Source organism: Ranitomeya variabilis, chromosome 1 (genome assembly GCF_051348905.1).
Source record: "Ranitomeya variabilis isolate aRanVar5 chromosome 1, aRanVar5.hap1, whole genome shotgun sequence".
Lineage (NCBI taxonomy): Eukaryota > Metazoa > Chordata > Amphibia > Anura > Dendrobatidae > Ranitomeya > Ranitomeya variabilis.
In genome coordinates, this window is record NC_135232.1 from 898,318,756 (window position 1) to 898,390,844 (window position 72,089).

Below are 72,089 nucleotides of genomic sequence, written 5' to 3' on the forward strand. Positions count from 1 at the left end.
GGACTTAACTGTCCCCATTCGGGAGTTTTAGATTGTACACATTACAATAAGACTCTGTCATGAAAGATTAATAAGAGGATGCAGAAAAATTCCCTATGTATTTCTGTGTTTATCCCTTCCTTGCTGTGAAGGTTGGCACCCTATACCTGGGCAGTGGCACCTCCACATGGACATTGTCTCTCTCCCTCCCTATCTGGCCCTATTAGGCTCTATAATGAAGAAAAGAGCAGGAAAGGGAGTGATCACTAGAGCTAGAGTGACAGATGGCGTGTGCTAATATCCTACGGTTATGGTAGTGTAGAAATGTGAGGTAGACAGTAAATGGGATAATGAGAAATACACAAGGGGTGTAAGACTGGAGTCTAAACATAATAATAAAATCAGTATACACAAAAAGATTTATCAGGAGTATTGATATCTAGCCAAAAATGAGGTTACAGGCCGATCTTATAAATGTAAAGTGATACCTCGTCACACTGTGGGGGCTTCATATGATCTTGTATTGACTGGAAGTGATTTCTGTAGGGACCTGATTATAATAGCATTATCTGTTACTAGTTATTGATGAGGTATTCCTTCTCTATGAACTCAGTTCAACTCAGTAACGTCAGTGCGAGCATTGTGGGAAAAGTTGTAACAGCGATCATGCTGACAACAGTGAGTTGAACTGAATTAATTGGCTGTGAACTCCAAGGAAATTTCTGATGGCACCGCGAGTGTGAGTTCACCATGAGACACCGAGCAGCAGTAGCACACGCTGGATAGTAGGCTGTATAGTCACATCATGCAACAATGGAGCCTGCCATCTCGATGTAGCAGAGCTACACCCGTCGCAGGATAAATGGATTATTATCTTCTCTGCAGACAGGTGAGGGATTATTATTATTTTAATTCTGTTACAGGAGACCATGGCTTCAGTGGTCTGGGTGATGACGTATGTACGATTCATTAAAGGAGTGTGTCATTCTTTCAATTAAAAGACTATATTCTGGGTGTGTGTTTTTTTTATACAAAATGACAAAGGGGTTAGTAATGAGGGTGTCTTATAGATGCCTCTCCATTACTAACCTCTGGGTTTGATGTCACCTGACAATACAAAGGTGACATCAACCCCCCAACTATAACCCCATTTGCCACCACACCAGGGCAAGTGTGAAGAACAAGGCTGCTGAGAGCTGATGTTTTTAGTTTGGGAGGGGCAAAAATCCATGCCACCGTCCAATCTGAGAACCACTGAGGAATGAACTGCTGAGAGCGCTACGTTCACAGCAAAGCCTCTGAACTGCAGGGACCTTGGTGAGATCAACGCTGCACCGTCAGACTTTTTCTCACTGTGCTAGTGGTGATCTCACCACTGCTCACTGATGTTACACTCGCAGCAGCTCATACCTCAGTGGTTCTCAGCCTAGACAGTCACATCTTGGCATCGTCCAGGTTAAAAACTGTTTATCCCCTCATGGATTACCGCATTGGACAGAATGACGAACGGGTAAGGGATATGATTGTTTTTTATTTTTATTTTATTACAGGAGATGAAGGCTTCAATGGAATTGGCATTAGGTGAGTATACGTGTCATGGGAAGCCTAGGTGGGCAAGAGCTAATAACCTGGGCCCCTGCAATTTCCCTCAGACTAGGGAAATCCTGACTGACCATCTACCTAGAGTTTACACTGATGGTGTGCATGTCTAGGCCTCCACCCTCACCCTATCTCCTGTTTCAACCCTAGGCTGAAACCACCACCCACCACCCAGTGAAGAGTTAATACACCAATACCCACAGTTAGCACAGACAAGGATAACGGAAAATATACACCACTCCGCAGTCACTCAGGAATACACTATAAATGCCCAGGGCAAAACAAATACAAATATAGGAAGGAGTAAATAAGACAAAGGGAAATACACCACCAGATACGATACTCCAACTCCTAGCTCACCACTCCAGACCGAGATAACCAAGCACTAGACAGAAGCTATAATCGGCGACGCCCAATGTTCAGAAGAACTATTTAAAGGCAGTGGGCGTGGCCCAGCTTCCAATCCCAGCACCAGCTAAATTAACCCCGGACCAGCTAGATAAAATCTAGCCGACGCCACTGAGCACATAGTGGACAAAAGCGGAATTACCGCTGTCTGTCGAATGCCGTGGTATGAACAGCATCCAACATGACATTACCCCGCCTTCTACGAGGGACCCCAGGGCCCTCACGGCTTATAGAACCCGGCTTGTCCGGATGACGGCGGTGAAACATACTGACCAGCTGGCCCGCATGAATGTCCGAGGCTGGTACCCAGGACCTTTCCTCAGGCCCATAACCACGCCAGTGTACCAAGTACTGTAAAGTGCGGAGTCGACCACCTTTGAGACTTCGAATTCCAAATTACCATCCACCAAGACTGGAGAAGGCATAGGTGTCGTGTCCACAAGACCCACCGTCTTTTTTAGCAACGATCTGTGGAACATGTTGTGTATCTTATACACCGTAGGAAGCTCCAATCGGTACGCTACAGGATTAATGACGGCGGCGACCCTAAATGGACCAATAAACCTTGGACCCAATTTAAGGGATGGTATCTTGAGTCTTATGTTTTTTGTGGATAACCACACCCAGTCATCCACACTCAGGTCTGGACCTGGCACACGCCTACTGTCAGCCACACGTTTGTACCTAGCACCCACACTCAGCAAGCGCTGTTTAACTCTCCTCCAGACTGATGACAATTGTGCTCCTAACTGGTCCTCCTCCGGAATGCCGGAAGAGCCCCTCTGACTCAAAGTACAAAATTGAGGATGTAGCCCGTAAACACAAAAAAACGGAGACTCCCCAGACGACTCCTGGAAGTGATTATTGATGGCAAACTCAGCCAAAGGAAGGAACGTTGACCACTCCTCCTGGTTATCAGAGACAAAGCAGCGTAAGTACTGTTCCAAGTTTTGGTTCATACGCTCGGTCTGACCATTTGACTGAGGATGAAATGCCAAAGAATGAGACAACTTGATCCCCAGCCGTGAGCAAAATGCTTTCCAAAATTTTGCCACAAACTGAGTACCCCAATCAGACACGATGTCAAACGGAACCCCATGAAGTCTGACCACCTCCTGCACAAATACCTGAGCCAGAGTCTTAGCGTTAGGCAACGAAGGCAAAGACACAAAGTGCGACATTTTTGAAAACCGATCAACAATCACCAAGATGACCATGTTCCCAGCTGAGGAGTCAAATCAGTGATGAAATCCATGGAGATTTCCGTCCATGGCTTACTAGGTACCTCGAGAGGAAGTAGTGTGCCAACAGGACGGGAACAGGGCGTCTTAGCCCTAGCGCACGTGGTACAAGCTGACACGTATGAGACCACGTCCTGTCGGATCCTGGGCCACAAAAACCGACGTGACACCAACTCCAAGGTACCTCTAACCCCTGGGTGGCCAGCCAGGACAGCATCATGATGCTCTGCCAAAACCTTTAAACGGAGATGAAGTGGTTCAAATGATTTGTTGATGGGAAGCTCAGATGGTACCTCCTCCTGAGTCTCGGCAATCTCAGCCTCAACCTCGGTAGTGAGAGCCGAAACCACAACACCCTTTTGGAGGATGGGTACTGGATCCTACTGAGGTTCTCCCCCCGGAAAACACCTGGAAAGAGCATCCGCCTTAGTGTTTTTAGACCCCGGCCTGTAAGTGACCATAAACTTGAACCGCGTGAAAAACAATGCCTAACGAGCCTGCCTGGGAGACAGACGCTTGGCAGACTCCAAATAAAGCAAATTCTTATGATCGGTAATAATGGTAACCTGATGAACCGACCCCTCCAAGAAGTGTCGCCATTCCTCAAAGGCCAACTTGATTGCCAACAACTCCCTGTTGCTGATATCGTAGTTACGTTCGGCGGGTGACAGTTTCTTGGAAAAATAGGCGCATGGACGCAAATCACTCAAAGATGAGCCTTGTGAGAGTACCGCCCCCACACCAACCTCAGACGCATCGACTTCCACAACAAAAGGTTTTGATACGTCTGGCTGCACAAGAATGGGGGCTAGGGTTGAGCGAAACGGGTCGGCCATTTTCAGAAGTCGCCGACTTCTGGCAAAGTCGGGTTTCATGAAACCCGACCCCTGTGTGGGGTCGGCCATGAGGTCGGCGATCTTCTGAATCTGGTATCGGAATTCCGATACCGAGTTCCGATATTTTTGCGATATCGGAAATCGGTATCGGAATCCATATTTAAGTGTAAAATATAGAATCAAAATAAAAAATATTGATATACTCACCCTCGGACGCGCCCTGGTACTAACTGGCAGCCTTCCTTCCTAAGAATGAGCGCGTGAATGACCTGCGGTGACATGGGCGGCCACGACCAATCACAAGCCGTGACGTCATCTAAGGCCCTTCACGCGCTCATTCTTAGGAAGGAAGGCTGCCGGAAAGTAGCCGAGGGTGAGTATATTCCTATTAGGTATATACTCACCCTTGGACGCGCCCTGCTTCTTTCCGGCAGCCTTCCTTCTTAAGAATGAGCGCGTGAAGGGCCTTCCATGTGACCGCTCATGCGACCAATCACAAGCCGTGACGTCATCTAAGGCCCTTCACGCACTCATTCTTAAGAAGGAAGGCTGCCGGAAAGAAGCAGGGCGTGTCCGAGGGTGAGTATATACCTAATAGGCTTCTTTCCGGCAGCCTTCCTTCCTAAGAATGAGCGCGTGAAGGGCCTAAGATGACGTCACGGCTTGTGATTGGTCGCGGCCGCCCATGTGACCGCTCACGCGACCAATCACAAGCCGTGACGTCACCGCAGGTCATTCACGCGCTCATTCTTAGGAAGGAAGGCTGCCAGTTAGTACCAGGGCGCGTCCAAGGGTGAGTATATCAATATTTTTTATTTTGATTCTATATTTTACTCTTAAATATGGATTCCAGGGCCTGAAGGAGAGTTTCCTCTCCTTCAGACCCTGGGAACCATAGTATCCCATTGCACTGCATTGGGTTTCGTGTTTCGGCCGACCCCGACTTTTTTATAGGATCGGCCGATTTCACTCAACCCGACTTTTTAGAAAGTCGGGTTTCGTGAAACCCGACCCGATCCTATAAAAATAAAAGTCGCTCAACCCTAATGGGGGCTGTTATGATCCGGTGACCTTGGAGCCGCATGAGACGTTCTCTGGAGTAGGTGGTACCTGTACTGACCGCAAACCCTAAACTGACACCGCAACTAGAAGTAGCCGTGGGGTGTACCTAACACGTCCTAGACACCTCGACACAGCCGGAGGACTAAATACCCCTATAGATGGAAATGGGAATTCTATCTTGCCTCAGAGCAGAACCCCAAAGGATAGGCAGCCCCCACAAATATTGACTGTGAGTATAAGAGGAAAGACACACGCAGGCAGAAAACAGGATTTAGCAAAAGAGGCACTTCTAGCTAAATAGAAAAGGATAGGACAGAATTCTAAGCGGTCAGTATTAAAACCCTAAAAATATCCACAGCAGATAATACAAATATTCTACATCTAACTACAGACATAGAATGTATATCTGCATCTCCAGAGAATCCAGCATGACTGAAAAATCCAAACAAAGTCTAAGCTGGACAAAAACACAATGAATTGCACTGAATTGTAAAGCACACTACATGTGTGCTGCAGAGACAAAAACCAGACACTTATCTTAGCTGAATTGACAGCAGGGCATGAGGAGCCAGACAGAGATGCAATCTCTCCAAGAACAATGGACAACTGGCAAGGACTAATGGATCCTGCACACCTAAATACCTAGTAGAGCTGCAATCAGCAGAGACACCTGCCCTGGATTACAACCCAGAGACAACTGCACTACCACCAACAACCACCGGAGGGAGCCCAAGAACAGAATTCACAACAGTACCCCCCCTTGAAGAGGGGTCACCGAACCCTCACCAGAGCCCCCAGGCCGATCAGGACGAGCCAGATGAAAGGCACGGACCAAATCAGCAGCATGGACATCAGAGGCAAAAACCCAAGAATTATCCTCCTGGCCATAACCCTTCCAAGGTACTGAAGCTTCCACCTCGAAAAACGAGAATCCAAAATCTTCTCAACCACATACTCCAACTCTCCATCAACCAACACAGGGGCAGGAGGATCAACAGAGGGAACAACGGGCACCACATATTTCCAAAATAAAGATCTATGGAAAACATTATGGATGGCAAAAGAGGCTGGAAGGGCCAAACGAAAAGACACCGGATTGATAATCTCAGAAATCCTATAAGGACCAATAAACCGAGGCTTAAACTTAGGGGAAGAAACCTTCATAGGAACATGACGGGAAGACAACCAGACCAAATCCCCAACCCGAAGCCAGGAACCAACACACCGACGACGGTTAGCAAAACGCTGAGCCTCCTCCTGAGACAACACCAAATTGTCCACCACATGAGCCCAAATCTGCTGCAACCTGTCAACCACAGAATCCACACCAGGACAATCAGAGGGCCCAGCCTGCCCCGAAGAAAAACGAGGATGAAAACCAAAATTACAAAAGAAGGGCGAAACCAAGGTAGCCGAACTAGCCCGATTATTAAGGGCAAACTCGGCCAATGGCAACAAAGCCACCCAATCATCCTGATCAGCAGACACAAAGCATCTCAAATAAGTTTCCAAAGTCTGATTAGTTCGCTCGGTCTGGCTATTTGTCTGAGGATGAAATGCGGACGAAAAAGACAAATCAATGCCCAGCCTAGCACAAAAGGCCCGCCAAAACCTAGAAACAAACTGGGAACCTCTGTCGGACACAATATTCTCCGGAATACCATGCAAACGAACCACATGCTGAAAAAACAACGGAACCAAATCAGAAGAGGAAGGCAATTTAGGCAAAGGCACCAAATGAACCATCTTAGAGAACCGGTCACAAACCACCCAGATAACCGACATCCTCTGGGAAACCGGAAGATCTGAAATAAAATCCATAGAAATATGCGTCCAGGGCCTCTCAGGGACCGGCAAAGGCAAAAGCAACCCACTAGCATGGGAACAACAAGGCTTGGCCCGCGCACAAGTCCCACAGGACTGCACAAAAGAACGCACATCACGCGACAAAGAAGGCCACCAAAAGGACCTACCAACCAAATCTCTGGTACCAAAAATACCAGGATGGCCAGCCAACACAGAACAATGAACCTCAGAAATCACTCTACTAGTCCATCTATCAGGAACAAACAGTTTCCCCACTGGACAGCAGTCAGGTTTGTCAGCCTGAAATTCCTGAAGAACCCGTCGTAAATCAGGGGAAATGGCAGAAAGGACCACCCCTTCCCTCAGAATGCCGACCGGTTCAAGGACCTCAGGAGAATCAGGCAAAAAACTCCTAGAGAGGGCATCAGCCTTAACATTCTTAGAACCCGGAAGATACGAGACCACAAAATCAAAACGGGAGAAAAACAGGGACCATCGAGCCTGTCTAGGATTCAGCCGTTTGGCAGACTCGAGGTAAATCAGATTTTTATGATCGGTCAAGACCACAATACGGTGCTTGGCTCCCTCAAGCCAATGTCGCCATTCCTCAAACGCCCACTTCATAGCCAACAACTCCCGATTGCCGACATCATAATTGCGTTCAGCAGGCGAAAACTTATGGGAAAAGAAGGCACATGGTTTCATCAAGGAACCATCAGAATTCCTCTGAGACAAAACGGCCCCTGCCCCAATCTCAGAAGCGTCAACTTCAACCTGAAACGGAAGAGAAACATCCGGCTGACGCAACACCGGGGCAGAAGTAAATCGGCATTTAAGCTCCTGAAAGGCAGAGACAGCCGCAGAGGACCAATTCGTCACATCAGCGCCTTTCTTTGTCAAATCGGTCAGGAGTTTAACCACACTGGAGAAGTTAGCAATGAAACGGTGATAAAAATTAGCAAAGCCCAAAAATTTCTGAAGGCTCTTCACGGATGTGGGCTGAATCCAATCATGAATGGCCTGAACCTTAACCGGATCCATCTCTATAGATGAGGGAGAAAAAATGAAGCCCAAAAAAGAAACCTTCTGCACTCCCAAGAGACACTTAGACCCCTTCACAAACAAAGCATTATCACGAAGGATCTGAAATACCATCCTGACCTGTTTCACATGAGACTCCCAATCATCGGAAAAAATTAAAATGTCATCCAAATATACAATCATGAATTTATCAAGATAATTCCGGAAGATATCATGCATGAAGGACTGAAAAACAGATGGAGCATTAGAGAGCCCGAATGGCATCACAAGGTATTCAAAATGGCCTTCGGGCGTATTAAACGCAGTTTTCCATTCATCACCCTGCTTAATACGAACAAGATTATATGCCCCCCCGAAGGTCAATCTTAGTAAACCAACTAGCCCCCTTAATCCTAGCAAACAAATCGGAAAGCAAAGGCAAAGGGTATTGAAACTTGACCATGATCTTATTCAAGAGGCGATAATCAATACAGGGTCTCAAGGAGCCATCCTTCTTAGCAACAAAAAAAAATCCCGCTCCCAACGGTGAAGAAGATGGCCGAATATGCCCTTTCTCCAAAGACTCCTTAACATAACTCCGCATGGCGGTATGTTCAGGCACAGACAGGTTGAAAAGTCGGCCCTTAGGAAACTTACAGCCTGGAATCAAGTCAATAGCACAATCACAGTCCCTATGCGGTGGAAGGGAACTGGACTTGGGCTCATCGAATACATCCTGAAAATCAGACAAAAACTCTGGAATTTCAGAAGAGGAGGAAGAGGAGATTGACATCAAAGGAACGTCATTAAGAAACCCCCTGACAACCCCAACTAGTCACAGACATAGACTTCCAATCCAACACCGGATTATGTACCTGCAACCATGGAAAACCCAGCACAATACCATCATGCAAATTATGCAACACCAGAAAACGACAATCTTCCTGATGGGCTGGCGCCATGCACATGGTCACTTGTGTCCAAAACTGGGGTTTATTTTTAGCCAAAGGTGTAGCATCAATGCCCCTTAAAGGAATAGGGTTCTGCAAAGACTGCAAAGAGAAACCACAACGCCTGGCAAATTCAAAGTCCATTAAGTTCAAAGTGGTGCCTGAATCCACAAACGCCATGACAGAAAATGATGACAATGAGCAGATCAAGGTCACAGATAACAGAAACTTAGGTTGTACAGTACTGATGGTAACTTAACTAGCGATTCTCTTGGTAAGCTTAGGGCAGACTGAAATGACATGAGAAGCATCGCCACAATAAAAACACAACCTATTCTGATGTCTGAATCCTTGTTGTTCCGTTCTAGACATAATCCTATCACACTGCATAGGCTCAGGCATCTGCTCTGAGGACAACGCCACAGCGCGCACAGTTCTGCGCTCCCGCAAGCGCCGAATCAATCTGAATGGCCAGAGACATAGAATCACTCAGACCAACAGGTGTGGGAAACCCCACCATAACATCTTTAAGAGATTCAGAAAGACCCTTTCTGAAAATTGCCGCCAAAGCATCCTCATTCCATTTAGTCAGCACAGACCATTTTCAAAATTTCTGACAATACAATTCTGCCGCTTCTTGACCCTGAGACCGGGCCAACAAGGTCTTCTCCGCTTGATCTACAGAATTTGGTTCATCATATAATAATCCTAGAGCCTGAAAAAAGGCATCTACATTAAGCAAGGCCGGATTCCCAGATTCCAGGGAAAATGCCCAATCCTGAGGATCGCCACACAGCAGGGAGATGACAATTTTAACCTGCTGAATGGGATCACCAGAGGAACGAGGTTTCAGAGCAAAAAACAGTTTACAGTTGTTTTTAAAACTCAAAAATTTGGACCTGTCCCCAAAAAACAAGTCAGGAGTAGGAATCCTAGGCTCTAAAACCGGAGTCTGAACAATATAATCAGAAATACCCTGTACCCTAGCAGCAAGCTGGTCTAAAGGAGAAGCTAATCCCTGAACATCCATGCTAGCACAAGACTCCTCAGTCACCCAGAGGAAAAGAGGGAAGGAAAGACAAAACAGACTACAGAAAAAAAAATGGCTCAACACCTTTCTTCCCTTCTTCTGAGATGCATTTAACTCATTGTTGGCCAGTTGTACTGTTATGATCCGGTGACCTTGGAGCCGCATGAGACGTTCTCTGGAGTAGGTGGTACCTGTACTGACCGCAAACCCTAAACTGACACCGCAACTAGAAGTAGCCGTGGGGTGTACCTAACACGTCCTAGACACCTCGACACAGCCGGAGGACTAAATACCCTTATAGATGGAAATGGGAATTCTATCTTGCCTCAGAGAAGAACCACAAAGGATAGGCAGCCCCCACAAATATTGACTGTGAGTATAAGAGGAAAGACACACGCAGGCAGAAAACAGGATTTAGCAAAAGAGGCACTTCTAGCTAAATAGAAAAGGATAGGACAGAATTCTAAGCGGTCAGTATTAAAACCCTAAAAATATCCACAGCAGATAATACAAATATTCTACATCTAACTAAAGACATAGAATGTATATCTGCATCTCCAGAGAATCCAGCATGACTGAAAAATCCAAACAAAGTCTAAGCTGGACAAAAACACAATGAATTGCACTGAATTGTAAAGCACACTGCATGTGTGCTGCAGAGACAAAAACCAGACACTTATCTTAGCTGAATTGACAGCAGGGCATGAGGAGCCAGACAGAGATGCAATCCCTCCAAGAACAATGGACAACTGGCAAGGACTAATGGATCCTGCACACCTAAATACCTAGTAGAGCTGCAATCAGCAGAAACACCTGCCCTGGGTTACAACCCAGAGACAACTGCACTACCACCAACAACCACCGGAGGGAGCCCAAGAACAGAATTCACAACAGGGGGCTGAAACAAAACTGTTCTTAAGAAATTCAAATGCGCGCACAGCAGCCTCAGGCCAAACGGAGAAATTGGTACCCTTTTTAGTCATGTCAGTTAGCGGTTTAGCAACGATGGAAAAATCTTTGATAAATTTCCTATAGTAGTTAGAAAACCCAAGGAACCGCTGAAGTGCTTTCAGGTTATCAGGCCGTTCCCAATACAGCAACGCTTGCACCTTAGCGGCGTCCATTTTAAAACCAGAAGCAGACACAATATAACCCAAGAAAGGCAACTCTTGAACAGAGAATACACATTTCTCAAGTTTAGCATACAGCTTATTCTCTCTGAGAAGCTGTAACACCTGCCTGACATGATCTAAATGAGTATCACGGTCGCTAGAATATATGAGAATGTCATCTAGGTACATGATAACGAATTTCCCCAAAACATGCGAGAACACATCATTAATGAAATGTTGGAATACTGCAGGTGCGTTAGTCAACCCAAATGGCATCACCAAATTTTCAAAATGACCCTCAGGGGTATTAAAAGCCGTCTTCCACTCATCACGGACGGACTCTTATGAGGTTGTACGCCCCCCTGAGGTCAAGCTTGGTAAACCACTTAGCACCTGCCACCTGATTGAACAAATCCGGTATCAATGGCATAGGGTATGGATCATGAACCGTAATCTGGTTCAACTCCCTGAAATCCAGACACGGGCGTAATCCGCCATCTTTCTTCTTCACGAAGAAGAACCCTGCTGCCACAGGCGAGGATGAAGGCCTGATGTGCCCTTTGCTCAAACTTTCAGCAATGTAATCCTTTAACGCTTGTCTCTCCGGACCGGAGATGTTAAACATCCTTGCTTTAGGCAGTTTGGCCCCTGGTTTAAACCTGATAGTACAGTCATAGGGACGATGTGGTGGCAACTCTGAACAAACCTTCTCAGAGAACTGTCATGAATCCCAATGGCTAGGGATAGCAAGGGACAAGCAAAGTAATACAAAATATCGGACGAGCTCTAGGGTGATGGAACCTGGGCTGACCGCTGCCCTACGCCTGACAAACGCAACTAGAGATAGCCAGGGAGCGTGCCTACGTTGGTTCTAGACGCCACGCACCAGCCTAAGAGCTAACTAGTACTGCAGAGAAAATAAAGACCTCACTTGCCTCCAGAGGAATGAACCCCAAAAGGTATAGTTGCCCCCCACATGTATTGACGGTGAAATGAGAGGAAGGCACACACATAGAGATGATATATATAGGTTCAGCAAATTGAGGCCCGCTGTAAACTAGAAAGCAGAACGATACAAAAGGGGTCTGAGCGGTCAGCAAAAAACCCTAATCAAAAAACCATCCTGAGATTACAAGAACCCATGTGCCAACTCATGGCACATGGGGAGAACCTCAGTCCACTAGAGCTACCAGCTAGCATAGAGACATAATAAGCAAGCTGGACAAAAAAACCAACAACTGAAAATCAGCACTTAGCTTATCCTGAAAGATCTGGGAGCAGGTAGGCAGGAACCAAACAGAGCACATCTGAATACATTGATAGCCGGCAAGGGAATGACAGAAAGGCCAGGTAAAATAGGAAACACCCAGCCTCTGATGGACAGGTGGAAACCAAAGGCCGCAACCCACCAAAGTCACCCAGTACCAGCAGTAACCACCAGAGGGAGCCCACAAACAGAATCCACAACAGAGAACACATCCACAAAATCCAGAAGTGACTCCGGAACGCTTGAAGTCACAGCAGACACACATGTGGCCAGGCAGTTCTCCTGGCAGAACTCGCTCCACTTAATTATGTCCTGAGTTTTCCAGTCAATTACCAGGTTGTGCATAGACAACCATGGAAAACCCAAAACCACCTGTGCAGGAAGATTCCTGAGCACCTTACATGTAACCTGCTCGGAATGTAGAACCCCAATGTGGAGTTTAACCTCAGCCACAAACTCAGTAATCTCCCCCTGTGAGAGAGGATCAGCATTGATGGTGACCACGCGGATAGGATGAGGCAGTTTTTCAATCCTAAAACGTGCTGAGCGCGCAAACTCCTCATCAATGAGATTTGTGGCAGAACCACTATCCACAAAAACAGTAATTGGCAGCTCACTGCTAGCGATAATAACCTTAGCAGGGAGCATGCATTGAGAAACCACCATGGAGGATATACATAAGCTCAGATTGGCCTCCTCCACACCCTCTGAACTTAGAAGTTTTCCGCCGTTGCGTTTTTCTTAGACAGCAGAGGACAGATGTTAACCAAGTGACCACAGGAGCTCGGCGCTTAACATGTGACACTCCTGCAATTTGCATAGGTTCCGTGGGCTCACCTGCAGCAACCTCATGTGAACCTAAACCCTCTCCCATAGGCGGTGTCTCATGCTCCCCCTGATGCAAATGGTGATCAATGCGGACAACCAGACTCATAGTGGAATCTAGAGTAGCAGGAGTCTCGTACATCAGAAGGGCTTTTTTAACCCTTCCAGAAACCCCATGAATAAACTGACTCCGCAGCGCTGGATCATTCCACTGTGTGTCGATCACCCAGCGACGAAATTCAGAACAGTAATCCTCTGCAACTCGCTCCCCCTGGCAAATAGTGCATATCTTAGATTCTGCTAGAGCCATTCTGTCAGGCTCATCGTAAATGTTTCCAAGAAAGGAAAAAAAACTCTCCACAGAGTCAAATGCAGCAGAATTAGATGACAAAGAAAATGCCCATGCTTGGGGATCCCCGCTTAACAAAGACAACACCAGGCCCACACGCTGAGCCTCAGTACCCGAGGAGACTGGGCGCATTCGGAAATATAGTTTGCAAGCTTCACGAAAAGAAACAAATTTACTGCGTTCCCCAGCAAACTTTTCAGGCAGAAGAAACTTAGGCTCAGCAACTCTACCTGTCGTTCCAGCTTGCACATTAGACACTGCTAGTCCCTGTTGCTGCACTGCCCCCCCTCAACTCAGTGACCTGTAGGGACAGCGCCTCCAACTGGCGGGTTATGGAAGTCATGGGATCCATGAGAAAACAAAAAAAAGGAAACCCCCCTTTTTTTTATATGGCCGATTATAATGTCACAGGAAGCCTAGGTGGGCAAGAGCTAATAACCCGGTCCCCTGCAATTTCCCTCAGACTAGGGAAATCCTGACTGACCCTCTACCTAGAGTTTACACTGATGGTGTGCATGTCTAGGCCTCCACCCTCACCCTATCTCCTGTTTCAACGCTAGGCTGAAACCACAACCCACCACCCAGTGAAGAGTTAATACACCAATACCCACAGTTAGCACAGACAAGGATAACGGAAAATATACACCACGCCGCAGTCACTCAGGAATACACTATAAATGCGCAGGGCAAAACAAATACAAATATAGGAAGGAGTAAATAAGACAAAGGGAAATACACCACCAGATACGATACTCCAACTCCTAGCTCACCACTCCAGACCGAGATAACCAAGCACTAGACAGAAGCTATAATCGGCGACGCCCAATGTTCAGAAGAACTATTTAAAGGCAGTGGGCGTGGCCCAGCTTCCAATCCGAGCACCAGCTAAATTAACCCCGGACCAGCTAGATAAAATCTAGCCGACGCCACTGAGCACATAGTGGACAAAAGCGGAATTACCGCTGTGTCATGATCTCAATGGCAAGAGAACATAGCATAAGCATATATAGGAACTAGCTCTTGGAAGATGGGAACTGAGCTGACCATGAACTAAACCTAACGCACAACTAGCAGTGGCCGGGTAGCATGCCTACGTTGATTCTAGATGCCCAGCCCAGCCGGAGGACTAAATAAAGCTAGCAGAGGAAAATATTAGTCCTAGCTCACCTCTAGAGAAATACCCTGAAAGGAGACAGAGGCCCCCCACATGTATTGGCGGTGAGTTGAGATGAAATAACAAACGTAGTATGAAAATAGGTTTAGCAAATTTGAGGTCCACTTACTACATAGCAGAAGACAGAAAGGACACTTTCATGGTCAGCTGAAAACCCTATCAAAAACACCATCCAGAAATTACTTTAAAACTCTGGCATTAACTCATAACACCAGAGTGGCAATTCCCGTTCACAAGAGCTTTCCAGACACAGTAACGAAACTACAGCTGTGAACTGGAACAAAATGCAAAAACAAACATGGACAAGAGTCCAACTTATCTAGTAGTTGTCTAGGAGCAGGAACAAGCACAGAGAGGCTTCTGATAACATTGTTGACCGGCAAGCAACTAACAGAGCAGCAAGGTTATATAGCGACTCCCACATCTTGATGGGAACAGGTGAACAGAGAAGATGAAGACACCAGTTCAATTCCACCAGTAGCCACCGGGGGAGCCCAGAATCCAAATTCACAACAGTACCCCCCCCTCAAGGAGGGGGCACCGAACCCTCACCAGAACCACCAGGGCGATCAGGATGGGCCCTATGAAAGGCACGAACCAGATCGGAGGCATGAACATCAGATGCATTCACCCAAGAATTATCCTCCTGGCCGTATCCCTTCCACTTGACCAGATACTGGAGTCTCCGTCTGGAAACACGAGAGTCCAAGATTTTCTCCACAACGTACTCCAACTCACCCTCAACCAACACCGGAGCAGGAGGCTCAACGGAAGGCACAACCGGTACCTCATACCTGCGCAATAATGACCGATGAAAAACGTTATGAATAGAAAAGGATGCAGGGAGGTCCAAACGGAAGGAAACAGGGTTAAGAATCTCCAATATCTTATACGGGCCGATAAACCGAGGCTTAAACTTAGGAGAAGAGACCCTCATAGGGACAAAACGAGAAGACAACCACACCAAATCCCCAACAGAAAGCCGAGGACCAACACGACGGTGGCGGTTGGCAAAAAGCTGAGTCTTCTCCTGGGACAACCTCAAATTGTCCACCACCTGCCCCCAGATCTGATGCAATCTCTCCACCACAGCATCCACTCCAGGACAATCCGAAGATTCCACCTGACCAGAGGAAAATCGAGGATGAAACCCCGAATTACAGAAAAACGGGGACACCAAAGTGGCAGAGCTGGCCCGATTATTGAGAGCGAACTCCGCCAATGGCAAAAAAGCAACCCAATCATCCTGGTCAGCAGACACAAAACACCTCAGATATGTCTCCAGGGTCTGATTAATCCGCTCGGTCTGGCCATTCGTCTGAGGATGGAAAGCGGACGAAAAAGATAAATCTATGCCCATCCTAGCACAGAATGCCCGCCAAAATCTAGACACGAATTGGGTCCCTCTGTCAGAAACGATATTCTCAGGAATACCATGCAAACGAACAACATTTTGAAAAAACAGAGGAACCAACTCGGAAGAAGAAGGTAACTTGGGCAGAGGAACCAAATGGACCATCTTAGAAAAACGGTCACACACCACCCAGATGACAGACATCTTCTGAGAAACAGGCAGATCTGAAATAAAATCCATCGAGATGTGCGTCCAAGGCCTCTTAGGAATAGGCAAGGGCAACAATAATCCACTAGCCCGAGAACAACAAGGCTTGGCCCGAGCACAAACGTCACAAGACTGCACAAAGCCTCGCACATCTCGTGACAGGGAAGGCCACCAGAAGGACCTTGCCACCAAATCCCTGGTACCAAAAATGCCAGGATGACCTGCCAACGCAGAAGAATGAACCTCAGAGATGACTCTACTGGTCCAATCATCAGGAACAAACAGTTTATCAGATGGGCAACGATCAGGTCTCTCCGCCTGAAACTCCTGCAAGGCCCGCCGCAGGTCTGGAGAAACGGCTGACAATACCACTCCATCCTTAAGGATACCTGTGGGCTCAGAGTTACCAGGCGAGTCAGGCTCAAAACTCCTAGAAAGGGCATCCGCCTTAACATTCTTAGAACCCGGTAGGTATGACACCACAAAATTAAACCGAGAGAAAAATAATGACCAGCGCGCCTGTCTAGGATTCAGGCGCCTGGCGGTCTCAAGATAAATCAAATTTTTGTGGTCAGTCAATACCACCACCTGATGTCTGGCCCCCTCAAGCCAATGGCGCCACTCCTCAAAAGCCCACTTCATGGCCAAAAGCTCCCGATTCCCAACATCATAATTCCGCTCAGCGGGCGAAAATTTACGGGAAAAGAAGGCACAAGGCCTCATCACGGAGCAGTCAGAACTTTTCTGCGACAACACTGCCCCAGCTCCGATCTCAGAAGCGTCGACCTCAACCTGAAAAGGTAAAGCAACATCAGGCTGACGCAACACAGGGGCAGAGGAAAAACGGCGCTTAAGCTCCCGAAAGGCCTCCACAGCATCAGGGGACCAATCAGCAATATCAGCACCCTTCTTAGTCAAATCGGTCAATGGCTTAGCAATATCCGAAAAACCAGCAATAAATCGACGATAAAAGTTAGCAAAGCCCAAAAATTTCTGAAGACTCTTAAGAGAAGAGGGCTGCGTCCAATCACAAATAGCTTGAACCTTGACAGGATCCATTTCAATGGAAGAGGGGGAAAAAATATATCCCAAAAAGGAAATCCTCTGTACCCCAAAAACACACTTAGAACCCTTCACACACAAAGAATTAGACCGCAAAACCTGAAAAACCCTCCTGACTTGCTGGACATGAGAGTCCCAGTCATCCGAAAAAATCAGAATATCATCCAGATACACAATCATAAATTTATCCAAATAATCACGAAAAATATCATGCATAAAGGACTGGAAAACTGACGGAGCATTAGAAAGACCAAAAGGCATCACTAAATACTCAAAGTGGCCCTCGGGCGTATTAAATGCGGTTTTCCACTCATCCCCCTGCCTGATTCGCACCAAATTATACGCCCCACGAAGGTCAATCTTAGAGAACCACTTGGCCCCCTTTATGCGAGCAAACAAATCAGTCAGCAACGGCAATGGGTATTGATATTTAACAGTGATTTTATTCAAAAGTCGATAATCAATACATGGTCTCAAAGAGCCGTCTTTTTTTGACACAAAGAAAAAACCGGCTCCTAAGGGAGATGACGATGGACGAATATGTCCCTTTTCCAAGGACTCCTTTATATATTCTCGCATAGCAGCATGTTCAGGCACAGACAGATTAAATAAACGACCCTTTGGGTATTTACTACCCGGGATTAAATCTATGGCACAATCGCACTCTCGGTGCGGAGGTAACGAACCAAGCTTGGATTCTTCAAAGACGTCACGATAGTCAGACAGGAACTCAGGAATTTCAGAGGGAATGGATGATGAAATGGAAACCACAGGTACATCCCCATGAGCCCCCTTACATCCCCAGCTCAACACAGACATAGCTCTCCAGTCGAGGACTGGGTTGTGAGATTGCAGCCAAGGCAATCCTAGCACCAAATCATCATGTAGATTATACAGCACCAGAAAGCGAATAATCTCCTGGTGATCCGGATTAATACGCATAGTTACTTGTGTCCAGTATTGTGGTTTATTATTAGCCAATGGGGTGGAGTCAATCCCCTTCAGAGGAATAGGAGTCTCCAAAGGCTCTAAATCATACCCACAGCGTTTGGCAAAGGACCAATCCATAAGACTCAAAGCGGCGCCAGAGTCGACATAGGCGTCCGTGGTAATAGATGACAAAGAGCAAATCAGGGTCACAGATAGAATAAATTTAGACGGTAAGGTGCAAATGGAAACAGATTTACCAAGCTTTTTAGTGCGCTTAGAGCATGCTGATATAACATGAGTAGAATCACCACAATAGAAACACAACCCATTTTTCCGTCTAAAATTCTGCCGCTCGCTTCGGGACAGAATTCTATCACACTGCATACTCTCTGGCGACTTCTCAGTGGACACCGCCAGATGGTGCACTGGTTTGCGCTCCCGCAAACGCCTATCGATCTGAATAGCCATTGTCATGGACTCATTCAGACCCGCAGGCACAGGGAACCCCACCATAACATCCTTAATGGCATCAGAGAGACCCTCTCTGAAAGTCGCCGCCAGGGCGCACTCATTCCACTGAGTAAGCACAGACCATTTACGGAATCTTTGGCAGTAAATTTCCGCTTCATCTTGCCCCTGAGATAGGGACATCAAAGTTTTTTCTGCCTGAAGCTCCAAATGAGGTTCGTCATAAAGCAACCCCAAGGCCAGAAAAAACGCATCCACATTGAGCAACGCAGGATCCCCTGGTGTCAATGAAAAAGCCCAGTCTTGAGGGTCGCCCCGGAGCAAGGAAATCACAATCCTGACCTGCTGTGCAGGGTCTCCGGCAGAGCGAGATTTCAGAGACAAAAATAATTTGCAATTATTTCGAAAATTCTGAAACCCGGATCTATTCCCCGAGAAAAATTCCGGCAAAGGAATTCTCGGCTCAGATACAGGTGCATGACAAACAAAATCTTGCAAATTTTGTACCTTCGTGGCGAGATTATTCAAACCTGCAGTTACACTCTGAAGATCCATTACAAACAGGTGGACACAGAGCCATTCAAGGGTTAAGAGGAGGTAAGAAGCAGCTAGACAGCAATTAAGGGCTAGGCAGCAAAACTCTGAGGGGAAAAAAAAAAAAATTTCCCTTCAACACTTCTTTTTCTCCTGCTTCAGCCCAAACAATTAACACTTTGCGGGCCGGTCAAACTGTCATGATCTCAATGGCAAGAGAACATAGCATAAGCATATATAGGAACTAGCTCTTGGAAGATGGGAACTGAGCTGACCATGAACTAAACCTAACGCACAACTAGCAGTGGCCGGGTAGCATGCCTACGTTGATTCTAGATGCCCAGCCCAGCCGGAGGACTAAATAAAGCTAGCAGAGGAAAATATTAGTCCTAGCTCACCTCTAGAGAAATACCCCGAAAGGAGACAGAGGCCCCCCACATGTATTGGCGGTGAGTTGAGATGAAATAACAAACGTAGTATGAAAATAGGTTTAGCAAATTTGAGGTCCACTTACTACATAGCAGAAGACAGAAAGGACACTTTCATGGTCAGCTGAAAACCCTATCAAAAACACCATCCAGAAATTACTTTAAAACTCTGGCATTAACTCATAACACCAGAGTGGCAATTCCCGTTCACAAGAGCTTTCCAGACACAGTAACGAAACTACAGCTGTGAACTGGAACAAAATGCAAAAACAAACATGGACAAGAGTCCAACTTATCTAGTAGTTGTCTAGGAGCAGGAACAAGCACAGAGAGGCTTCTGATAACATTGTTGACCGGCAAGCAACTAACAGAGCAGCAAGGTTATATAGCGACTCCCACATCTTGATGGGAACAGGTGAACAGAGAAGATGAAGACACCAGTTCAATTCCACCAGTAGCCACCGGGGGAGCCCAGAATCCAAATTCACAACACCGCTGTCTGTCGAATGCCCTGGTATGAACAGCGTCCAACATGACAATACGTTAACTGTGTTTGTTATTTTTAAATAAAATAGAAAAAAGTGTGTTTTATTTTTATTTCAAATAGAGGGCTTTATTTTGGCTATGTGTTTATTTACAATATAAGTAAAGGATTTGTAATGGATAGGCATCTTATAATAATAATAATAAAAATAAGAATAATACTCTCTGTATTTATATAGCGCCAACATATTCCACAGCGCTTTACAGTTTTTGCACACATTATCATCGCTGTCCCCGATAGGGCTCACAATATAAATTCCCCATCAGTATGTCTTTGGAATGTCGGAGGAAACCGGAGTACCCGGAGGAAACCCACACAAACACTGGGAGAACATACAAACTCCTTGCAGATGTTATCCTCGGTGGGAATTTGAACCCAGGACTCTAGCGCTGTAGTGCTAACCACTGAGCCACCGTGTTGCCCCATGTCAGCTGTCATGTGCCTAAAATGGAGTGAGAGGGGAGGCATGGCTATTGATATTCAGTTAAGTTTATTGAATTGTTCGTCTAACAAGTCAGCAAACATTTAAATGTCCACCTAACCAAACATTAAAATATTTGCTTAGAAATGATCTTTTTCAGGTTATTGGGAGGACGCTGCCTGGAAGATACCTCTTTCTCTAAAGCTTATTTTACATGAAGGGGGAAATACCAGTGGGATAAGTAACTAATAATGAACAGGAGAAAGTAACTTTGTCTTTTTGCAAACATGTTTTTTTCTTCTCTCTCAGCTCTGTTGTTTTGCAACAATATTACACCCCTGTCTGCCTGTGACCTGGAAGCTGAAGCTTAGTGGAACCTGCAGATGTGTCAGGTATAATCACAAAGTCCTTCAGTGAGATCAGGAGAGCAGAAAGCAACCATTAGACAACACACTTGCCACACCCCCTATGATGAACCCGCAACTTGCCACCCCGCCTGACATCACTATTGCGTTAAAGGGATCACATAATGCTGTCCCCCACTTTCAACAGTGTGACGTTCCACACCCCCTGGGGACAAGTAAGGTCAGCTTGGACCAGTTTTACATAGACACCCCCTGTCCACACGGGCCCAGGGAGGCAGAGGGAGTGAGAGGATGTGGCCAACGCAGTCACTGACGTGGCACCACACTCGCTTACAACCCTGACAGGCTTAGAGGCTCTTTTGCTAGCACCAGTGAAACAGCTCTTCCTGCCCAGTATGGCTGTCACCAGTTACTCATTAGATATAAGTCCGGTTTGTTAATAGGATTATATCAGGCCACAAAGCAGCCCCGGCAGCATGGAAAGTAAAAAAAAATAGCAGCCCAAGGTTAAATTCTATATGTAATTGCCTAAAAAGCACACTAGACAATACACTATAAGCATAATGGTTTTAAATGTACAATGGTTAGATATGCAAATGCAAATAGTGGTAGTACAAAAGATATAAGCATATGGATCAAGTCAATTACAGGTTTAATGTTCAGTTGGGCCCCTGGACTGGCTAGCCCCCTGCTAAGCGTTGAGACAAAACACATCTTTGCTATCTGATTCCTACTAGCCATTCTATGTATCTCGCCTCCCTGGAGCACTAGAGCAGATCGAGACCCTGGAAGGCGTTTGGTCCATTGCAGAGATCTCAAAATTGTAACCAGTCTGTGGGTAGGACATAAAGTAAGTCCATATTCTCCTTATGAAATCCACGCTGTCTGAACAAAGCATTCAGACAGCATGGTTTGGACCCACTAATACTTCCTGTGCTTAGCTAGTTAGTGGGGGCGTGAATTCCTTCTTTGAAGCCAAGATGATGTTTTCAGGAGGATTGTAAGGTGTCAATAAATCCCCCCATCCTTCACACCTTCCCCATTTAGAGGACACCAGTGGACAGCACTTTCGGATGTAACCCCGCACACCCATCCACAATCTCCCCTCTTTGGGATTTTCCGCCGGCATTACCATGATCACGACCCTTCTTGTAGTGAATGGCGAAGAGGTACTGCTGGAGCACAAGGCTCTAGAGTAGCAACTTCCCATTCATTCTGGATATGATGTGCAACCATCTGAGGGGGTTGTGGTCTGTTTCCACAGTGAATTGGCATCCCTACAAGTGGGGCTGCAGACGCTGCATGGCCCGAACAATTGCCAGACATTCGTTCTCCATCATGCAGTAGTCCACCTTCCTCAGCAGGAGCTTCCAGCTCAGATACAAAATGGGGTATTCTTGGCCCATAGTGTCGACCTGGCTGAGCACAGCACTGAGACCAAAGTCACTGGCGTCGGTCTGTACTACAAATGGCCATGTAAAGTCGGCTGCTTGTATTACTGGGAAGCTGGAAAGGACAGTCTTCAGTGCCCAGAAGGCCATCTCACAGTCATTTATCTAATTGACTCTGGAGGGCAGCTTCTGGGTGAGGTCTGTCAGGGTCTTCTTCGGGCTACTATATTGGGGGACGAACCTCCTATAGTACCTGGCGGTGCCCAAGAAGGATATCACCTTTTCCTTGCTCCTGGGGGTGGGCCAGTATGTGATGGCATCAATCTTCCCGGGTTTAGAGCCACTTCCCGCCTAACTCGTGTCCCAGGTAGTGGACTTCACTCATACCCAGCTGGCATTTTTCCAGCTTAAAAGTCAAGCCAGCCTGGCAGATCCTCACGACCACCTGCACCAGGTGTTCTTGGTGATGCTCGCAGGTGGGATTGAAAATGGCAATGTCATCCAGGTATGCAGCCACATACCCTTCAAGTCCCTTGAGCAGCATGTTGACCGTCCGCTGAAAAGTGGCAGGAACATTCTTCATGATGAATGGCATCACTGTGGGCTCATACAATCTGAATGAGATGATAAACGCAGAGTATTCCCGTGCCTCGCAGATCAGGGGAACCTGTGAATATCACCATACATTCCTTGTGATGGTGAGATACTTGGCCCCAGCCAAATGATCGAGCAGATCATTGATTCACGGCATTGGGTATGCATCAGTAACCGTAACAGCATTGAGCATCCTGTACTCCACACAGAAAAAGGTTGTCCGGTCCTTCTTTGGGACAAGGACTAGAAGCAAAGCCCAAGCACTGATGGATGATTTCATGATTCTAAGCTTCGGCATCTCCTCAATTTCCTGGCGCATGTGCTACTTCACTTTCAGAGAAACCCGATATGCTGAACACTGGATTGGGGTGTGGGGTGTATTTCCCAGTGTCCACTTGATGATCCCTGGGTTATATAGCAGTTCCTGAGGAAAAGTATCTCGACAGAAAATCTCCAAGGCGGTGGCCTTCTTGTTGGCCTGAACAGATGACAAGTCTACCGCTTCTGGGTGGCATAGTCTACTACTGTCAGTATGAAGTGTTTCCCGAAGCTGATGGGAGGAGCCATTGGGCCAACCAAATCCACAGCCACCCTCCTGAAAGGTTTTTCAATAATGGGTAGAGTTACCACTGTGGTTTGGGGGCATTGCCCCGCCTTTTCCACCCTCTGACATGTGTTGCACAAATGGCAGTAGGCAGCCATATCACCATCCATGCTAGGCCAGTAGAAATGGTGGGCCAGCCTGGCCTTTGTCTTAGTGATCCCTAGATGTCCGGCCATCGGAATCTCATGTGTAATCCGCAACAACTCCGTTCTCAATGGATAGGGTATCACCAACTGTCAGTCACTAGGCCACGTCTCCGGTGAACCCCGCTGGACCGTTACCCGGTACAGCCGTCCTTGGTCCCAGACCACTCGTTCAAGGTCTGAGTCTGAGCGAGTCTGTGCCGCCTACTCCTTGAGAGCAGCATGCTGGCTGGCCACACTGTAAGGCATTAGTATAGCTTTCTTGATTGATTTTCTTCCCCCCGAGGGGAGAGGGGCACAGTCCATCATCCACCCCCATATCCCCATCAGTCGGCATTTTAATAACATTGACATCAACAGGGGTGGACATTACATTGTTGTCTGCAGTATCAGGCCTTGGGAGTTCAGCGGTCACATACTGGGACACTAATTGCCCCAAGTCTGTCCCAAGCAAAACACTTGCAGTAATATTCAATGTTACCCCCACCTCCCACGCTGCCTTCCTGGCACCCCATCCAAATACACCTTGTTGAAGGGCAGTGTAAGATTTGTGATGGAGCACAAAGTTGCTGACTCCATCACTTACCCCAGCAGGCCACGGGTATCATTAGAAATATTGGTCTTGTAGAAAATCTTCCTTTCCTCCATCCAGGGTCACATTAGTAATATATCCCATCTGGTTCATGGGACGGGTACAACATGGGCCTGTGTGATTTCAAATGCCAGGACTGAATTTCAGCCCCAGTCCGTACCTGCGAGTAGCCAAAAGGCCTGTAAACACTGGTCCTCAGGATGCACAATATGGTCACCCTCCATCCACATTTCCCCACTATCTACATCTTTAGGATGCAGGTAGTAGTGAATATAGTGGTGGAGGACGGAACCTCCAGCTCCTTCCTACAGTCAGCGTGTGTGACTGAGACCACAGACGCAATGACTTCACTATATCGCTTCTGCTGGCCAGCACCGGTTGCAAGTCTGCAGTGGGCAGGGACGGCAAGGGTTTTTGAGACCTCAAAGGATGACCAATCTCACGTTATCTGCCAAATTTGCAAAAAAAAACCAGTAAAGGCAAAAATTGCAATAATTTGACAACTATATGCATGAGCTGGCACATACACGATCAACATACCTTAGCTTGGGAATCTTACTGTGCTAAAATGTTGACTAACGGGCTTCCCCAACCACAAGCCATCCCATAAACCACATCTGCTGCTTTTTTCTCATCCGTCACCGTGCCAAGTGTTTTCACACAGGTCTCCGGATGCAGAAACTCACTTATTCACGGCCCATAGTCGGGGTGAGTGAGAGCCACTAATGTAGCTACCAGGGGGGCAGAGGGTGCGGCCGATACGATCTCCCTGTTCTACCTCGGGCAGTGGCTGGAGAAAAGCAGTGCAGCTATGCCCCCCCGCAGGCACTGTACCTGTATCCAGCAGACAGCCCACACTGCACGCTCAGTGAATGTGTCTGCAGCAGAGAAGTCAGGACCATGGCATTGGGTCTTCCATCCAGAGAGTGGCAGGACAGGGGACACAGTGCTGTAAGTAACAGCTCACACTTCTGCCTGTATTGGCCTGACGTGTCTGCACTGTGCTGGGAGGAGGTGGCAGGATGCTGCTCCTCTCCTGATAAACCCAGGCTGGATTTTTGTACTGTATCTGCTGTTATGGAAATTTGGTTTGGATAAATCTATCCTTGTGTGTGCTGCGGCCGTTCCCAATAAGACTGAGTATTTTGAGCGCTCATCAAGAATGGACTGTACACCATTGTGACAGAAAAACATTCCATCAATACTGATGATTTATTGTACATACATAGTTTTATAATTGCATACAGAAAGGAGTGGTTAGGGGTGGTTAGTTAATTACCATATTGTCTAGCTCCTCTGTTATTGGTTATCTAAATATATATGGAACATTGTGATTAATGCACATATGAATGCTGATTAAGCAACTAAAATGTAGCTCTCTGCATCTAGGACAAAGTTGAGACATCTGATCATCACTTAATACATCTGGCATTGTTCTGCTTTTGCATGGAAAACCCCATACAGTCTGTCTGGCTTATATCAGTTTATGTCAGCCATTTTAAGCCATTGATTATTATTAGAGTTGAGCGACGTTTACTTTTTTCGGATCGAGTCGGGTTTCGCGAAACCCGACTTCGTCAAAAGTCGGGTCGGGTGAAATCAGCCGATTATTGCGAAAAGTCAGGGGCCGACTGAAACACGAAACCCAATGCAAGTCAATGGGGAATCAAAGTCGGCAGTGAGTGGAGGACAGGAAAACACCTACAGTGCCCATTTTAATGCCAAAAACATCAATTCTTATTACTTAAGCTTGTCAATCTTAATTTACTTTATAATAATAGTTAGGCATTGAAAACTGGGGGTCATTTGGCTAAAGTTGTGGGGGGTAGGGCTGGCTCAAGATTTTCGTGGGCCCAGGAAATGCGGAATACGTCACGGCGGTGGAGCAGGGAGAGGTAAGTATTTCAACTTTGCAAGTGCTGTGATCCTGAGCAAGCAGTGGGGGCCCACTCGTTGGCATTGGCACTGGCACAGGGCCCCTCATAGTATGGCGGTGTGTTTGACAGCGGGTGGCGCCTCCCACCGGCAGAGACACTTTTGTGTACTATGAGGGCCCTGTGCCAGTGACGTCGCCAACAAGTATGCCCCCCACCTGATGAAGGAACCTGCACTTTCATCTGCACCTTCCTCTTTGTCCCCGTGTAAGGTGGTATAGTATGCGGGAAGGGGAACCTGACTTTCAGCAGGGTCAGATTCTGGCTGTGTAGAGTTCAAGGGGAATGTAGTGGTCTGGGTCAATGTACCAGCACTCATCTGTGGCTGGGCAATGGGTAGGATGAGGAGGAAACACAGATATAGGCCCAAATAATAAAGTAGGCTAAATGCAGTTCAAAATTGGTAACAGGACTAAACAGGCGGCATTGCTTTGTTCAGTGGAGGAAAACTGTAATGAGTGGCAGACACAGTTAGTAGGCCCGGATAATAAAGTAGGCTAAATGCAGTTCAAATGTGGTAAAAAGACTAAACAGGCAGCATTGGTTTGTTCAGTGGAGGAAAACTGTAATGAGTGGCAGACACAGTAGTAGGCCCAAATAATAAAGTGGGCTAAATGCTGTTCAAATGTGGTAACAGGACTAAACAGGCGGCATTGCTTTGTTCAGTGAAGGAAAACTGTAATGAGTGGCAGACACAGTTAGTAGGCCCAAATAATAAAGTGGGCTAAATGTCTGCCAAAAAGTTGTTCATAAATAAACAGGTGGCATAGCTAGGTACAGGGGTGGGCTCCTCTGCTGAGTAGCAGACAGTGGTAGTAGGCGCAAAGTATTAACTGGTCTAAATGGAGGCCAGGGCCCCTGTATATTTTAACTATCATCTATCATTTCAACAAATTTGTATTGGCAGTGCCATTGAAGGATTTAACAGCACAGACTACACAGTGGTGGAGCAGGGAGAGGTAAGTATTGCAAGTGGTAGAGCACTGTTCGAGCTGGGGGGAACACTCTCTCGTGGGCGGCGGTACTGGCACAGGGCCCCTCATATTACGATGGTGTGTCTGACGTTGGTTGTGCACCACCACCGTCAGAGACACTTCATTGTACTATGAGGGACCCTGTGCCAGTGCCGTCACTCAAGAGTGGGCCCACCCACCTGTCCAGGCAAACGGCACTCACACGGGTGCTTGCGCCAGGTGGTGACCATGGCCCTGTGGGGCAAGTCAGACCATTTAGGGAGGTATAAAAATGGCCTATGGTGGACATTCAGCAGCTGCAAATAGAGGAATTGGACAAGTCAGTAAGAGGAGGCCAAAAGCAAGACATTTTTCAGGCAAGCTACTTGTCAGCAGGGGAAGGTGGGGCAAAATAATTTGAAATCCATGATTGGTTTATTTTAATGAAGGTTAGATCATCAACATTTCGGGTAGCCAGACGTGTCCTTTTTTCGGTCAGTATTGAACCAGCAGCACTGAAGACTCTTTCTGATAGCACACTAGCAGCAGGGCAAGCGAGCTCCTGTAATGCATATTCTGCCAATTCAGGCCAGGTGTCTATTTTAGATGCCCAGTAATAAAAGGGGAATGACCTGTGAGGGAGAACATCGATAAGGGAGGAAAAGTAGTTCCATACTGGACAAATGCTGTCTCCTGTCATTTTGAATCGATGCAGCAGTACCTGTCGTGTCAGCGGTCATTGCGAAATCACTCCCCACTCCCCAACCTGGGCATAAAACCCCCCACTTTAGATTTGTGCACCTCTAACACCTCTGCCATGTTGCCCTCTACGGCTCGTGTGAGAACCATCACCGCCGCTGTGTGCTGGGAATGCCTGAACCAAACGGTCTACAAGAGTTGCTTGTTTGGTAGCCAATATTTGCTCAAGGTTCTCATGTGGCATGATATTTTGTAATTTTCCTTTATATCGTGGATCCAGGAGGCAGGCCAACCAGTAATCGTCATCGGTCATCATTTTGATAATGCGGTGTCCATTTTTAAGATACGCAAGGCATACTCAGACATGTGGGCCATTGTTCCAGGTGTCAATTCACTGCTTGTGCTGGGTTGAGGAGCACTTTCTTGCAAATCAACATTACTTGTGTCCCGCAAAAGCCCTGTACCTGACCTTGCAACGCCACCAGTTTCTATTGCCCCCTGAGAAGCATCCTCCTCCCATAAATATTCATCCCCATCATCCTCCTCCTCCTCCTCTTCTTCCGCCACCTCATCCAGGAGAGTTCCCTGAGTAGACAATGGCTGACTGTCATCAAGACTTCCCTCCTCCTCGGCTGCAGACGCCTGCTCCTTAATGTGCGTCAAACTTTGCATCAGCAGACGCATTAGTGGGATGCTCATGCTTATGATGGCGTCGTCTGCACTTACCAGCCGTGTGCATTCCTCAAAACACTGAAGGACTTGACAGAGGTCTTGTAGCTTCGACCACTGCACACCAGACAACTTCATGTCTGCCATCCAAGTGCCTGCCCGTGTATGTGTATCCTCCCACAAATTAATTTCAGCATGCCTCTGTTCGCACAGCCTCTGAACCATATGCAGTGTGGAGTTCCACCTTGTTGCAACGTCGATTATTAGGCGGTGCTGGGGAAGATTCAGCAGATGGTTCAGCATACGGCTGGAGTGTACGGGCGACCGGCGGATGTGCGAGCAAAGTCTTCGCACCTTCAGGAGCAGGGCTGGTAACTCCAGATAATTTTTGAGGAAGCACTGCACCACCAGGTTCAAGGTGTGAGCCAGGCAAGGTATGTGTTTCAGTTCTGAAAGGGCTATGACAGCCATTAAATTCCTTCCGTTATCACTGACTACCTTGCCTGCCTCAATATGTACACTGCCCAGCCATGACTGAGTTTGTTACTGCATGTACTTGGTCAGTACTTCCGCGGTGTGTCTGTTGTCGCCCAAACACTTCATTTATAACACAGCCTGCTGACGCTTACCACTAGCTGTTCGATAATGGGACACCTCGTGTGCAACACTGGCAGCTGCGGATGGAGTGGTCCGGCGACTGCACTCTGTGGACGAACTTTTGCTTCTGGATGAGGAGGAGGAGGGGTGGCGAATGCCTACAGCCAACTGTTTCCTAGACCGTGGGCTAGGCAGAACTGTCCCACTATGGCTGTCCCCTGTAGACTCTGCATCCACCACATTAACCCAGTGTGCCGTGATGGACACATAACATCCCTGGCCATGCCTACTGGTCCATGCATCTGTTGTGAGGTGCACCTTTCCACTGACTGATTGCCTCAGTGCATGGACAATGCGGTCTTTGACATGCTGGTGGAGGGCTGGGATGGCTTTTCTCGCAAAGAAGTGCCGACTGGGTAGGTCATAAAGTGGTACTGCGTAGGCCATCAGGTCTTCGCTTCGCTTTCAACCAACCGGTAGGGCATCATCTCTAACAAGATTAGTATAGCAATGTGGGCGTTCAAACCCTGTGTACGTGGATGAGAGGATGAATACATTCTTTTCCTAACGAGAGACTCTTGTAGGGTGAGCTGGACTGGAGAGCTGCATATGGTGGAAATTGCGGTGGTGGTGGTGGACATGGTGGATTAAGAGAGGGTTGGTGATGGTATTCTTGATGTTGGCCTACATACAGTGTTTCCTACCAATAACCTTGTGATTCCCTGACTGATTTGGCCTTGCGACGATACCTCCACATTTGCTGCTGGTGGAGTCCTCACCGGTGGGCTTACAGTGAGGGAAGAAATGTAGCGTTGCTGACTACCTTCATTCTGAGCAGGTGCACCAACGGTACGGGATGTTTGGTAGTTAGTCCAGGCTTGCAAGTGCATGCTGGTTAAATGTCTAAGCATGCACATTGTATTTAAATTTTGAAGATTCTTCCCTCTGCTAAAGGTCTTTGAGCATTTCTTACAGATAACTTTTGACTGATCATTCGGATCTTGGTTAAAAAATTGCCACACTACACTCTTCCTACTATCGAATACATTTTCAGGCATTGCACGCTGTGCTACTTTCACCGGATGGCCACGCTGTCCTAAAACTGTTTTTGTTTTTGACAAACGTTTTTGGCCTGATACGGGCCTGCCAGATGACAGCTGTTGCGATGTAGATGGCTGCTGCGGGTCATCCTCCTCCACATCTGAGCTAATGGCAGCAGCACCCTCTTCCCCCAATGGCTGCCAATCTGGGTCAACAACTGGGTCATCTATCACCTCCTCTTCAATGTCATGTGCACCTTCCTCTGTGTCACCGTGTAAGGTGCTATAGCGTTCGTGACGGGGTACCATAGTCTCATCAGGGTCAGATTCTGGCTCAGTACACTGCGAGGGCAATGTAGTGATCTGAGTCAATGGAACAGCATAATAATCTAGCTGTGGCTGTGCATCAGTGCACTCCATGTCCGATTCATCTTGCAATTGGCAGTTAACAATTTCTCTTTCTAACCCAGGCACGGTATGTGTAAAGAGCTCCATGGAGTAACCTGTAGTGTCACCTAACGCATCCTTCACTTTTGGTTTGGGTGAAGGACACAAGGAAACGTCTTGTTCCTGACCGGGAGCATCCACTGACGACTCGCTGCTTTTATATTTGGAACTTTCTGAAGAGGAGGCGAAAGAGCTAGAGGCTGAGTCAGCAAGGAAAGCCAAAACTTTTTCATGCTGCTCCGGCTTTAAAAGCTGTTTTCCTACTCCCAGATAAGGGAGCCTTCGAGGCCTTGTGTTGCCAGATGATGATGCTGGCTCAACACCTCCAGCCTTAGGTGCTATTGTGCTTTTGCCAATACCACCAGATGCACCACCACCACCATCAGTACCAGCTGGCAACCACCACCCACGGGCTCTTCCACCAGACTTCCTCATTTTTTGGAAAATCTAACCAAAATAACAACCGTTATAAGGTACTGTAAAACAAGGTAGAAGGTGTATATAAACTTGTTGAGAATTTAAATCTCCCTTTTTTTTGGGAGACTGAACCAAAACTCAGGCCCTGTGCATAAAACAACACAATGTAAGTGGCAGAAAGTGGCTGGCTGATATGCGACAAACTAACAGGACTGAAGTATATCCACTTTGTGAGAATTTGAATCTCACTTTTTTTTTGGGAGACTGAACCAAAACTCAGGCCCAGTGTATATAACAACACAATCTAAGTGGCAGAAAGTGGCTGGCTGACATACGACAAACTAACAGGACTGAAGTATATCCACTTTGTGAGAATTTGAATCTCCCTTTTTTTTGGGAGACTGAACCAAAACTCAGGCCCAGTGTATAAAACAACACAACGTAAGTGGCAGAAAGCGGCTGGAAGATATATGAAAAAATACAAGGACTTTAGTACAATTTCAATCTCCCAACAATGATCTCAGGAGAAGTATGGCAGCAATAAAAAGGACTGCTGCACACAAAAGTGTGGACAAATAAACAAGATAACTGTGCAGAAAGGAGCAACAGGATTTTTGCTTTTAAAAAGCAGTTGGTTTGCACAGCAGCGTGCAAACAGCAATGCAGCTATCAGGGAGCCTTATAAGGCAGCCTAATAAGCTACAGAGCTGATGCGCAAAAATATAGCTTCCACTGTCCCTGCAAAAAAAAGGTGGTGTTGGACAGTGGAAATCGCTACAGCACAAGCAGTTTGGGAGTTAATCTTCCCTCCCTAACTATATCCCTTCTTCTGATGAAGCTGCTGCAACCTCTCCCTATGCTAAGATCAGCAGAAGTAAGATGGCGGTCAGCGTGCACGCCCCTTTATAGCCCCTGTGACGCCGCAGAAAGCAAGCCAATCACTGTCATGCCCTTCTCTAAGATGGTGGGGACCGAGACCTATGTCATCACGCTGCCCACACTCGGCGTCCTCCTTCATTGGCTGAAAAATGGAGCTGAAAGCGACTTTTGCATGCAGATCGCCGACCTCATGGCCGATCCCAAACTAGGATCGGGTTTCATGAAACCCGACTTTGCCGAAAGTCGGTGATTTTTTAATTTGTCCGATCCGTTTCGCTCAACCCTAATTATAATGTATATATTAGCTGTGAGTATATATGAGTATACATGATTATAGAGGAGTATACATGCAAGTGAGATCTATATGATATATATATATTTCTATCACAAGCCCCCCTTAGATATCACTTGCCCTAATCCTAGCCTCCTGTCCCAAAGCGCTGCAACTCTTTTGTGCTGCCGGTGAACTGACGCATGCCTAGCGCACACGCCCCACTCCGTACAGACTTTTCGCAAATGGGTGGTCAGGAGATCTGTCCCTAACGGGGGTTCGTTGCAATCAGTCTCTTAGTCAACAGCATATGTAGTGAGCGGTGTGTATTCTTTATCAGGTAGGTCATCTATTCAGTCAGGCAGGGCATCCACAACATCATTCTGGCTTGGGTGTCATCTTCTGGTAGGGGAGCTTTCTTGCAATGCGATGAGTGGATCCAAGTGGGTCTTCCCTCCAGTTTCACAGAGGTTGGTGTCATCAGCAGCACTTGGAAAGGACCATCAAATCTGGGATCGAGTGGTGTTCTCCTTACAAACTTTTTTCACCAACACCCAGTCTCCTGGCTTCAAGGAGTGCGTACCGGACACTGAATCTGGATCTGGCAATGAAGAAAAAAACTCGAGAATGGATGTTAGCAAGTTTCTTGGTGAGTTCAATTACATAAGTAAACAAAGTATCATATTGCATAGTCAGCTGCTGAGGGAAAGGATACCCCTAACCTGGGACTAGACCCAAACAAGTGTGCCTTACACTAAGTAGTGTGATTGGGAGTGTCTCCTGCCATGGTTTGCATGTCTCTTGGGCAACTTTCAACATCCTGTTCTTAAGTGCCCCATTCAGTCTTTCCACTTTCTCGCTACTCTGGGGATTTTAGGGAGTGTGTAGGCCTAAGTCTGACCCCTACTGCTGACCAGATCTCTCATGTGAGATTTGCTGTGAATGTGGGTCCCTGGTCACTCTCTATCACTTCTTGGACCCCATATCTGCATATCTCATCTCTAAGAGTAGCTTCTTTGCAGTAGTCTTTGCTGACTGTTTCCCCACTAGGAAAGCTTCTGGCCATTCTGAGAACACGTCCACGACCAAAAGGGCATATTCGAATCCTCCACTTGGCGGCATTTGGATGTGGTCTATCTGGACCCTCTGGAAGGGGTACAGTGGTCTGGCAAGATGATGTGTGGGAACTTTCTCCATTCTTCCAGGGTTGCATTTGGCGCAGGTCAAACAGCTGCTAGTGAACTTGGCTGTTAGGGTGGAGATCCCTGGAGCGAACCAGTAAGCACCAATCAGATCATTCATCTGTGTCTTTGATCTGTGTGTGGGCCCATGTGCCCACTGGACCACCATAGGGTAAATACTTTGGGGTAAACAGGGTTTGTAGTCCATTGAGTATTCCCCTCCTTCTTCATGTGTTACTCCCTTCTGCATCCAGCATTCCTTCTTGTCCTTTAGGGCTTGCTCTTGCAGATTTTTGAGCAGATCCCAGGACATCATCTTGTCAGGTTTCTTGTCTTCAGTCGTCCTGTAGTAGCTGTCCAGCTCTACGACCTCTCCCACTTCTCCATATTGTCTTCCTTTGACTGCTTCTTTGGCTGCCATATCCGCCATGTTATTACCCCGTGCCTGTACTGTGTTTAGTTTTCCATATGCTTTGACTTTTAGTACTGCCACCATTTTTTGGAAGTTGAAGTGCGTTCAGCAGGTCTTTAATGGCTCCATGATGCTTCACGGTTGTTCTGCTTGCTGTGATGAAGTCCCTTGCAGCCCAGATGGGTCCAAAGTCATGTGCTATGCCATGCGAGTACCTCGAATCGGTATACATGTTCGCAGTCTTGTCTTCTGCCATCTGGTAGGCCTTTGTCAGCGCTATCAGTTCTGCATCCTGGGCTGACAGACTAGGCAGCAGACTTCTGGACCACAGGATCTCTTGATTGCTGGTCACTGCACATCCCGTGTGGAATCTTCCTTCATCATCTGCAAATCTGGAGCCATCCAGATAGAGGATCAACTCTGAGTTGGTCAGTGGCTCTTCTGCCACCTTGGGTAGTCCTGCTGTTTCCTGTTGCATGATGCTGAAGCAATCATGGTCACCTGTCCAGAGCAAATCCAGATGCCTACGGAAGGTATCATGCAGATTTTGATCAGAATTTTAATCTGAGGGTCCATATCTGTATCCCCCCTTGGGAGTGGGAGTAGAGTGGACAGGTTGGGGACTGTGCATCTGGAGATGGTGACATTGTCGGGCAGGAGTAGAGAGCACTGGAGGCGAAGATGCCTGGCGGTGGAGAGGTGTTTTGGCTGGGTTTGGTTGAGGATTGCTGAGATGTCATGCGGAGCCAGGATTTCCATTGGTTTTTCCAATGATGTCAGCAGTCCTGTCCAGGAGGGCGTGTGCTGCAACTGCTGCTCTCATGCGGGAGGAAGAGGCTCCCCTTGCAACTGGATCCAGGCGAGCTGAAAAGTAGTCTAAAGGTCTCTGCTTTCCCCCCTGAAGCTGCATCAGGTCTCCAGTAGCAAGGTCTTCTTTTTCCATCAGGTAGAGATGGAATGGCTTCTCGTAGTCAGGTAGGCCTAGTGCTGGCGCTGAGACAACAGAGCCTTTTAACTTCTGGAACGTAACTCGCTTCAGACACCACTGGACTTTGTTCTTTAAGACCTTGCAGTGCTGCTCCGCCAGGTAGAGTAGGAGAGACAAGGAATGTGCTTTACACGTGTCAAAGTCAACTGCATAAAAGAGTAGATCGTCCACGTATTGTAGCAGGGTTACTTCTGTATGTTATGTGACCCAGTTGGTGAGGATTGTGGACATTGTTTTGGTGAACTGTGAAGGGCTGTTCTGGGCCCGCTGTGGCATCACTGTCCATGTGTGCTGTGCCCTCTGGTGTGTTAAGGCAAACAGGAACTGGTCTCCCGAATGAAGGGGAACACTGGAGAAAGCATTAGCCAGGTCGGTCACTGTGAACACTTTTGCTGTGCAGGCACATTCGAGAGCAGAGTTTGCAGAGTGTGCGGATTCGGCACAATTGGAGTTTCAAACACCGTGGCGTCATTCACATCTCTCAGGTCAGGTACCATTCTGAACCTGGCTGGCTCTCCTTTTACAGTCTTTTTCTTGACTGGAAAAAGCGGGGTATTGCAAGGCGATGTGCAAGGAACAATGATTCCTATTTCCAGGTAGACCTTCAGTTGGTCAGAGGCAGCTCGACTCTCGGCGATGGATAGGGGATACTGGGCCTTACGAGGGTACGGGGTACCTGGCTTGAGTGACACCCGTACTGGGGCAACTTGAGGTTTTCCCATGTCCTGGGGTCCCTTAGACCATAGACTTTCTGGTACTACGTCCAGTACCTCCTTGGGTAGGCCTCATCGGTTGTTTGAGGTTCTTGTAGGGCCGCCAGCATGATTCTTCTTGGGTCAGGGATGAAGAAAGTGTCACGGTCCCATCTTCCTGGAACACTGTGGTTGCCTTCAGCTTCTGCAGTAGGTCCGCTCCCAGCAGGTTGAGTGGCAGGTTCTTGACACCACAAACTGGGACAGGATAGAGTGTCCTGGTTGAGTGCATACGCTCAGAGGCTTTGTAAGCTGGGAATGTCTGACTTGACCATCAATGCCCATGGGAAACACAGAGGATTCTGATAGACAAGTGGGATCAGCGAGTTCCACAGGTCTCATCACACTTCTGGCTGCACCAGTGTGCAGAAGAAAAGATCTGACAACACCACCCACTTTCAGGGTAATTTGAGGTATTGGTCCTGCAGATGGGGTTTTACATGTAAGGAGCGTAGTGTCTTGTGGACCTGGCTTGCTTGCCCCTGTCCTATGGACGGGGTACTTCACTGCTTTCTGTACTTCTTTCTTGACCTGTTTCTCTGGACCAACTCTTGGGTTGCATGGATGCGCTGCACTGGTTCTGGAAATGGCCAAACTTGCCACAGTTGCAACACTTGACACTTCTTCTGTCTTTGTAGGGTGGTTGCGCTTCCAGGTCAGTGGTCACCATTAGATGGGCTGTCTTCTTCACCCCTGGTTGGGACTCAATCCCTTTGGCTACTGTGGACAACGGCATGATGGGTACTGTAGCGGCAGCGGGGTCCGGCCTGCTGATTGAAGCTTCGGTGGTAAGATGGGGCCTGCAGGTGCATCCGTGGCGAGGCCCAGGGGGTGACATGAGACCGGCGGCTGTATCCAACCCAAGGTCTTGGGGCATTACAGGGGCTGTGGCTGCAACTGCCATCACTTCTTCCCTCTGCTCTGACATAGCTTCTCCCTTTTGCTAACCTTATTGAGGTCGGTGTCTCCTCTCCAGAGTCTGCAGCGGTTCTTCCGGTGTGTCGCTCGGCACTTTGCAGCATCTTCACCTGTGGCTCCACTTCCAGCATTCTCAGCAGCGCGGCAGCCGTTTCCTTCTTCGCACTACTTCACCACCCTCATCACCTCACTATCCAACAACCCAAAACGACTTTTTGAAACCTTAAACTCCCTCCTGAAACCTAAAGTACAGGCCCCCATCACCAATCTCAGTGGTGAGGATCTGGCCACTTATTTCCTAGAAAAAATCAACCACATCCATCAGGATATCTCAGCCCAATCTCCTCAGTGCCTGGATCCCCTTCCCTGCTGCACCTCAAGCTCACTAGACATCTTTGAGCCTGTCTCAGAAGAAGAAGTTTCCAAACTCCTCGCTTCTGCTCGGCCTACAACATGCAACAGTGACCCCATTCCTTCACCTCTCCTGCAGTCTCTCTCACCAGTGGTCACCACTCACCTGACTAAAATATTTAACCTCTCTCTTTCTTCAGGTATCTTTCCTTCCTCATTTAAACATGCCATCATAACCCCTTTACTTAAAAAGCCATCCCTGGACCAGAACTGCACTGCTAACTACAGACCTGTCTCTAACCTTTCCTTCATCTCTAAACTCCTGGAACGCTTGGTCCACTCCTGTCTAATCCGCTATCTCTCAGATAACTCTCTTCTCGACCCCTTACAATCTGGTTTCCGCTCTTTACACTCCACTGAAACTGCCCTCACTAAAGTCTCTAATGATCTAATAACAGCTAAATCCAAAGGTCATTGCTCCCTGCTGATTCTCCTGGATCTCTCTGCTGCATTTGACACTGTGGATCACCAGCTCCTTCTCACTATGCTCCGCTCCATAGGCCTCAAGGACACAGCCCTCTCCTGGTTCTCCTCCTACCTCTCTGACCGCTCCTTCACTGTATCCTTTGCCAGCTCCTCTTCCTCTCCTCGTCCCCTTACTATCGGGGTTCCGCAGGGCTCAGTCCTAGGCCCCCTCCTCTTCTCTCTATACACGGCCCCTATTGGACAAACAATCAGGAGATTTGGGTTCCAGTATCATCTCTATGCTGATGACACCCAATTATACACTTCTTCCCCTGTCATCACCCCTACCCTAATTCAAAATACCAAGGATTGTTTGTCTGCCGTCTCTAACATCATGTCTTCCCTCTATCTGAAACTAAATCTCTCCAAAACGGAACTTCTTGTGTTTCTCCCTTCTACTAACCTCACTCTTCCCAACATCGAAATTACTCTGGAGGGTTCAACCATAACTCCCAAGCAGCATGCCCGCTGTATTGGGGTCATATTCGACTCCGAACTTTCCTTTACTCCCTATATCCGATCACCCACTCGCTCTTGTCACCTACATCTTAAAAACATCTCCAGAATCCGACCTTTTCTCACCTTTGAAACTGCTAAGACTCTTACTGTCGCTCTTATTCATTCTCGTCTGGACTACTGCAACTCTCTTCTGATCGGTCTCCCTCTTACCAAACTTTCTCCTCTCCAATCCATCTTGAATGCGGCAGCCAGGGTCATATTTCTGTCCAACCGCTTCACCGATGCCTCCATCTTGTGCCAGTCATTACACTGGCTACCCATTCGCTACAGGGTCCAGTATAAACTCATCTCTCTCACCCACAAAGCCCTCCACAGTTCTGCACCACCTTATATCTCCTCTCTCATCTCTGTCTATCGCCCTACACGTGCCCTCCGTTCTATAAATGACCTAAGGCTAACATCCCCCGTAATCCGAACCTCACACCTCCGTCTACAAGACTTCTCTCGTGCTGCGCCAGCTCTCTGGAATGCACTTCCCCAGACGATCAGACTGATACCTAGCCCCGACCTATTCAAGCGCGCTCTAAAAACCCATCTCTTCAAACAAGCCTACCACATCAACTACTCAGTAAACTAACTTTGCCCTGTTCCCTCCTTCCAAATATTATTCTGAATCTGCACCCTACTATTCATCTGTCTCCACACCCTCCATGCTCATGATAACTGCACTTGATACTTGACTATTGCACTTAAATACACGGGCTGATGACCGGATCATGCAGCTTTATATGAAAATCCCTATTTATTATAATTGCCAGACCTGAAATAGCAAGCACTTTTCACCTATTGTGTCCCCACTAGTGTTGAGCATTCCGATACTGCAAGTATCGGGTATCGGCCGATACTTGCTGTATCGGAATTTCCGATACCGAGATCCGATACTTTTGTGGTATCGGGTATCGGGTATCGCAACAACATTAATGTAATAATGTGTAAAAAAGAGAATTAAAATAAAAAATATCGCTATACTCACCTGTCCGACGCAGCCGGGACCTCAGCGAGGGAACCGGCAGCGTTGTTTGTTTAAATTTCGCGCTTTTACTTGGTTACGTGAAGTCCCGGCTTGTGATTGGTCAGGGCGGCCATGTTGCCGGGACGCGGACCAATCACAGCAAGCCGTGACGAAATTACGTCACGGCTTGCTGTGATTGGTCCGCGTCCCGGCAACATGGCCGCCATTAACCAATCACAAGCCGTGACGTCACGGGAGGCTGGACATGCGCGTATTTTGAAAAGCGCGCGTGTCCAGCCTCCAGTGACGTCCCGGCAACATGGCCGCCATTAACCAATCACAAGCCGGGACGTCACGGGAGGCTGGACATGCGCGTATTTTGAAAAGCGCGCGTGTCCAGCCTCCAGTGACGTCCCGGCAACATGGCCGCCATTAACCAATCACAAGCCGGGACGTCACGGGAGGCTGGACATGCGCGTATTTTGAAAAGCGCGCGTGTCCAGCCTCCAGTGACGTCCCGGCAACATGGCCGCCATTAACCAATCACAAGCCGGGACGTCACGGGAGGCTGGACATGCGCGTATTTTGAAAAGCGCGCGTGTCCAGCCTCCAGTGACGTCCCGGCAACATGGCCGCCATTAACCAATCACAAGCCGGGACGTCACTGGAGGCTGGACACGCGCGCTTTTTAAAATACGCGCGTGTCCAGCCTCCCGTGACGTCACGGCTTGTGATTGGTTAATGGCGGCCATGTTGCCGGGACGCGGACCAATCACAGCAAGCCGTGACGTAATTTCGTCACGGCTTGCTGTGATTGGTCCGCGTCCCGGCAACATGGCGCCGTGACCAATCATAAGCCGGGACGTCACTGGAGGCTGGACACGCGCGCTTTTCAAAATACGCGCATGTCCAGCCTCCCGTGACGTCACGGCTTGTGATTGGTTAATGGCGGCCATGTTGCCGGGACGCGGACCAATCACAGCAAGCCGTGACGTAATTTCGTCACGGCTTGCTGTGATTGGTCCGCGTCCCGGCAACATGGCCGCCCTGACCAATCACAAGCCGGGACCTCACGTAACCAAGTAAAAGCGCGAATTTTAAACAAACAACGCTGCCGGTTCCCTCGCTGAGGTCCCGGCTGCGTCGGACAGGTGAGTATAGCAATATTTTTTATTTTAATTCTTTCTTTTACACATTAATATGGATCCCAGGGCCTGAAGGAGAGTTTCCTCTCCTTCAGACCCTGGGAACCATCAGGAATACCGTCCGATACTTGAGTCCCATTGACTTGTATTGGTATCGGGTATCGGTATCGGATTGGATCCGATACTTTGCCGGTATCGGCCGATACTTTCCGATACCGATACTTTCAAGTATCGGACGGTATCGCTCAACACTAGTCCCCACCATTTCCTTGTAGATTGTAAGCTTGCGAGCAGGGACCTCACTCCTAATGTCACTGTTTAAATTGTCTTAACTTGTATTGAATCTGTCTGTATATGTCCCCACTTAATTGTAAAGTGTTGCGGAATATGTTGGCGCTATATAAATAAAGATTATTATTATTATTAGATTATTATTGTGGCGCTATGATGGCGGCAGTTTTGGCGACAATCGGCAATAAACAGTCTCCTAAGCGCAAATGACCCGTTTTGCTGGATCAGTCCACTGCTATTGACCTGTTCCCGGGCCTAGCCACTATCAGTGGTTTCCTGATTGGCTGTCTCAGTCCATGCACAAAGGCCTGTGCCGACATTTTCCTGTGTATCTGGTCATGAATGGTGAAGCCCAAGTCTTGGAATACTTGCATTACTCTGCCATGAAACTTCTTTACAGACTCTGTCTTGTCCTGGCTCATGTCATGCAAGCTGAGGGCTTATCCTGCCAATCTGCCTTTGGCCCACTCTCTGAGCTGTTCAATTAGCTGTGGCCCTGACTCCCAAGCATGTACATCTAATTCTGCTGAAAGTTTGAATTTTTCTTTCATGATTGGCCAGAGTGCATCACCTGCTTCTATTTCCATTTATGGCCCAGAGATAATTCCAGGTGGTTGCATATGTTCGCTAGTTCTGCTACATTCTTCGGTAAAATGGCATGGGATGCGTCCCTGGGTCTGGAAGATTGTCACCTGACTTGGGGTGATGTGCACATAGTGTAATGGCAGTGCCTCTATCTGCCCCTGCATTCTTGGTGCCTGTGGGTTTCTTTTTCTAGTATTGGACAGCATGTATGATGTTCCCTCCTCATCTTCATCAGAGGAATAGTTGTAATAGCATGTGCTGGGGTCATACACTGACTGATTTTGGACTTAGAAGTTGCTTTTTTATGTGAGGATGTCTCCCCCTTGCTGAAGCATAGGCTTATAGTTCTGAGACACTGTAGTTTTATGGTGGCAGCTTAAACTTTTACACAGATCGGGTCACTGTGAATGCAAATCGCCGGAGCATCACCGATCTTTAAAAAACTTCAGAGCAGCTGACATAAATCTAATGGTTCCTCAGATAGAGAAACAAGACTGGCCGGTAATGTACAGTGATAGACGTGACCGCAGCTGCCGGACCCCACAGATGAGGATACAGGTCTCTTTCCTACATATATATATATATATATATATATATATATATATATATATATATATATACAGAGACATCTATCCTCATCTGTAGGGTCCGGCAGCCACGGACACGTCTATCACTGCACATTACTGACCAGTCTTGTCGGTATATATACCTTGGATTTACTGATATGAGATCATACAGACATTGGACTGGTAGGATCCTGACCCCAGCTATAGGATATATATATATATATATATATATATATATATATATATATATATATATATATATATAATGTAATGCAGTCCTATAGCCAGGGTCAGAGTCCTATCAGTTCAATGTCTGTTTGATCTCATATCAGTAAATCCAAGGTTGTAAACACAAAACCCCCATTATAAAACATTTTATTTAAAAAAAAGTTATGGGTGAGCATTTACAGTATGATAAATAGCCAGACAGAAGAAAAAAGAAACACAAGTAAGTGTGTATAGAAAATCACGTATGGATGCGGGCCCCTGAACATATACACTCAGTCTAGACAACAAGTCCCCAAAGTGGCAGAAGGAAAAAAGAAAGGATAAGACGAACCAGGGGGTGTACTACTTTCTTCTTTAGATTGGTAATATTCTACCTCCCCCTCTTTCTTCTGGTCGCCTCCTTTCCTTTTCCCTCTTTGGGGTCTTGTCCAGACAAGAGTATTTTTTAGGGTTACCTGGATACATTCAGGGAGCTATACCCATATGCTGGCGGCTATACGCACCCACTGGCTGTTTCTATTTTCTTCTATTTAGCTCTTTGGTAAGTTTATCAGGGCTGTACAAGTAGCATCCCACAGACAGGGACAGACAGTGACCAGATTCTAAGGAGTGGGAGCTATTGCGGGTTCCATTATACAGTGTGGGAGCTACTGTGGGGGTCATTATACAGCATGCGAGCTAATGTGGGGGTCATTATACAACATGAGAGCTACTGCGGGGGTCATTATACAGTGTGAGAGATAATGCAGTTTGGAGGCTGCTGTCGGAGCATCATACAGTGTAGGGGCGTATATACAGTGTGGCAGCTACTGTGGGGGTCATTATACAGTGTGGGGACTACTGTGGTGGGCTGTAAAGAGTTTGGGGCTACTGTGAAGGCACATAGACATTTTACTATGTAAGGGCACAATGGTGGCATTACTATGTGAAGCAGTATGAGGAACAATGCTTTTGTACCACACAGCAGGTGCAGTAATAGAGTTACATAGGGCAGCAGGGGCTCAGTATTGGGGTACCAGGTGCAGTAATAGGGACACATAAGGCAGCAGTGGCTCAGTATTGGGATATCAGCAGGATGAGGGGTTTCTGCAGGTTGGGAATACACTGCGTTCAGAATTATTAGGCAAGTTGTTTTTTTGGATCACATGATACTTTTTATACATGTTGTCCTACTCCATGCTGTTCAGGCTTGAGAGCCAACTACCAATTAAGTAAATCAGGTGATGTGCATCTCTGTATTGAGGAGGGGTGTTGTCTAATGACATCAAAACCCTATATAAGGTGTGCTTAATTATTAGGCAACTTCCTCTCCTTTGGCAAAATGGGTCAGAAGAGAGATTTGACGGGCTCTGAAAAGTCCAAAATTGTGAGATGTCTTGTAGAGGGATGCAGCAGTCTTAAAACTGCCAAACTTTTGAAGCGTGATCACCGAACAATCAAGCTTTCATGGCAAATAGCCAACAGAGTCACAAGAAGCGTGTTGGGCAAAAAAGGCACAAAATAACTGCCCATGAATTGAGGATAATCAAGCGTGAAGCTGCCAAGATGCCATTTGCCACCAGTTTTGCCATATTTCGGAACTGCAACGTTACTGGAGTAACAAAAATCACAAGGTGTCCGATACTCATGGACATGGCCAAGGTAGGGAAGGCTGAAAAACGACCACCTTTGAACAAGAAACATAAGATAAAATGTCAAGACTGTGCCAAGAAATATCTTAAGACTGACTTTTCAAAGGTTTTAAGGACTGATGAAAAGAGAGTGACTCTTGATGGGCCAGAGGCTGGATCAGTAAAGAGCAGAGAGCTCCACTCCGACTCAGATGCCAGCAAGGTGAAGGTGTGGTACTGGTATGGGCTGGTATCATCTAAGATGAACTTGTGGGACCTTTTCGAGTTGAGGATGGAGTGAAGCTCTACTCCCAGACCTACTGCCAGTTTCTGGAAGACAACTTCTTCAAGCAGTGGTACAAGAAGAAGTCAGTATTGTTCAAGAAAAACATCATTTTCATGCAGGACAATGCTCCATCAAATGCCTCCAACTACTCCACAGCGTGGCTGGCCAGTAAAGGTCTCAAAGAAGAAAAAATAAGGACATTGCCCCCTTGTTCACCTGATCTGAACCCCATAGAGAACCCATGGTCCCTCATAAAATGTGAGATCTACAGGGGGGGGGAACAGTACACCTCTCAGAACAGTGTCTGGGAGGCTGTGGTGGCTGCTGCATGCAATGTTGATCGTAAACAGATCAAGTAACTGACATAATCTATGGATGGAAGGCTGTTGAGTGTCATCATAAAGAAAGGTGGCTATATTGGTCACTAATTTTTTTTTGTTTTGTTTTTGCCTGTCAGAAATGTTTATTTCTAAATTTTGTGCAGTTATATTGGTTTACCTGGTGAAAATAAACAAGTGAGATGGGAATATATTTGGTTTTTATTAAGTTGCCTAACAATTCTGCACAGTAATAGTTACCTGCACAAACAGATATTCTCGAAAGAGAGCCAAATAAAAATAAAAAATCCACTCCAACTTCCAAAAATATTAAGCTTTGATATTTATGAGTATTTTGGGTTTATTGAGAACATAGTTGTTGATCAATAATAAAAATAATCCTCTAAAATACAACTTGCCTAATAATTCTACACGCAGTGTAGATGGTGACGGGGCTGGAATGTGAGAAGTAAAACGTGTCTTTGTTGTATTCTCTGCAGCCGTGTCCTGGCTGGAAGAAGTTGTCATGTCGGTCTGGGCCAGATGGAAAAGACGGGAAAAGTGAACAATTCCATCAGAAAGAACATCAGCGGTAAATCATTATCTGTAACTGTGCTGTGATCTCTTGTATGTTCTGTAGGACTGGTATCTACCACTGTATGGTCACAATATGGCGGTAATATCAGTGTTGGTCTTTGTGGAGATGTTATTTTTAGTTACAGCAGGATCATCGGCTGAGGTTCTTATACCGACAATTACAGTGCGACACCGTAGTTGTAATCAGGGGTTCGCTGTCCACTCAGATGTCTCGCCCCCCCTGAGCTGAACCCCTAGCTACGCCTCTGGCCCATCAGCTGTTATGGAAGTGGAGATGCCTGCTGCTTGTGTAACTTACCACCACACATCTTTCGCAATCCACCATAACATCTCCACCTGCACCTCACTCACAGTCCAACAATTTGACCAGTTCACCCTTCCCCACCCACGCTCACCACAGCAGCCAGCCCTCGGTCCCGCAGTGATGGTAACAAAGAATAATGTTTCGGCCTACACATGCCAAATCTAAGAGCTTGAACTCCACCATCTTCAATCTGTTAGCCACAAAACAGAGACATTCCTACAGTGCAGAGAGAATTCCCCCCCACCTCCATACTGCGCAGTCAGGGCTCACTGCCATTGGGCAGTGATAAAATTAATAAGCCTGGGAGATCACAGTCACACAACTCAAGAATTGTGGACAGCTATCCAGGCCAGGAGTTAGAGCAATAGCTGTCTCCACTGAACCTGAAACCAGGGAAGTATATGCCAGGGAAATCTCACACATGGGCCTTGCATGACTCCACCACTATCCTGGCCTGGATGCACTGCTGCACAAAGCACAGTCGCTGTGTGCTCACTTCCGTCGATTGCACCCTGCAGGTCAGCGACTTGCATCACTATTGAGGTCTTTTGAGCTCCTGGTTAACTGCTTGATTTGCGATGTTCCGACACAGTGGCATTGTACTCTGCACATGTTGTAGTGACTGTGGCAGCAGCGACAAGCACTGATGCGATATGTCCTTTTGTAAAGCCTGGGCCAAAACAGTACAGTCGTGGTGCAAATCATGCTTGCACATTGGGCACAGATGAAGTACCTCTTCACAGTTATTGAAATGTCTACTAAGATGGTTAGCGCTGACAATGCCATCATCAGCATCACTATTCCAGTTATCTACATGCTGAAGCACACTTTGAATAGTCTGCGTGAGGGGGTGGTGGTCCCAGAGGAAGAGGTGGAAGCAGAGGAGGAAGCGGAAAGGATAGCAATAACTCTAAGTTCCGGACTGTCATTGCATATGCAAGGGTGGATTACAGCGATTGAGAAGGGCTCATAGTACCAGACAAACTGAAGGTGTAGGAGCTGAGGAGCAAACTGAGGAGGATGAGGAGGAAGAGGTGATGCATGAGCAACATTCAGGAGATGAAGAGGATAATGATCCCCTCTCTGTTGTCTGTGGTTGGCAGGAGAGGACAGAGGAAGCAACCTTGAGTGTTACCCCACCACCAACACACCATTGACTTGGACCTCATGGAAGCACCCATTACATGAGTGCCTTCTTGCTGCACTATTTTCAACATGATGCCCGTATTCATAGGGTTAGAAATGGTGCCGACTACTTGGTTTCCACTCTGTCAGATCCACGGTATAAGAGTACACTTTGACAGATGCTTCCCCCACTGGAAAGGGATGCACACATGCTGGAGTATCGAAGCACGCTTGTAGACAATCTTAAGAGTAGTTTTCCCCAGGACAGCAGTGAGGCACACAGTGTGCATTGCAGTTCTAGAATTCCATTCCCGGGAACATCAAGATGTCATCGCAAAAACATTAACAGCAGCAGTGTAAGTGGCATAAGCAATTTCTATGAGTCATTTCACACATTTTTTAGACCTGTGCACCAGCAGAACAGAGTACAGGTCTGACCCGTTGTGAATGACTGGAGAATATGGTGCAGGAGTATATTGAGCTCAATGTCATCAGGGGGAATTTGGACCCTTTTGCTTTTTGGTCTTCAAGAATGGAAAAGTGGCCTGAGCTCGCCTGTCACGCCTTGGAGGTTTTGTCATGCTTGGCATCCAGCTTTCTGTCAGAATGTGTTTTCAGTGCTGCTGATGGTGGCCTAACTTTCATCAAAATTAAAAAGTCATGCATCTCAAATGACTTTTGCACACCAGTTACAGACTGGGCAGACTGGGCAATGGTGTCGGTTTTAGTGTTATGCATTGATTTTGCGTTATTGTAGCCTGTGTCACTTTGTCGTGGCTTCTGTGCCTGCTGTTGCTACTGCTGTTGATCTTACAAATCATTTTTTGAAATGTTGGGTCTCCATCTGGTGGTTTGCCTGTAGTTGAAGGTGGCCTATTATACTGTTTCTACTCTGTGGAAATTGATTCCACTTTAGTGGGGTGTTAAATTTTTTTGAAATGTGGAGACTCCAAGTTGGGTCTCCTTTATGTGTGTTGCCTATAAAAGTAGGGCTCCCAGACAGGCAGACCTGCACTTACTTTCACTCAACTACCTGTGTTATTATCCTTACATTTTTGTACCAATAGTACTCTGACTGTGGCTGGGAAAAAAAATTGGAGCTGTTGCATAAGGTATCAGGGATCCCAGCAAAGAAGGCTTTCACTTCTCCCTTAAAGGGAACCTGTCACCTGAATTTGGCGGGACCAGTTTTGGGTCATATGGGCGGGGTTTTCGGGTGTTTGATTCACCCTTTCCTTACCCGCTGGCTACATGCTGGCCGCAATATTGGATTGAAGTTCATTCTCTGTCCTCCGGAGTACACGCCTGCGCAAGGCAATATTGCCTTGCCCACAGTCAGTAAAAAGTAGGTAGGAGTATTTAAAACAACAAAATGATAAGGGTGCCCATACTTATGCACCTGTCAAATTTTGTTTGAATGCAGATTGCACATTTTATGTTAGTACAATAAACCTCATTTCAAGGCAGAAACATTACTGTGTCCAACAGTTATTAGATATATGAAACTGAAATAGCTGTTGCAAAAAAAACAATTTTTATAAAACAGTAAGCTTAAGATTAATAGGGCTGCCCAAACTTTTTCATATAACTGTATATATATATATATATACACACCATATTTTTCGGACTATAAAACGCACTGGACCATAAAACGCACCTAAGTTTTAGAGGAGGAAATTAGGGGAAAAAAACTGAAGCAAAAAATGTGGTCAATTCTGTACTTAAGATCACCTATCCTGGTAAATACGGTCCCCTCATCCCTATCCTGGTATGCATGGCCCTCATCCCCATCCTGGTATGCATGGCCCCATGCTTATTCTGGTATGATTGGCCCCATCCTTATTCTGGTATGCATGACCCCATCTTTATTCTGGTATGATTGGCCCCATCCCAGTCCTGGTATGCATGGTCCAATTATTATTCTGATATGATTGATTGGCCCCATCCTGTTTCGGGTATGATTGATTGGCCCCATCCCCTTCCTGGTATGATTGATTGGCCCCATCCAGTTCCTGGTATGATTGATTGGCCCCATCCCGTTCCTGGTATGATTTATTGGCCCCATCCCGTTCCTGGTATGATTGATTGGTCCCATCCCATTCCTGGTATGATTTATTGGCTCCATCCCATTCCTGGTATGATTGATTGGTCCCATCCATTTCCTGGTATGATTGATTGGCCCCATCCACTTCCTGGTATGATTGATTGGCCCCATCCTATTCCTGGTATGATTGACTGGCCCCATCCTGTTCCTGGTATACATGGCCCCATCTAGTTCCTGGTATGATTGACTGGCCCCATCCAGTTCCTGGTATGATTGATTGACCCCATCCAGTTCCTGGTATGATTGATTGACCCCATCCAGTTCCTGGTATGATTGATTGTCCCCATCCCCTTGCTGGTATGATTTATTGGCCCCATCCAGTTCCTGGTATGATTGACTGGCCCCATCCAGTTCCTAGTATGATTGATTGACCCCATTCAGTTCCTGGTATGATTGATTGACCCCATCCAGTTCCTGGTATGATTGATTGTCCCCATCCCCTTGCTGGTATGATTTATTGGCCCCATCCAGTTCCTGGTATGATTGGCCCCTTCCCGTTCCTGGTATGATTGATTGGCCCCATCCCCTTGCTGGTATGATTGGCCCCATCCCAGTCCTGGCATCCATGTCCCCATCAGAAAAGATTAAAAAAAAAAACTTTTACTCTTACCTTCCTCTGCTCCCTCGCAGTCGCAGCGTCCTGCTCCGGGGCCAGCAGCTGTTTAATGCTTGTAAGCAGCGCATAGCAGGGACATCATGCGCTGCTCACAAGCAGAGCAGAGCTGCCAGAATACTCACCGGGTGTTCATCAGAGATCTCGGTTAGTATCCATTCCTCTTCAGCAGCGTGCACTGTCAGCCGCCTGCTTTCTGCTTCTGCTGGTGGTCACATGTGCTGATACTTAATAGAAATGAATATTCTGCTATCACTTCTTCCAGCTAGGACTCCAGTCTGAGGAAAATAACACACAGTTACCTAGAGAACTGCTTGCAAAGCACTTTCCCCACTTTTTCTCCAAATCCTACACTGCAGTGCTGAATACAGAAGTGCACCCACCATTAATAAATAATTATAGTGCTTTGGAACAAAGCACTATACTGTTATTCCACCGTGGTAAACTTCTTATTATTATAGTGCTTTGGAACAAAGCACTATACTGTTATTCCACCGTGGATAACTTCTTCTTATTATAGTGCTTTGGAACAAAGCACTATACTGTTATTCCATCGTGGTAAACTTCTTCTTATTATAGTGCTTTGGAACAAAGCACTATACTGTTATTCCACCGTGGTAAACTTCTTCTTATTCTTATTATTCAGTCCGCACGTAATGCGGCCCGAACCGCTAAACTCACAGACTCCAGTGAGGTGTCATTTCGAAGCCAGCGTTCCTGAGAGGTGTGCTAAGTATTTTTCGTGTCGATCGGATTTGTAGTTTTTGCGCAATTTGTGTTTGAAAAAAGTCTTTCAATGCGTTTCAATGGAGAAATTTTCCTATACGTTTATAATGGGCTGGTTTCTGAGGCAATTTCTAAAAATAACTGCCACCTGGCTGATTAGCTCATTGATATGCGCAGTCAGACACAGTTACTATGCCAACTCCTATGAAATCTACATCAGCTCACCAGGTCACAAGTTTTGTCAGATAATATCAGCTCTTAAAGTGACAGTACAGCACAATTCCAAACCACTATCCGTAGTCTTATGATTATTAGACTGTGGCCCGATTCTAACTCATCGGGTATTCTAGAATATGCATGTCCACGTAGTATATTGCACAGCCACGCAGTATACAGTGCAGAGCCGCGCAGTACACAGCGCAGAGCCGCGCAGTACACAGCGCAGAGCCGCGCAGTACACAGCGCAGAGCCGAGCAGTACACAGCGCAGAGCCGCGCAGTACACAGCGCAGAGCCGCTCAGTACACAGCGCAGAGCCGCGCAGTATACAGCGCAGAGCTGCGCAGTACACAGCGCAGAGCCGCGCAGTACAGAGCACAGAGCCGCACAGTATAAAGCGCAGAGCCGCGCAGTACACAGCGCAGAGCCGCGCAGTACACAGCGCAGAGCCACCCAGTATACAGCGCAGAGCCGCGCAGTACGCAGCATAGAGCCACGCAGTATGCAGCGCAGAGCCGCGCAGTATACAGCGCTGAGCCGCGTAGTATACAGCGCAGAGCCCCGCAGTATACAGTGCAGAGCCCCGCAGTATACAGCGCAGACACGCGCACTACACAGCACGGACACGCGCAGTACACAGCGCAGAGCCGCGCAGTACACAGCGCAGAGCCGCGTAGTATACAGCGAAGAGCCACGCAGTATATAGCGCAGAGCCGCGCAGTACAAAGCGCAGAGCTGCGCAGAGCTGCGCAGTATACAGCGCAGAGCCGCGCAGTATACAGCGCAGAACGCGCAGTACACAGTGCAGAGCCGCGCAGTACACAGCGCAGAGCCGTGCAGTACACAGCGCAGAGCCGCGCAGTACACAGCGCAGAGCCACGCAGTATACAGCGCAGAGCCGCGTAGTATACAGCGCAGAGCCGCGTAGTATACAGCGCAGAGCCACGCAGTATACAGCACAGAGCCACGCAGAATACAGCGCAGAGCCACGTAGTTATACTGCCCAGTCACGTAGTATATTGTCCAGTCACATAGTATACTGCATATCCCTGTTAAAAAAAAAAAGAATTAAAATAAAAAAGTTACATACTCACCTCCTGGAGCGGCCGGTATCTGATGGTTGTTGCACCTCCTAGAGCGGCCGGTACACGATGCTTGTTGCACCTGGAGTGGCCGGTACCCGATGCTTGTTGCGCGCTCCGGTCCCAAGAGTGCATTGCGGTCTCACGAGATGATGACGTAGCGGTGTTGTGAGACAGAAAGACGGAAGTGCCCTTAGATAATTAGATAGTAGATTACCCCGCTCACCAATTCGGAACCCGAGAGGCCCGGCCCACCAAATCGGACCCCGAGGGGCCCGGCCCACCAAATCGGACCCAGAGTGACCCCGCCCCCTAAATCAGACCCAGAGTGACCCCGCCCACCAAATCGGACCCAGAGTGGCTCCGCCCACCAAATCGGACCCAGAGTGACCCCTTCCACCAAATCAGACCCAGAGTGACCCCTTCCACCAAATCGGACCCAGAGTGACCCCTTCCACCAAATCGGGCCCAGAGTGACCCCGCCCACCAAATCGGACCCAGAGTGACCCCACCCACCAAATCGGACCCTGAGGTGCCCAGCCCACCAAATCAGACCCTGAGGTGCCCAGCCCACCAAATCGGACCGAGTGACCCCACCCACCAAATTGGTCCCTAAGGTGCCCCGCCCACCAAATCGGACCCAGAGTGGCTCCGCCCACCGAATCGGACCCAGAGTGGCCGCGCCCACAGAATCGGACCAAAAGTGACCCCGCCCACCGAATCGGACCTAGATTTACCCCGCCCACAAAATCAGACCCAGATTGACCCAACCCACCAAATCGGACCGCCTGAGGGGCACCCAAGTGTGAAAGTCTTGCAGGGGCAGCCCGGGCACCATTCCAAAGCACTATCTGTAGTTCCTTCAGGAAATACCCATCTAGTTATTATAGTGCTTTGGAACAAAGCACTATACTGTTATTCCACCGTGGTAAACTTCTTCTTATTCTTATTATTCAGTCCGCACGTAATGCGGCCCGAACCGCTAAACTCACAGACTCCAGTGAGGTGTCATTTCGAAGCCAGCGTCCCCAAGAGGTGTGCTAAGTATTTTTCGTGCCGATCGGATTTGTAGTTTTTGCGCAATTTGTGTTTGAAAAAAGTCTTTCAATGCGTTTCAATAGGGAAATTGTCCCATACGTTTATAATGGGCTGGTTTCTGAGGCAATTTCTAAAAATAACTGCCACCTGGCTGATTAGCTCATTGATATGCGCAGTCAGACACAGTTACTATGCCAACGCCTATGAAGTCTACATCAGCTCACCAGGTCACAAGTTTTGTCAGATAATATCAGCTCTTAAAGTGACAGTACAGCACAATTCCAAACCACTATCCTTAGTCTTATGATTATTAGACTGTGGCCCGATTCTAACTCATCGGGTATTCTAGAATATGCATGTCCACGTAGTATATTGCACAGCCACGCAGTATACAGTGCAGAGCCGCGCAGTACACAGCGCAGAGCCGCGCAGTACACAGCGCAGAGCCGCGCAGTACACAGCGCAGAGCCGCGCAGTACAAAGCGCAGAGTCGCGCAGTATAAAGCGCAGAGCCGCGCAGTACACAGCGCAGAGCCGCGCAGTACACAGCGCAGAGCCACGCAGTACACAGCGCAGAGCCACGCAGTATAAAGCGCAGAGCCGCGCAGTACAAAGCGCAGAGTCGCGCAGTATAAAGCGCAGAGCCGCGCAGTACACAGCGCAGAGCCGCGCAGTACACAGCGCAGAGCCGCGCAGTACACAGCGCAGAGCCGCGCAGTACAAAGCGCAGAGTCGCGCAGTATAAAGCGCAGAGCCACGCAGTACACAGCGCAGAGCCGCGCAGTACACAGCGCAGAGCCACGCAGTATACAGTGCAGAGCCGCGCAGTACACAGCGCAGAGCCGCGCAGTACAAAGCGCAGAGTCGCACAGTATAAAGCGCAGAGCCGCGCAGTACACAGCGCAGAGCCGCGCAGTACACAGCGCAGAGCCACGCAGTATACAGTGCAGAGCCGCGCAGTACACAGCGCAGAGCCGCGCAGTACAAAGCGCAGAGTCGCGCAGTATAAGGCGCAGAGCCACGCAGTACACAGCGCAGAGCCGCGCAGTACACAGCGCAGAGCCACGCAGTATACAGCGCAGAGCCGCGCAGTACAAAGCGCAGAGTCGCGCAGTATAAAGCGCAGAGCCGCGCAGTACACAGCGCAGAGCCGCGCAGTACACAGCGCAGAGCCGCGCAGTACACAGCGCAGAGCCGCGCAGTACACAGCGCAGAGCCGCGCAGTACAAAGCGCAGAGTCGCGCAGTATAAAGCGCAGAGCCCCGCAGTACACAGCGCAGAGCCACGCAGTATACAGTGCAGAGCCGCGCAGTACACAGCGCAGAGCCGCGCAGTACACAGCGCAGAGCCGCGCAGTACAAAGCGCAGAGTCGCGCAGTATAAAGCGCAGAGCCGCGCAGTACACAGCGCAGAGCCGCGCAGTACACAGCGCAGAGCCGCGCAGTACACAGCGCAGAGCCGCGCAGTACAAAGCGCAGAGTCGCGCAGTATAAAGCGCAGAGCCACGCAGTACACAGCGCAGAGCCGCGCAGTACACAGCGCAGAGCCACGCAGTATACAGTGCAGAGCCGCGCAGTACACAGCGCAGAGCCGCGCAGTACACAGCGCAGAGCCGCGCAGTACACAGCGCAGAGCCGCGCAGTACACAGCGCAGAGCCGCGCAGTACACAGCGCAGAGCCACGCAGTATACAGCGCAGAGCCGCGCAGTACACAGCGCAGAGCCGCGCAGTACACAGCGCAGAGCCGCGCAGTACACAGCGCAGAGCCGCGCAGTACAAAGCGCAGAGTCGCGCAGTATAAAGCGCAGAGCCGCGCAGTACACAGCGCAGAGCCGCGCAGTACACAGCGCAGAGCCGCGCAGTACACAGCGCAGAGTCGCGCAGTATAAAGCGCAGAGCCACGCAGTACACAGCGCAGAGCCGCGCAGTACACAGCGCAGAGCCACGCAGTATACAGCGCAGAGCCGCGCAGTACACAGCGCAGAGCCGCGCAGTACACAGCGCAGAGCCGCGCAGTATACAGCGCAGAGCCGCGCAGTACACAGCGCAGAACCGCGCAGTACACAGCGCAGAGCCGCGCAGTACACAGCGCAGAGCCGCGCAGTACACAGCGCAGAGCCGCGCAGTACACAGCGCAGAGCCGCGCAGTACACAGCGCAGAGTCGCGCAGTACAAAGCGCAGAGCCGCGCAGTACACAGCGCAGAGCCGCGCAGTACACAGCGCAGAGCCGCGCAGTACACAGCGCAGAGCCGCGCAGTATACAGCGCAGAGCCGCGCAGTACACAGCGCAGAGCCGCGCAGTACACAGCGCAGAGCCGCGCAGTACACAGCGCAGAGCCGCGCAGTACACAGCGCAGAGCCGCGCAGTATAAAGTGCAGAGCCGCGCAGTACACAGCGCAGAGCCGCGCAGTACACAGCGCAGAGCCGCGCAGTATAAAGCGGAGAGCCGCGCAGTACACAGCGCAGAGCCGCGCAGTACACAGCGCAGAGCCGCGCAGTACACAGCGCAGAGCCGCGCAGTACACAGCGCAGAGCCGCGCAGTATACAGCGCAGAGCCGCGCAGTACACAGCGCAGAGCCGCGCAGTATAAAGCGCAGAGCCGCGCAGTATACCGCGCAGAGCCGCGCAGTGCACAGCGCAGAGCCGCGCAGTACACAGCGCAGAGCCGCGCAGTATAAAGCGCAGAGCCGCGCAGTACACAGCGCAGAGCCGCGCAGTACACAGCGCAGAGCCGCGCAGTACACAGCGCAGAGCCGCGCAGTACACAGCGCAGAGCCGCGCAGTACACAGCGCAGAGCCGCGCAGTACACAGCGCAGAGCCGTGCAGTATACAGCGCAGAGCCGCGCAGTATACAGCGCAGAGCCGCGCAGTACACAGCGCAGAGCCGCCCAGTATACAGCGCAGAGCCGCGCAGTATACAGCGCAGAGCCGCGCAGTACACAGCGTAGAGCCACGCAGTATACAGCGCAGAGCCGTGCAGTATACAGCGCAGAGCCGCGTAGTATACAGCGCAGAGCCCCGCAGTATACAGTGCAGAGCCCCGCAGTATACAGCGCAGAGCCGTGCAGTACACAGTGCAGAGCCGCGCAGTACACAGCGCAGAGCCGCGCAGTATACAGCGCAGACACACGCAGTACACAGCACGGACACGCGCAGTACACAGCGCAGAGCCGCGCAGTACACAGCGCAGAGCCGCGCAGTATACAGCGAAGAGCCACGCAGTATATAGCGCAGAGCCGCGCAGTACAAAGCGCAGAGCCGCGCAGTATACAGCGCAGAGCCGCGTAGTATACAGCGCAGAGCCGCGTAGTATACAGCGCAGAGCCACGCAGTATACAGCGCAGAGCCATGCAGTATACAGCGCAGAGCCACGCAGTATACAGCGCAGAGCCACGTAGTTATACTGCCCAGTCACGTAGTATATTGTCCAGTCACATAGTATACTGCATATCCCTGTTAAAAAAAAAAAAAAGAATTAAAATAAAAAAGTTACATACTCACCTCCTGGAGCGGCCGGTATCTGATGGTTGTTGCACCTCCTAGAGCGGCCGGTACACGATGCTTGTTGCACCTGGAGTGGCCGGTACCCGATGCTTGTTGCGCGCTCCGGTCCCAAGAGTGCATTGCGGTCTCATGAGATGATGACGTAGCGGTGTTGTGAGACAGAAAGACGGAAGTGCCCTTAGACAATTATATAGTAGATTACCCCGCTCACCAAATCGGACCCCGAGGGGCCCGGCTCACCAAATCGGACCCAGAGTGACCCCGCCCACCAAATCGGACCCAGAGTGACCCGGGCCACCAAATCGGCCCCAGAGTGACCCGGGCCACCAAATCGGCCCCAGAGTGACCCGGGCCACCAAATCGGGCCCAGAGTGACCCGGGCCACCAAATCGGGCCCAGAGTGACCCGGGTTGACCAAATCGGGCCCAGAGTGACCCGGGCCACCAAATCGGGCCCAGAGTGACCCGGGCCACCAAATCGGACCAAGAGTGACCCGGGCCACCAAATGGGACCCAGAGTGACCCGGGCCACCAAATGGGACCCAGAGTGACCCGGGCCACCAAATGGGACCCAGAGTGACCCGGCCCACCAAATGGGACCCAGAGTGACCCGGCCCACCAAATGGGACCCAGAGTGACCCGGCCCACCAAATCGGACCCAGAGTGACCCGGCCCACCAAATCGGACCCAGAGTGACCCGGCCCACCAAATCGGACCCAGAGTGACCCGGCCCACCAAATCGGACCCAGAGTGACCCGGCCCACCAAGCCTCAACCCTGAGGGGCTACAACTACCAAACCAGCGCCTGAGGGGCACCCAAGTGTGAAAGTCTTGCAGGGGCAGCCCGGGCACCATTCCAAAGCACTATCTGTAGTTCCTTCAGGAAATACCCATCTAGTTATAGTGCTTTGGAACAAAGCACTATACTGTTATTCCATCGTGGATAACTTCTTCTTATTATTATTATTCAGTCCGCACGTAATGCGGCCCGAACCGCTTCACTCACAGACTCCAGTGAGGTGTCATTTCGAAGCCAGCGTCCCCAAGAGGTGTGCTAAGTATTTTTCGTGTCGATAGGATTTGTAGTTTTGGCGCAATTTGCGTTTGAAAAAAGTGTTTCAATGCATTTCAATAGGGAAATCTTCCCATACGTTTATAATGGGCCTGATTGCTGAGGCAATTTCTAAAAATAACTGCCAACTGCCACCTGGCTGATTAGCTCATTGATATGCACAGGCAGACACAGTTACTATGCCAACGCCTGCGAACTCTACCAAGACACAGTTTTGCCAGATAATATCAACTCTTAAAGTGACCCCCCTCAAAATCGGATCCCGAGGTGCGCAGCCCACCAAATCGGAGCCAGAGTGGCCCCGCCCACCAAATCGGACCCGAAGTGACTCCGCCCGCCAAATCGGACCCAGAGTGGCGCCGCCCGCCAAATCGGACCCAGAGTGGCGCCGCCCGCCAAATCGGACCCAAAGTGGCGCCGCCCGCCAAATCGGACCCGGAGTGGCGCCGCCCGCCAAATCGGACCCGGAGTGGCGCCGCCCGCCAAATCGGACCCGGAGTGGCGCCGCCCGCCAAATCGGACCCGGAGTGGTGCCGCCCGCCAAATCGAACCCGGAGTGGCGCCACCCGCCAAATCGGACCCGGAGTGGCGCCGCCCGCCAAATCGGACCCGGAGTGGCGCCGCCCGCCAAATCGGACCCAGGGTGGTGCCGCCCGCCAAATCGGACTCAGGGTGGTGCCGCCCGCCAAATCAGACCCAGAGTGGCGCCGCCCGCCAAATCGGACCCAGAGTGGCGCCGCCCGCCAAATCGGACCCAGAGTGGCGCCGCCCGCCAAATCGGACCCAGAGTGGCGCCGGCCCCCAAATCGGACCCAGAGTGGCGCCGGCCCCCAAATCGGACCCGGAGTGGCGCCGCCTGCCAAATCGGACCCAGAGTGACCCGGGCCACCAAATCGGACCCAGAGTGACCCGGGCCACCAAATCGGACCCAGAGTGACCCGGGCCACCAAATCGGACCCAGAGTGACCCGGGCCACCAAATCGGACCCAGAGTGACCCGGGCCACCAAATCGGACCCAGAGTGACCCGGGCCACCAAATCGGACCCAGAGTGACCCGGGCCACCAAATCGGACCCAGAGTGACCCGGGCCACCAAATCGGACCCAGAGTGACCCGGGCCACCAAATCGGACCCAGAGTGACCCGGGCCACCAAATCGGACCCAGAGTGACCCGGGCCACCAAATCGGACCCAGAGTGACCCGGGCCACCAAATCGGACCCAGAGTGACCCGGGCCACCAAATCGGACCCAGAGTGGCGCCGCCCGCCAAATCGGACCCAGAGTGACCCGGGCCACCAAATCGGACCCAGAGTGACCCGGGCCACCAAATCGGACCCAGAGTGACCCGGGCCACCAAATCGGACCCAGAGTGACCCGGGCCACCAAATCGGACCCAGAGTGACCCGGGCCACCAAATCGGACCCAGAGTGACCCGGCCCACCAAATCGGACCCAGAGTGACCCGGCCCACCAAATCGGACCCAGAGTGACCCGGCCCACCAAATCGGACCCAGAGTGACCCGGCCCACCAAATCGGACCCAGAGTGACCCGGCCCACCAAATCGGACCCAGAGTGACCCGGCCCACCAAATCGGACCCAGAGTGGCCTCAACCCTTAGGGGCTACAACTACCAAACCAGCGCCTGAGGGGCACCCAAGTGTGAAAGTCTTGCAGGGCCAGCCCGGGCACCATTCCAAAGCACTATCTGTAGTTCCTTCAGGAAATACCCATCTAGTTATTATTATTATTCAGTCCGCACGTAATGCGGCCCGAACCGCTTCACTCACAGACTCCAGTGAGGTGTCATTTCGAAGCCAGCGTCCCCAAGAGGTGTGCTAAGTATTTTTCGTGTCGATCGGATTTGTAGTTTTGGCGCAATTTGCGTTTGAAAATGTTTTTTCCCCTCATTGTAATGCATTTCAATAGGGAAATTTTCCTATACGTTTAAAATGGTCTGGTTTCTGAGGCAATTTCTAAAAATAACTTAACTGCCAAATGCCACCTGGCTGATTAGCTCATTGATATGCGCAGTCAGACACAGTTACTATGCCAACGCCTACCAGGCCACAGTTTTGTCAGATAATATCAGCTCTTAAAGTGACAGCACACCACAATTTCAAAGCACTATCTGTAGTCTTATTATTATTACAGTATACAGCGCAGAGCCCCGCAGCATACAGCGCAGAGCCGCGCATTATACAGCGCGGAGCCCCGCAGCATACAGCGCGGAGCCGCGCATTATACAGCACGGAGCCGCGCAGCATACAGCGCGGAGCCGCGCAGCATACAGTGCGGAGACGCGCAGCATACAGCGCGGAGCCCCGCAGCATACAGCGCGGAGCCGCGGAGCCGCGCAGCATACAGCGCGGAGCCCTGCAGCATACAGCGCTGAGCCCCGCAGCATACAGCGCTGAGCCCCGCAGCATACAGCGCAGAGCCGCGCAGTATACAGCGCAGAGCCCCGCAGCATACAGCGCAGAGCCCAGCAGCATACAGAGCAGAGCCGCGCAGCATACAGCGCAGAGCCGCGCAGTATACAGCGCAGAGCCCCGCAGTATACAGCGCAGAGCCGCGCAGTATACAGCGCCCACCAAATCGGCCCCTGAGGGGCCCCACCCACCAAATCGGACCCAGAGTGGCTACAACTACCAAACCAGCGCCTGTGGGGCACCCAAGTGTGAAAGTCTTGCTGGGGCAGCCCGGGCACCATTCCAAAGCACTATCTGTAGTTCCTTCAGGAAATACCCATCTATTTCTCTCTGTTATCAGCCATTCCCCTGTCCTGCTGTCAGTCTATTCTCTCTGTTATCAGCCATTCCCTGTCCTGCTGTCAGTCTATTCTCTCTGTTATCAGCCATTCCCCGTCCTGCTGTCAGTCTATTTCTCTCTGTTATCAGCCATTCCCCGTACTGCAGTCAGTCTATTTTTCTCTGTTATCAGCCATTCCCCGTCCTGATGTCAGTCTATTTCTCTCTATCAGCAATTCCCCTGTCCTGCTGTCAGTCTATTCTCTCTGTTAACAGCCATTCCCTTGTCCTGCTGTCAGTCTATTCTCTCTGTTATCAGCCATTCCCTTATCCTGCTGTCAGTCAGAGTGACCCGGCCCACCAAATCGGACCCAGAGTGACCCGGCCCACCAAATCGGACCCAGAGTGACCCGGCCCACCAAATCGGACCCAGAGTGACCCGGCCCACCAAATCGGACCCAGAGTGACCCGGCCCACCAAATCGGACCCAGAGTGACCCGGCCCACCAAATCGGACCCAGAGTGACCCGGCCCACCAAATCGGACCCAGAGTGACCCGGCCCACCAAATCGGACCCAGAGTGACCCGGCCCACCAAATCGGACCCAGAGTGACCCGGCCCACCAAATCGGACCCAGAGTGACCCGGCCCACCAAATCGGACCCAGAGTGACCCGGCCCACCAAATCGGACCCAGAGTGACCCGGCCCACCAAATCGGACCCAGAGTGACCCGGCCCACCAAACCGGACCCAGAGTGACCCGGCCCAACAAACCGGACCCAGAGTGACCCGGCCCACCAAACCGGACCCAGAGTGACCCGGCCCACCAAACCGGACCCAGAGTGACCCGGCCCACCAAACCGGACCCAGAGTGACCCGGCCCACCAAACCGGACCCAGAGTGACCCGGCCCACCAAACCGGACCCAGAGTGACCCGGCCCACCAAACCGGACCCAGAGTGACCCGGCCCACCAAACCGGACCCAGAGTGACCCGGCCCACCAAACCGGACCCAGAGTGACCCGGCCCACCAAACCGGACCCAGAGTGACCCGGCCCACCAAACCGGACCCAGAGTGACCCGGCCCACCAAACCGGACCCAGAGTGACCCGGGCCACCAAACCGGACCCAGAGTGACCCGGGCCACCAAATCGGACCCAGAGTGACCCGGGCCACCAAATCGGACCCAGAGTGACCCGGGCCACCAAATCGGACCCAGAGTGACCCGGGCCACCAAATCGGACCCAGAGTGACCCGGGCCACCAAATCGGACCCAGAGTGACCCGGGCCACCAAATCGGACCCAGAGTGACCCGGGCCACCAAATCGGACCCAGAGTGACCCGGGCCACCAAATCGGACCCAGAGTGACCCGGGCCACCAAATCGGACCCAGAGTGACCCGGGCCACCAAATCGGGCCCAGAGTGACCCGGGCCACCAAATCGGACCCAGAGTGACCCGGCCCACCAAACCGGACCCAGAGTGACCCGGCCCACCAAACCGGACCCAGAGTGACCCGGCCCACCAAACCGGACCCAGAGTGACCAGGCCCACCAAACCGGACCCAGAGTGACCCGGCCCACCAAACCGGACCCAGAGTGACCCGGGCCACCAAATCGGACCCAGAGTGACCCGGGCCACCAAATCGGACCCAGAGTGACCCGGGCCACCAAATCGGACCCAGAGTGACCCGGGCCACCAAATCGGACCCAGAGTGACCCGGGCCACCAAATCGGACCCAGAGTGACCCGGGCCACCAAATCGGACCCAGAGTGACCCGGGCCACCAAATCGGACCCAGAGTGACCCGGGCCACCAAATCGGACCCAGAGTGACCCGGGCCACCAAATCGGACCCAGAGTGACCCGGGCCACCAAATCGGACCCAGAGTGACCCGGGCCACCAAATCGGACCCAGAGTGACCCGGGCCACCAAATCGGACCCAGAGTGACCCGGGCCACCAAATCGGACCCAGAGTGACCCGGGCCACCAAATCGGACCCAGAGTGGCCCCGCCCACCAAATCGGACCCAGAGTGGCGCCGCCCGCCAAATCGGACCCAGAGTGGCGCCGCCCGCCAAATCGGACCCAGAGTGGCCCCGCCCGCCAAATCAGACCCAGAGTGGCTACAACTACCAAACCAGCGCCTGAGGGGCACCCAAGTGTGAAAGTATTGCTGGGGCAGCCCGGGCACCATTCCAAAGCACTATCTGTAGTTCCTTCAGGAAATACCCATCTAGTTATTATTATTATTATTCAGTCCGCACGTAATGCGGCCCGAACCGCTTCACTCACAGACTCCAGTGAGGTGTCATTTCGAAGCCAGCGTCCCCAAGAGGTGTGCTAAGTATTTTTTGTGTCGATCGGATTTGTAGTTTTGGCGCAATTTGCGTTTGAAAATGTTTTTTCCCCTCATTGTAATGCATTTCAATAGGGAAATTTTCCCATAGGTTATAATGGCCGGGTTTCTGAGGCAATTTGAAATGTACCTGCCACCTGGCTGATTAGCTCATTGATATGTGCAGTCAGGCCCAGTTAGTATGCCAACGCCTGCGAACTGTACATGACCCCAGCACAGTTTTGCCAGATAATATCAGCTCTTAAAGTGACAGTACAGCACAATTTCAAAGCACTATCTGTAGTCTTATTATTATTACAGTACACAGCGCAGAGCCGCGCATTATACAGCGCAGAGCCAGGCAGCATACAGCGCGGAGCCGCGCAGCATACAGCGCAGAGCCCCACAGTATACAGCGCAGAGCCGCGCAGCATACAGCGCAGAGCCGCGCAGTATACAGCGCAGAGCCGCGCATTATACAGCGCAGAGCCCCGCAGCATACAGCGCAGAGCCCCGCAGCATACAGCGCAGAGCCCCGCAGTATACAGCGCAGAGCCGCGCAGCATACAGCGCAGAGCCCCGCAGCATACAGCGCAGAGCCGCGCAGTATACAGCGCAGAGCCCCGCAGCATACAGCGCAGAGCCCCGCAGTATACAGCGCAGAGCCCCGCAGTATACAGCGCCCACCAAATCGGCCCCTGAGGGGCCCCACCCACAAAATCAGACCCAGAGTGGCTACAACTACCAAACCAGCGCCTGAGGGGCACCTAAGTGTGAAAGTCTTGCTGGGGCAACCCGGGAACCATTCCAAAGCACTATCTGTAGTTCCTTCAGGAAATACCCATCTATTTCTCTCTGTTATCAGCCATTCCCCGTACTGCTGTCAGTCTATTTCTCTCTGTTATCAGCCATTCCCCTGTCCTGCTGTCAGTCTATTCTCTCTGTTATCAGCCATTCCCCTGTCCTGCTGTCAGTCTATTCTCTCTGTTATCAGCCATTCCCCTGTCCTGCTGTCAGTCTATTCTCTCTGTTATCAGCCATTCCCCGTCCTGCTGTCAGTCTATTTCTCTCTGTTATCAGCAATTCCCCTGTCCTGCTGTCAGTCTATTCTCTCTGTTATCAGCCATTCCCTTGTCCTGCTGTCAGTCTATTCTCTGTTATCAGCCATTCCCTTATCCTGCTGTCAGTCAGAGTGACCCGGCCCACCAAATCGGACCCAGAGTGACCCGGCCCACCAAATCGGACCCAGAGTGACCCGGCCCACCAAATCGGACCCAGAGTGACCCGGCCCACCAAATCGTACCCAGAGTGACCCGGCCCACCAAATCGGACCCAGAGTGACCCGGCCCACCAAATCGGACCCGGAGTGACCCGGGCCACCAAATCGGACCCGGAGTGACCCGGGCCACCAAATCGGACCCGGAGTGGCCTGGCCCACCAAATCGGACCCGGAGTGACCCGGCCCACCAAATGGGACCCAGAGTGACCCGGCCCACCAAATGGGACCCAGAGTGACCCGGGCCACCAAATCGGACCCAGAGTGACCCGGGCCACCAAATCGGACCCAGAGTGACCCGGGCCACCAAATCGGACCCAGAGTGGCCCGGGCCACCAAATCGGACCCAGAGTGACCCGGGCCACCAAATCGGACCCAGAGTGACCCGGGCCACCAAATCGGACCCAGAGTGACCCGGCCCACCAAATCGGACTCAGAGTGACCCGGGCCACCAAATCGGACCCAGAGTGACCCGGGCCACCAAATCGGACCCAGAGTGACCCGGGCCACCAAATCGGACCCAGAGTGACCCGGGCCACCAAATCGGACCCAGAGTGACCCGGGCCACCAAATCGGACCCAGAGTGACCCGGGCCACCAAATCGGACCCAGAGTGACCCGGGCCACCAAATCGGACCCAGAGTGACCCGGGCCACCAAATCGGACCCAGAGTGACCCGGGCCACCAAATCGGACCCAGAGTGACCCGGGCCACCAAATCAGACCCAGAGTGACCCGGGCCACCAAATCGGACCCAGAGTGACCCGGGCCACCAAATCGGACCCAGAGTGACCCGGGCCACCAAATCGGACCCAGAGTGACCCGGGCCACCAAATCGGACCCAGAGTGACCCGGGCCACCAAATCGGACCCAGAGTGACCCGGGCCACCAAATCGGACCCAGAGTGACCCGGGCCACCAAATCGGACCCAGAGTGACTCGGGCCACCAAATCGGACCCAGAGTGACCCGGGCCACCAAATCGGACCCAGAGTGACCCGGGCCACCAAATCGGACCCAGAGTGACCCGGGCCACCAAATCGGACCCAGAGTGACCCTGGCCACCAAATCGGACCCAGAGTGACCCGGGCCACCAAATCGGACCCAGAGTGACCCGGGCCACCAAATCGGACCCAGAGTGACCCGGGCCACCAAATCGGACCCATAGTGGCCTGGCCCACCAAATCGGACCCATAGTGGCCCGGCCCACCAAATCGGACCCAGAGTGACCCAGCCCACCAAATCGGACCCAGAGTGGCTCCGCCCCCCAAATCGGACCCAGAGTGGCCCCGCCCACCAAATCCTCAACCCTGAGGGGCTACAACTACCAAACCAGCATCTGAGGGGCACCCAAGTGTGAAAGTCTTGCAGGGGCAGCCCGGGCACCATTCCAAAGCACTATCTGTAGTTCCTTCAGGAAATACCCATCTAGTTATAGTGCTTTGGAACAAAGCACTATACTGTTATTCCACCGTGGTAAACTTCTTATTCTTATTATTCAGTCCGCACGTAATGCGGCCCGAACCGCTAAACTCACAGACTCCAGTGAGGTGTCATTTCGAAGCCAGCGTTCCTGAGAGGTGTGCTAAGTATTTTTCGTGTCGATCGGATTTGTAGTTTTGGCGCAATTTGCGTTTGAAAAAAGTGTCTCAATGCATTTCAATAGGGAAATTTTCCAATACGTTTATAATGGGCCTGATTTCTGAGGCAATTTCTAAAAATAACTGCCACCTGGCTGATTACCTCATTGATATGCGCAGTGAGACCCAGTTACTATGCCAACGCCTATAAACTCTACCAGCCCACCAGGTCACAAGTTTTGTCAGATAATATCAGCTCTTAAAGTGACAGTACAGCACAATTACAAAGCACTATCTGTAGTCTTATCATTATTGCCCCGCTCACCAAATCGGACCCAGCCCACCAAATCGGACCAGAGTGCCCCCGCTTGCCAAATCGGACCCAGAGTGCCCCCGCCCGCCAAATCGGACCCAGAGTGGCGCCGCCCGTCAAGTCGGACCCAGAGTGGCGCCGCCCGCCAAATCGGACCCAGAGTGGCGCCGCCCGCCAAATCGGACCCAGAGTGGCGCCGCCCGCCAAATCGGACCCAGAGTGGCGCCGCCCGCCAAATCGGACCCAGAGTGGCGCCGCCCGCCAAATCGGACCCAGAGTGGCGCCGCCCGCCAAATCGGACCCAGAGTGGCGCCGCCCGACAAATTGGACCCAGAGTGGCGCCGCCCGACAAATCGGACCCAGAGTGGCGCCGCCCGCCAAATCGGACCCAGAGTGGCGCCGCCCGCCAAATCGGACCCAGAGTGGCGCCGCCCGCCAAATCGGACCCAGAGTTGCGCCGCCCGCCAAATCGGACCCAGAGTGGCGCCGCCCGCAAAATCGGACCCAGAGTGGCGCCGCCCGCCAAATCGGACCCAGAGTGACCCGGGCCACCAAATCGGAAAAAGAGTGACCCGGGCCGCCAAATCGGACCCAGAGTGACCCGGGCCGCCAAATCGGACCCAGAGTGGCGACGCCCGCCAAATCGGACCCAGAGTGGCGCCGCCCGCCAAATCGGACCCAGAGTGACCCGGCCCGCCAAATCGGACCCAGAGTGACCCGGCCCGCCAAATCGGACCCAGAGTAACCCGGCCCGCCAAATCGGACCCAGAGTGACCCGGCCCGCCAAATCGGACCCAGAGTGACCCGGCCCACCAATTCGGACCAAGAGTGGCGCCGCCCGCCAAGTCGGACCCAGAGTGGCGCCGCCCGCCAAGTCGGACCCAGAGTGGCGCCGTCCGCCAAGTCGGACCCAGAGTGGCGCCGCCCGCCAAGTCGGACCCAGAGTGGCGCCGCCCGCCAAGTCGGACCCAGAGTGGCGCCGCCCGCCAAGTCGGACCCAGAGTGGCGCCGCCCGCCAAGTCGGACCCAGAGTGGCGCCGCCCGCCAAGTCGGACCCAGAGTGGCGCCGCCCGCCAAGTCGGACCCAGAGTGACCCGGGCCACCAAATCGGACCCAGAGTGACCCGGGCCACCAAATCGGACCCAGAGTGACCCGGGCCACCAAATCGGACCCAGAGTGACCCGGGCCACCAAATCGGACCCAGAGTGACCCGGGCCACCAAATCGGACCCAGAGTGACCCGGGCCACCAAATCGGACCCAGAGTGACCCGGGCCACCAAATCGGACCCAGAGTGACCCGGGCCACCAAATCGGACCCAGAGTGACCCGGGCCACCAAATCGGACCCAGAGTGACCCGGGCCACCAAATCGGACCCAGAGTGACCCGGGCCACCAAATCGGACCCAGAGTGACCCGGGCCACCAAATCGGACCCAGAGTGACCCGGGCCACCAAATCGGACCCAGAGTGACCCGGGCCGCCAAATCGGACCCAGAGTGACCCGGGCCGCCAAATCGGACCCAGAGTGACCCGGGCCACCAAATCGGCCCCAGAGTGACCTGGGCCACCAAATCGGCCCCAGAGTGACCCGGGCCACCAAATCGGGCCCAGAGTGACCCGGGCCACCAAATCGGGCCCAGAGTGACCCGGGTTGACCAAATCGGGCCCAGAGTGACCCGGGTTGACCAAATCGGGCCCAGAGTGACCCGGGCCACCAAATGGGACCCAGAGTGACCCGGGCCACCAAATGGGACCCAGAGTGACCCGGCCCACCAAATGGGACCCAGAGTGACCCGGCCCACCAAATGGGACCCAGAGTGACCCGGCCCACCAAATGGGACCCAGAGTGACCCGGCCCACCAAATGGGACCCAGAGTGACCCGGGCCACCAAATCGGACCCAGAGTGACCCGGGCCACCAAATCGGACCCAGAGTGACCCGGGCCACCAAATCGGACCCAGAGTGACCCGGGCCACCAAATCGGACCCAGAGTGACCCGGGCCACCAAATCGGACCCAGAGTGACCCGGGCCACCAAATCGGACCCAGAGTGACCCGGGCCACCAAATCGGACCCAGAGTGACCCGGGCCACCAAATCGGACCCAGAGTGACCCGGGCCACCAAATCGGACCCAGAGTGACCCGGGCCACCAAATCGGACCCAGAGTGACCCGGGCCGCCAAATCGGACCCAGAGTGACCCGGGCCGCCAAATCGGACCCAGAGTGACCCGGGCCACCAAATCGGCCCCAGAGTGACCCGGGCCACCAAATCGGCCCCAGAGTGACCCGGGCCACCAAATCGGGCCCAGAGTGACCCGGGCCACCAAATCGGGCCCAGAGTGACCCGGGTTGACCAAATCGGGCCCAGAGTGACCCGGGTTGACCAAATCGGGCCCAGAGTGACCCGGGCCACCAAATGGGACCCAGAGTGACCCGGGCCACCAAATGGGACCCAGAGTGACCCGGCCCACCAAATGGGACCCAGAGTGACCCGGCCCACCAAATGGGACCCAGAGTGACCCGGCCCACCAAATGGGACCCAGAGTGACCCGGCCCACCAAATGGGACCCAGAGTGACCCGGCCCACCAAATGGGACCCAGAGTGACCCGGCCCACCAAATGGGACCCAGAGTGACCCGGCCCACCAAATGGGACCCAGAGTGACCCGGGCCACCAAATGGGACCCAGAGTGACCCGGCCCACCAAATGGGACCCAGAGTGACCCGGCCCACCAAATGGGACCCAGAGTGACCCGGCCCACCAAATCGGGCCCAGAGTGACCCGGCCCACCAAATCGGACCCAGAGTGACCCGGCCCACCAAGCCTCAACCCTGAGGGGCTACAACTACCAAACCAGCGCCTGAGGGGCACCCAAGTGTGAAAGTCTTGCAGGGGCAGCCCGGGCACCATTCCAAAGCACTATCTGTAGTTCCTTCAGGAAATACCCATCTAGTCTTATTATTATAGTGCTTTGGAACAAAGCACTATACTGTTATTCCACCGTGGTAAACTTCTTATTATAGTGCTTTGGAACAAAGCACTATACTGTTATTCCACCGTGGTAAACTTCTTCTTCTTCTTATTCTTATTATAGTGCTTTGGAACAAAGCACTATACTGTTATTCCACCGTGGTAAACTTCTTCTTCTTCTTATTCTTATTATAGTGCTTTGGAACAAAGCACTATACTGTTATTCCACCGTGGTAAACTTCTTCTTATTATTATTTTTCTTATTATTAGGCTTTTTTTCGCAGTTAATGCGGCCCGAACCGCTGAACGCACAGACTCCAGTGAGGTGTCATTTCGAAGCCAGCGTCCACGAGAGGTGTGCTAAGTTATTTTCATGTCGATCGGATTTGTAGTTTTGGCGCAATTTGCATTTGAAAATTGTTTCCCCCTCATTGGAAAGCATTGTTTCAATGCATTTCAATAGGGAAATTTTGCTATACGTTTAAAATGGGCTGGTTTCTGAGGTAATTTCTAAAAATAACTTAACTGCCAAATGCCACCTGGCTGATTAGCTCATTGATATGCGCAGTCAGACACAGTTACTATGCCAACGCCAACCAACTCCACCAGGTCACCGTTTTGTCAGATAATATCAGCTCTTAAAGTGACAGTACAGCACAATTCAAAAGGACTATCTGTAGTCTTATTATTATTACAGTATAAAGCGCAGAGCCCCGCAGCATACAGCGCAGAGCCGCGCAGCATATAGCGCAGAGCCCCGCAGTATACAGCGCAGAGCTCCGCATTATACAGCGCGGAGCCGCGCAGCATACAGCGCGGAGCCGCGCAGCATGCAGCGCGGAGCCGCGCAGCATACAGCACGGAGCCCCGCAGTATACAGCGCGGAGCTCCGCATTATACAGCGCAGAGCCCCGCAGCATAAAGCGCAGAGCTCCGCATTATACAGCGCGGAGCCGCGCAGTATACAGCGCGGAGCCGCGCAGCATACAGCGCGGAGCCGCTCAGCATACAGCGCGGAGCCCCGCAGCATACAGCGCGGAGCCCCGCAGCATACAGCGCGGAGCCGCGCATTATACAGCGCGGAGCCGCGCATTATACAGCGCGGAGCCGCGCAGCATACAGCGCGGAGCCGCGCAGCATACAGCGCGGAGCCGCGCAGCATACAGCGCGGAGCCCCGCAACATACAGCGCGGAGCCCCGCAGCATACAGCGCGGAGCCGCGCATTATACAGCGCGGAGCCGCGCAGCATACAGCGCGGAGCTGCGCAGCATACAGCGCGGAGCCGCGCAGCATACAGGGCGGAGCCGCGCAGCATACAGGGCGGAGTCGCGCAGCATACAGCGCGGAGCCGCGCAGCATACAGCGCGGGGCCGCGCAGCATACAGCGCGGAGCCGCGCAGCATACAGGGCGGAGCCGCGCAGCATACAGCGCGGAGCCGCGCAGCATACAGCGCAGAGCCGCGCAGTATACAGCGCCCACCAAATCGGACCCAGAGTGGCTACAACTACCAAACCAGCGCCTGAGGGGCACCCAAGTGTGAAAGTCTTGCTGGGGCAACCCGGGCACCATTCCAAAGCACTATCTGTAGTTCCTTCAGGAAATACCCATCTTTTTCTCTCTGTTATCAGCCATTCCCCGTACTGCTGTCAGTCTATTTCTCTCTGTTATCAGCCATTCCCCTGTCCTGCTGTCAGTCTATTTCTTTCTGTTATCAGCCATTCCCCTGTCCTGCTGTCAGTCTATTTCTCTCTGTTATCAGCCATTCCGCGTCCTGCTGTCAGTCTATTTCTCTCTGTTATCAGCCATTCCCCGTCCTGCTGTCAGTCTATTTCTCTCTGTTATCAGCCATTCCCCTGTCCTGCTGTCAGTCTATTCTCTCTGTTATCAGCCATTCCCTTGTCCTGCTGTCAGTCTATTCTCTGTTATCAGCCATTCCCTTATCCTGCTGTCAGTCAGAGTGACCCGGCCCACCAAATCGGACCCAGAGTGACCCGGCCCACCAAATCGGACCCAGAGTGACCCGGCCCACCAAATCGGACCCAGAGTGACCCGGCCCACCAAATCGGACCCAGAGTGACCCGGGCCACCAAATCGGACCCAGAGTGACCCGGGCTGTCATGATTCTCAATGGCGAGAGAACATAGCCCAGCATATATGAGAACTAGCTCTTGGAAGATGGAAACTATACTGACCATGAACTAAACCTGCCGCACAACTAGAAGTGGCCGGGTAGCATGCCTACGTTTTTTAACCCTAGATGCCCAGCGCCAGCCGGAGAACTACCTAATCCTAGCAGAGGAAAAGACAGTCCTGGCTCACCTCTAGAGAAATTTTCCCAAAAGGCAGACAGAGGCCCCCACATATATTGGCGGTGATTTTAGATGAAATGACAAACGTAGTATGAAAATAGGTTTAGCAAAATCGAGGTCCGCTTTCTAGATAGCAGGAAGACAGAAATGACACTTTCATGGTCAGCAGAAAAACCCTATCAAAACACCATCCAGAAATTCCTTTAAGACTCTAGCATTAACTCATAACACCAGAGTGGCAATTTCCGATCACAAGAGCTTTCCAGACACAGTAACGAAACAGCAGCTGTGAACAGGAACAAAATGCAAAAACACACAAGGACAAAAGTCCAACTTAGCTGGGAGTTGTCTAGTAGCAGGAACAAGCACAGAAGGCCTCTGATTACATTGTTGACCGGCAAGAAACTGACAGAGGAGCAAGGTTATATAGCGACTCCCACATCCTGATAGGAGCAGGTGAACAGAGGGGATGATGACCACAAGTTCAATTCCACAAGTGGCCACCGGGGGAGCCCAGAATCCAATTTCACAACAGTACCCCCCCTCAAGGAGGGGGCACCGAACCCTCACCAGAACCACCAGGGCGATCAGGATGAGCCCTATGAAAGGCACGGACAAGATCGGAGGCATGAACATCAGAGGCAGTGACCCAAGAATTATCCTCCTGACCGTATCCCTTCCATTTGACCAGATACTGGAGTCTCCGTCTGGAAACACGAGAGTCTAAGATCTTTTCCACAACGTACTCCAACTCACCCTCAACCAACACCGGAGCAGGAGGCTCAACGGAAGGCACAACCGGTACCTCATACCTGCGCAACAATGACCGATGAAAAACATTATGAATCGAAAAGGATGCAGGGAGGTCCAAACGGAAGGACACAGGGTTAAGAATCTCCAATATCTTGTACGGGCCGATGAACCGAGGCTTAAACTTAGGAGAAGAAACCCTCATAGGGACAAAACGAGAAGACAACCACACCAAGTCCCCAACACAAAGCCGAGGACCAACACGACGACGGCGGTTGGCAAAAAGCTGAGTCTTCTCCTGGGACAACTTCAAATTGTCCACCACCTGCCCCCAAATCTGATGCAACCTCTCCACCACAGCATCCACTCCAGGACAATCCGAAGATTCCACTTGACCGGAGGAAAATCGAGGATGAAACCCCAAATTACAGAAAAACGGGGACACCAAGGTGGCAGAGCTGGCCCGATTATTGAGGGCGAACTCCGCCAAAGGCAAAAAAGCAACCCAATCATCCTGATCCGCAGACACAAAACACCTCAAATATGTCTCCAAGGTCTGATTAGTCCGCTCGGTCTGGCCATTAGTCTGAGGATGGAAAGCAGACGAAAAAGACAAATCTATGCCCATCCTAGCACAGAATGCCCGCCAAAATCTAGACATGAATTGGGTCCCTCTGTCAGAAACGATATTCTCAGGAATACCATGCAAACGAACAACATTTTGAAAAAACAGAGGAACCAACTCGGAAGAAGAAGGCAACTTAGGCAAGGGAACCAGATGGACCATCTTAGAGAAACGGTCACACACCACCCAGATGACAGACATCTTCTGAGAAACAGGCAGATCCGAAATAAAATCCATCGAGATGTGCGTCCAAGGCCTCTTCGGGATAGGCAAGGGCAACAACAATCCACTAGCCCGAGAACAACAAGGCTTGGCCCGAGCACAAACGTCACAAGACTGCACAAAGCCTCGCACATCTCGTGACAGGGAAGGCCACCAGAAGGACCTTGCCACCAAATCCCTGGTACCAAAGATTCCAGGATGACCTGCCAACGCAGAAGAATGAACCTCAGAGATGACTCTACTGGTCCAATCATCAGGAACAAACAGTCTACCAGGTGGGCAACGATCAGGTCTATCCGCCTGAAACTCCTGCAAGGCCCGCCGCAGGTCTGGAGAAACGGCAGACAATATCACTCCATCTTTAAGGATACCTGTGGGCTCAGAATTACCAGGGGAGTCAGGCTCAAAACTCCTAGAAAGGGCATCCGCCTTAACATTCTTAGAACCCGGTAGGTACGACACCACAAAATTAAACCGAGAGAAAAACAACGACCAGTGCGCCTGTCTAGGATTCAGGCGCCTGGCAGACTCAAGGTAAATTAAATTTTTGTGGTCAGTCAATACCACCACCTGATGTCTGGCCCCCTCAAGCCAGTGACGCCACTCCTCAAAAGCCCACTTCATGGCCAAAAGCTCCCGATTCCCAATATCATAATTCCGCTCGGCGGGCGAAAATTTACGGGAAAAAAAAGCACAAGGTCTCATCACGGAGCAGTCGGAACTTCTCTGCGACAACACCGCCCCAGCTCCGATTTC